This window comes from Phyllobates terribilis, unplaced genomic scaffold, assembly GCF_046119375.1.
Source record: "Phyllobates terribilis strain yellow unplaced genomic scaffold, ASM4611937v1 Scaffold_1__5_contigs__length_1240528914, whole genome shotgun sequence".
Classification (NCBI taxonomy): domain Eukaryota; kingdom Metazoa; phylum Chordata; class Amphibia; order Anura; family Dendrobatidae; genus Phyllobates; species Phyllobates terribilis.
Window position 1 is genome coordinate 309,761,471 of NW_027362761.1, and position 52,736 is coordinate 309,814,206.

The 52,736-nt window shown below is 46.9% G+C and overlaps 1 protein-coding gene across 1 annotated transcript; it reads right to left on the reverse strand.

The window, feature by feature from the left end:
• Positions 1 to 16,689: 16,689 nt before the first annotated feature.
• LOC141167028 (glutathione S-transferase theta-3-like) lies at positions 16,690 to 44,669 on the reverse strand. Its single transcript, XM_073654334.1, is given in 6 exon segments — positions 16,690 to 17,100; positions 17,102 to 17,167; positions 18,121 to 18,297; positions 20,142 to 20,286; positions 26,182 to 26,269; positions 44,460 to 44,669. Coding segments are annotated over 6 exon segments (726 nt in total). The 5' UTR covers positions 44,575 to 44,669; the 3' UTR covers positions 16,690 to 16,965.
• Between the last annotated feature and the right edge of the window lie 8,067 nt (positions 44,670 to 52,736).

Genomic DNA, 52,736 nt, shown 5'->3' on the forward strand with positions numbered 1-52,736 from the left:
TGTGGCCTCCCCAATCCCCGCCCCAATCCTGGTATGTGTGGCCTCCCCAACCCCCCCAATCCTGGTATGTGTGGCCTTCTCATCCCTCAATCCTGGTATGTGTGGCCTCCTCATCCCTCAGTCCTGGTATGTGTGGCCTCCTCATCCCTCTATCCTGGTATGTGTGGCCTCCTCATTCCCCATTCCTACTATGTATGGCCCCAATCACAGCACACATAAAATAATAATTACTAATACTCACCTTCCTTCCTCACCTCTGCTCCAGCGCTGAGTCCTGTCTGCTGCAGTTCATGTCGGCATCTGAGCAGCGCGCGCTCTCAGAAGCCGAGGTGAGCTGCTGCTGCTGCCAGCACGTTCACGCTTCTCCTTGCCGGGACTATGGGTGTGGAGAAGCGTGAATATGCATTCTCTTTAGCAGCGGGCACTGACAGCAGGAGCCGCAGCTCAGCGCTCCTCCTTGGCCTCTACTTAAGAAAATTAATATTCCCTCTTCTCCACGCCCATGGGAGTAGAGAAGAGGGAATATTCATGTCCCTTTAGCAGCAGGCACACGGGGTAGCTGCAGCAGCGGCTACCGCGTGTGCTCGCTCCTCCACCGCCGCCGCAACCCGCTCCTCCGTCGCCGCAACCTCCCTCCCCCCCAATACTCACCTATCCTCCTGGTTCCCACGCTGTTTGGGGCCCTCCCCGCTCAAGGGCCCCCTTCCGGTCACGGGCCCCATTGCAGTGGCATGGCCTGCCGTCATTGGCGGTACGCCACTGGTTAAAGGCAAAGCCACAATCAGGGCATTACTACCCTTACTGGTGTTTTCTTGGAGCTCTTCTACCAGAAGTGGTACTGCAGGGGATCGTATGAAAGGCAAGTATGATCAAAAAAATAATAATAATAATAATAAAATGAATGAATTGGGTGTGGGGAGAGCAAATGATGATGTTTTGAGGGTGGGGCACGGGGGACAGTAAGTGATGTATTGAGGTGGGCGAGTGCAAATAATGATGAATTAAAGGTGATGAAGAAAAAATGATGAATTGAGGGTTCGGGAACAAGGGACAACAAATGATGTATTGAAGGTGGGGGATGAGGAGAGCAAATGATGATGAATTGAAGGTGGGGGGTAAATGATGATGTATTGAGACTTGGGGATGGGGGACAGTAAATGATGAATTGGGGGAAAGTAAAGTATTATGTATTGAAGGTGGGGGAAAGCAAGTGATGAATTGGGGGTGGGGGCAGCAAATAATGATAAATTGAGGGTGAGGGAGAGCAAATTATGCATTGAGTGTGGGGGAGACCAAATGATGATGAATTGAGGATAGGGGAGAGCAGTTCATAATGAATAGAGAGTGGGAGAGAGGACATGACAATGAATTGGGGCGAAGGGGAGTGTTATGCACACGCCCGGACTGACTGGCGTGTGCGTGTTTAGTGATCCCACTGGACCTTGAACCGGAGAGTGCCTGGAGGGGCGTAACTAAGTATCTACCCGATCCGACCAAGGTCGCACGACGGCATACGATGCCTGTGCACCAGGGAGGAACCAAGCAGAGGGACCAGGTGCGACTCCAGGTCAGACCCCGGACACGGCTGTTGACCCACACTGGGGAATACAGGAACAGGCAGGTTAGAGCACAGGCTGGGTAGGGTCCAGTACAGACTAGGAGACAGGTTCAGAGCCGCAGATGCGGTAATCAAGCAGAGTAAAGCGAAACCGCAGGTGCGGTGGACAAGGCTGAGCAGAGCAAAACCGCAAGTGCGGTGGACAAGGCTGAGCAGAGCAAAACCGCAAGTGCGGTGGACAGGGCTGAGCAGAGCGAAACCGCAAGTGCGGTGGACAGGGCTGAGCAGAGCTAAACCGCAAGTGCGGTGGACAGGGCTGAGCAGAGCTAAACCGCAAGTGCGGTGGACAGGGCTGAGCAGAGCTAAACCGCAAGTGCGGTGGACAGGGCTGAGCAGAGCTAAACCGCAAGTGCGGTGGACAGGGCTGAGCAGAGCTAAACCGCAAGTGCGGTGGACAGGGCTGAGCAGAGCTAAACCGCAAGTGCGGTGGACAAGGCAGAGCAGAGCAAAACCGCAAATGCGGTGGACAAGGCAGAGCAGAGCGAATCCGCAGATGCGGTGGACAAGGCAGAGCAGAGCGAATCTGCAGATGCGGTGGACAAGGCAGAGCAGAGCGAAACCGCAGATGCGGTGGACAAGGCAGAGCAGAGCGAAACCGCAGATGCGGTGGACAGGGCTGAGCAGAGCGAAACCGCAAGTGCGGTGGACAGGGCTGAGCAGAGTGAAACCGCAGATGCGGTGGACAAGGCTGAGCAGAGCGAGCAGAAACTGCCAAGGTGGTGAGCAAAGACAGAGCAGAGGGGACAGGGCTCTGTTCACACGGAACAGACTGGAAGGGAAAGGCAGAACCAGATACACACAAGGTACTTGCAAAGAAGTAGTGAGTGGACTCTGCAGAAAAAGAGAGGAAACGGACACAGAGACAAAACAGGTAAGAGGCCAGGAGACAGTTCAGACATGAACTGTACTGCAACGTAATACAGGAATGAGCCTAGGTAAAGCCAAGTGCTGGTTCAGACACTGCAGCAAAAGGGAGGAAACGGACATAGGGACAAAACAGGTAACAGGTTAGGAGACAGTTCAGACAGGAACTGTTACTGCAGCGAAATACAGGAACGAGCCTGGGTATACGGCCCCCAGAGGCAGAAACGAACAGGCTAGGAGCGTGTTCAGACAGGCCTGGAAATACAGCCTCCAGGAAGGCAGACAAGCAGGGAAAAACAGGACAGGACCTGGCACATTCAGAGTCTAGAAGCACACTGAATGTTAAAGTTGCTCAGGCACCAGTTTGTATGTGGAGCTGGTTTAAATATCCAATGACTGACAGCAATAGGCTGAGGACACATTAGGGGTGTGCCCACAGCAGCTACAAGAAACAGGAAGTGACCGGGCCGCCGCCCTAAGCAGCCAGAACAAAGGCAGACAGCATGGAAAGAGGCCAGGCTAGCAGACTGGACTGATGATTAAGTTTGCGGTCTTGCATAGTGGGAGATGGTGCACCATGCAAGCCCGCCACCAGGTATGCTACAGGGAGCATGTAAATATAATGAATGAGTGGGAGGTACAGAGTGGAGGCATTGAAGATGCAGGAGTGACTGGTATTGAATTGAGGGAAAGAGTACAGGTGCTAATTAATTTATATATTTATTGGGTGGGGAGCGCGGCTATTTATAACTAGAGACGTTACAGTTGAGTCAGTGTGTTACCTGTACACTTACACTATACACTGTATACTATGTATAGAGCGCCTGTGTGTAATGTCACTGGTGATCACTGTATTAACTGTACACTATATACAGAGCTCCTGTGTATGTCACTGGTGAGTCACCAGTATTTGTCTCTTGTATGTGGCATTATTTGATCACTATGTGGTGGTAATATATGGTCTGGTCATGGTGTGGCGGTATTTATCCCCGTATGTGGTATTATTCGGTCACTATGTGGTGGTAATATGTGGTCTGGTCATGGTGGGCGGTATTTTTTCTCTGTATGTGGTATTATTGGTCATTTAAAAAAAAAGTATTTGAAACATTCCCAAATAAACAAAAATATACCTAAAAAGAGTATTGGGTATTTTAAGAAAAGTTTGATAAGTTAGTCAGGCCTGGCCAAAAGAAACTACCTTGTTGTGGTGGCAGGCTTAAAAAATCTTTTGGTCGAACCAAAAGCTGAAGGCTATGTACAGTAGTTTTCAAAATAATAGCAGTCCAACATGACTAACCAGATTAATCACTGTTTTTGGTATACATTATATTACCACATGTCAAACAATTTAACAGTTGGTGCAGTAGATTCTAAGAAAACCAACAGACTCTACATTCATGATCTGCATGTTTTTGAGTCTGTGTTTTTCAATGATTAGTTGAAAGGGGGCGTGTTCAAAATAATAGCAGTGTGGAGTTCAATTAGTGAGGTCAATCATTCTGTGAAGAAACAGGTGTGAATCGGGTGGCCCTTATTTAAGGGTGAAGCCAGCACATGTTGTACATGCATTTCTCCTTGAAAGCCTGAGAACTATGGGTAGTTTGAGACACTGTTCAGAAGAACAGCGTACTTTGATTAAAAAGTTGATTGGAGAGGGTAAAACTTATAAAGAAGTGCAGACAATGAGAGGCTGTTCAGTTAAAATGATTTCCAATGCTTTAAAATGGAAAGCAAAACCAGAGAGGCATGGAAGCAAACGGAAGACTGCCTTTCGAATGGATCGAAGAATAGCCAGAATGGCAAAGGCTCAGCCAATTAACAGCACCAGGATGATCAAAGACTGTCTCAAGTTACCTGTTAATCCTCTTGGATTAACAAATCCAATGTTCTGGCTAATTAAGATTTTACTCGGTATCGTCACACACCACCCTATTTGCAGAGTCTATAGTATAATGCACCCCCATAGGAAGTCTATATAATATGACCTGGAGACTTGAACTCATTTATGTTAGCTAAATATTCCCTCACAATCTCTCTGTTTACAGATAACTTGGATTATTCTATTCCTTTAATAGGACAGTGAAGATCAGTTGATGTTACATTTTCTTTCTGAGAGAAAACAGACGCAAAATAGGAATTAGAAAGTTCGGCCTTCTCAGCATCCTTTCTTACCATTTCACCATTTTCATCCTGTAAAAATCCTATAGCATCTTTGACTTTTCTTTTACTTTTGACATACCCCCAAAATCCTTTTTTATTGCTTTTGACATCTCTTGCAAGCCTTAATTCATTATCAGCTTTAGCTAACCTGATACGTGCCCTGCAGGATCTGCAGACTGCATTATAATCTTTGTTAGATATGCCTCCCTCTTTCCATTTGATAAACATTTCTTTCTTTCTTTTTAGCATGTGTTTAAGTTCTGTGTTCATCCATCCTGGTTTCCTTAAATGCTTCCCATTCTTCCTACTTTTCGGGATTGTTAATGATTGTGCTTTGAGAATCTCATTTTTAAAAATTTCCCATCCTTCTTGGACATTTTTGTCCTTAAGGACATCCAGCCATTGGATCCCTCCTATTCTCTTTCTGAGTTGCTTAAAATCTGCCTTTCTGAAATCTAACCTTGAAGTTTGAGTCTTCACATGTCTTCCTCCTCTAGTTATCCAAAATTCTATAATAGCATGATCGCTGCCTCCTAGGGTTCCAGCCACTTTTACCTCCTCAACCATTTCCTCCCTGTTTATAAGGATAAGATCCAAAGTAGCAGATCCCCTTGTTTTCTCCCCACCTTTTGGAAGATAAAGTTGTCAGCAAGAGAGGATAAGAATTTGCTTGACCTGATAGCTTTACTTGAGAGAGATTCCCAACAAATGTCTGGATTGTTGAAATCTCCTATGACCACTACGTCATATTTTTTGGAGAACTTGGTCATTTGATACATAAAGAGTTCATCCATATCTTCAGCTTGCCCAGGTGGCCTGTAGTAAATGCCTACAATGGTGTCCTTTCCGTTGTTCTCTCCTTATATTCTTACCCAAACAGTTTCCACAGAACTCCCAGTCTCTGCTTCAATCTCTGTGCAGATATACGCTTTTCTAACATACAATGCGACACCTCCTCCTCATTTATCAAGTCTGTTTCTTACAAATAAGTTGTATCCTTTTAGCCTTGTATTCCAATAATGTGTATCGTCCCACCAAGTTTCAGTGATTCCAATGACATCATATTCCTTTTCCTGCGTTAGTAGTTCCAATTCTCCTTGTTTGTTCCCCATGCTTTGTGCATTTGTATAAAAACATTTTAGTTTGTGATTGGTTTCTCTTCCTCCCATATTTTTATTATTTACATCTTTTTGTCTTTGTTCTTCCTTTCCACTTCCAGAAGCAGAGATCTCAATAGTATTTGTCAGCTGTATATCTTTTTCTGGCCTTTTGCTTCCCTTCCCGCATTATTCTAGTTTAAAGCTCTCCTGATGAGTGTAGCAAGGCGACTTCCAAATACATGTTTTCCAGTCTTTGTAAGGTGCACCCCATCTCTAGCAAGTAGTCCATCATATAGGTAATTCATTCCGTGATCCAGAAATCCAAATCCTTGTTGACGGCACCATCGACGTAGCCAATTGTTCACCTGTAGAATCTTATTCCACCTCATTGTTCCATGGCCATCCACTGCGAGGATGGATGAGAAGACCACCTGCGCTCCCAATTCTTTCACTTTCTTGCCTAAGTTTTCAAAGTCACTGCAGATGGTTTCCAGGTCCTTTCTTGCGGTGTCATTTGTCCCCACATGTATTAGCAGGAATGGGTAGTGATTTGTAGGTCTGAAGAGTCTTGATATCCTGTCAGACACATCTTTAATTTTTGCTCCTGGAAGACAGCACATTTCTCTTGAGGTTATGTCTGGTCTGCAGATAGCGGCCTCTGTTCCTTTCAACAAGGAAACCCCCATGACCACCACTCTCCGTTTTTTCTTCACAACATTTTTCTTTCTCCATCCAGGAGGATTCTGAGGGCTTACAAGGTTATTCATTGTGGGCAAAGTCTTATCTTGCTGTATTTCTTCATGGTTCTGCTGCATGAGAGCTTGGTACTGGTTCCTGAGCAGTATATGTGCTGACTGCCTTTCGATCCTCCTGCTTTTCTGGGGCACATGCTTCCATTCCTCTGTTTCGTCAGGTGCAGTTCGAATTTCTTCTCTTCCTGTACCATGAAGAGATAATTCAGCTCTGTCTAAGAACTCTTCACCTTCCTTAATGATTTTCAAGGTAGTTAACCTCTCTTCTAGATTTCGCAACTTTTCCTCCGACAGGGACACAGCTTGCATTTCTGGCATGTGAAGTTTGGCTTTTCCACTGGCAAGTCTGTGAACATGTAGCAGGATATGCAGCTCATCAAATGGCTCCTGGACTCTTCCATGTTCTTATTGGTGATATGTTATGAAAACAGTGAAAAACGCTCCAAAATTCACCGATGTCCTCCTTTCAGCTCCAACGGCCAAAATCCAGTGTTCTTTAAGCTCGCGGAGACTCTTCACTTATCCCAAAATGCAGTGAGAATATGCAAATTGTCTCCTCAGGACTGCTCCCCTGGTTCACCGATGTCCTCCTTTCAGCTCCAACGGCCAAAATCCAGTGTTCTTTGAGCTCGCGGAGCTCAATGCTCCGCGGATCCTATGCTCTAGTCTCTCGTATGGTGCGGTCATGGGTTTCAGGAAAATCTAATTACCGGTAAGTAATTATCATGATTTCCTTCACGTAGAGAAACACTTTCTCATGCCGATCTTGCACAGCATAAAATGAGGGTTTGTTCAAACTGCGTCTTTTTTCAGTAATCAAAAATGTCTGTTTTCCATGCAGAAGACGCCTCAGGATTCATTGCTTTCCTCTGACTTTTTGTAATCCTGCGTCTTTTGCTAGCATTTTTTTGGATAATTTCCTCTGTGTTTTTTTTCAGAGGGTTCCAGATTTTTAAAAAAATATTTCTAAAGAACTTTTTAAGGAAACACTAGCGCTTATTTAAAGTGAAAAAATGCACACAAATTTTTTTTAGATTTTTTAGCCCATTTTTTTAGCCTGTTTTTTCCTCCCTTCTTCCAAGAGTGCAATTACCTTTTCCATCTTCGTAGCCGTATGGGGCTTATTTTCTATGGTATGCGTTGTACTTTTGATTTACATCATTCATTTTATCATGTGATGTATAGGACATAGAGAAAAAAATATCCGAGTGCAGCAAAATTGCGAAAAACGCAATTCTGCAATTGTTTTTTTTAAATTTTGTTTTTAAATAATTAATTAACAGTAAAATTTACCTAGCAATATAATTCTCCAAGTCAGAATGATTACAGTTTTACCAAACTAGCATGATCTGTGCCCCTTATGCTGCTGCCTTCCTCACCATGAGCTCTTGGGTGCACAGATCATCTACCACATCACATGACAGGACAGTGCAGGGACCCCTGAGGAGCAGCACAGGACAGTCACCTCTGACCCAGCTACCTGACAGACTGCCTCACTGCCGGACTAAGAGGCACTGTACATCAGCCTATACACTTCTGATATGATCTAAATCCACCATTGCAGCAGCTGCAAGTCTCCGAAGTTTCATGCCAAGAACTGTCCACCGCACTCACAGATCATAAGACCATGAACTGACCTCTGAACAGTATCCCCTCATGGTGGTTAAAGGCAGGGGTGTACATAGGAATCATGGGGCCCCATAGCAGAATTTCTAATTGCCCCCCCCCCCCAAAAAAAATAAATAAATAAATATTTGTCTGTGTCATAGAAGAGTAGATATCACAACTTTGCAGCCTTTACACAGTAATTTTCCTCCTGCTGAAGTCCTAGATCCCTCTTTCATTGCCCCATAAAGTTTGATTCCAACAAAAGTGCACCCTAAACACAGTATGATACCCCCATGGTGCATTCCTCCACATTAGCCTCCACATGCGCAGTATAATGACCCTATTGTACCCAACTTCAACTCCCAAAGCAAAGTATGGTGACTCCAACACAGTATGATTCCCCAACTGTGAACCCCAAAGCTCTCCATACACTATAATGTGCCTACATACAGTATAATGGCCCGCACGAGCCCTCTAAACAGTATAATGGACCCCACACAACCCTTCACACTGTATAATTGCTTTCATACAGTATAATGGTCCCCCACATAGCCCTCAAAATATTATAATGGCTCCACAGCCTTCCATAGAGTATAATACACCACCGATAATCCTCCACATAGTATAATGCGCCCCCCATAATCCTCCATATAGTATAATGCGCCCCCTATAATCCTCCATATAGTATAATGAACTTCCCATGGTCCTCCATAGAATATAATGCACTCCCCATAGTCCTCCATACAGTATATTACACACCCCATAGGGTAAAATGCAGCCCCCATATAGTATAATGCACCCCACAGTCCTGCAATATTAGGAGCACCACGTACTCACTGATTTTAAAATACCATATATTTTAAATAAGCCTACCCGAGTATAAGCCGAGGCCCCTAATTTTACTACAAAAAACTGTGAAAATGTATTGACTTGAGTATAAGCCTAGGGTGAGAAATGCAGCAGCTATTGGTAAATTTCCCCATCCTGGTATGTGTGGCACCCCCTCATCCCCCAATCCTGGTATGTGTGGCCTCCCCAATCCTGGTATGTGTGGCCTCCCCAATCCCCCAATCCTGGTATGTGTGGCCTCCCCAATCCCCCAATCCTGGTATGTGTGGCCTTCCCAGTCCCCCAATCCTGGTATGTGTAGCCTCCCTAATCCCCCCCAATCCTGGTATGTGTAGCCTCCTCAATCCCCCCCAATCCTGGTATGTGTAGCCTCCCCAATCCCCCCCAATCCTGGTATGTGTGGCCTTCCTAATCCCCCCCAATCCTGGTATGTGTGGCCTCCCCAATCCCCCCCAATCCTGGTATGTGTGGCCTCCCCAATCCCCCCCAATCCTGGTATGTGTGGCCTCCCCAATCCTGGTATGTGTGACCTCCCCAACCCCCCCAATCCTGGTATGTGTGGCCTCCCCAACCCCCCCCAATCCTGGTATGTGTGGCCTCCCCAATCCCCGCCCCAATCCTGGTATGTGTGGCCTCCCCAATCCCCGCCCCAATCCTGGTATGTGTGGCCTCCCCAATCCCCCTAATCCTGGTAAGTGTGGCCTCCCCAATCCCCGCCCCAATCCTGGTATGTGTGGCCTCCCCAACCCCCCCCAATCCTGGTATGTGTGGCCTTCTCATCCCTCAATCCTGGTATGTGTGGCCTCCTCATCCCTCAGTCCTGGTATGTGTGGCCTCCTCATCCCTCTATCCTGGTATGTGTGGCCTCCTCATTCCCCATTCCTACTATGTATGGCCCCAATCACAGCACACATAAAATAATAATTACTAATACTCACCTTCCTTCCTCACCTCTGCTCCAGCGCTGAGTCCTGTCTGCTGCAGTTCATGTCGGCATCTGAGCAGCGCGCGCTCTCAGAAGCCGAGGTGAGCTGCTGCTGCTGCTGCCAGCACATTCACGCTTCTCCTTGCCGGGACTATGGGTGTGGAGAAGCGTGAATATGCATTCTCTTTAGCAGCGGGCACTGACAGCAGGAGCCGCAGCTCAGCGCTCCTCCTTGGCCTCTACTTAAGAAAATGAATATTCCCTCTTCTCCACGCCCATGGGAGTAGAGAAGAGGGAATATTCATGTCCCTTTAGCAGCAGGCACACGGGGTAGCTGCAGCAGCGGCTACCGCGTGTGCTCGCTCCTCCACCGCCGCCGCAACCCGCTCCTCCGCCGCCGCAACCTCCCTCCCCCCCAATACTCACCTATCCTCCTGGTTCCCACGCTGTTTGGGGCCCTCCCCGCTCAAGGGCCCCCTTCCGGTCACGGGCCCCATTGCAGTGGCATGGCCTGCCGTCATTGGCGGTACGCCACTGGTTAAAGGCAAAGCCACAATCAGGGCATTACTACCCTTACTGGTGTTTTCTTGGAGCTCTTCTACCAGAAGTGGTACTGCAGGGGATCGTATGAAAGGCAAGTATGATCAAAAAAATAATAATAATAATAATAAAATGAATGAATTGGGTGTGGGGAGAGCAAATGATGATGTTTTGAGGGTGGGGCACGGGGGACAGTAAGTGATGTATTGAGGTGGGCGAGCGCAAATAATGATGAATTAAAGGTGATGAAGAAAAAATGATGAATTGAGGGTTCGGGAACAAGGGACAACAAATGATGTATTGAAGGTGGGGGATGAGGAGAGCAAATGATGATGAATTGAAGGTGGGGGGTAAATGATGATGTATTGAGACTTGGGGATGGGGGACAGTAAATGATGAATTGGGGGAAAGTAAAGTATTATGTATTGAAGGTGGGGGAAAGCAAGTGATGAATTGGGGGTGGGGGCAGCAAATAATGATAAATTGAGGGTGAGGGAGAGCAAATTATGCATTGAGTGTGGGGGAGACCAAATGATGATGAATTGAGGATAGGGGAGAGCAGTTCATAATGAATAGAGAGTGGGAGAGAGGACATGACAATGAATTGGGGCGAAGGGGAGTGTTATGCACACACCCGGACTGACTGGCGTGTGCGTGTTTAGTGATCCCACTGGACCTTGAACCGGAGAGTGCCTGGAGGGGTGTAACTAAGTATCTACCCGATCCGACCAAGGTCGCACGACGGCATACGATGCCTGTGCACCAGGGAGGAACCAAGCAGAGGGACCAGGTGCGACTCCAGGTCAGACCCCGGACACGGCTGTTGACCCACACTGGGGAATACAGGAACAGGCAGGTTAGAGCACAGGCTGGGTAGGGTCCAGTACAGACTAGGAGACAGGTTCAGAGCCGCAGATGCGGTAATCAAGCAGAGTAAAGCGAAACCGCAGGTGCGGTGGACAAGGCTGAGCAGAGCAAAACCGCAAGTGCGGTGGACAAGGCTGAGCAGAGCAAAACCGCAAGTGCGGTGGACAGGGCTGAGCAGAGCAAAACCGCAAGTGCGGTGGACAGGGCTGAGCAGAGCGAAACCGCAAGTGCGGTGGACAGGGCTGAGCAGAGCGAAACCGCAAGTGCGGTGGACAGGGCTGAGCAGAGCGAAACCGCAAGTGCGGTGGACAGGGCTGAGCAGAGCTAAACCGCAAGTGCGGTGGACAGGGCTGAGCAGAGCTAAACCGCAAGTGCGGTGGACAGGGCTGAGCAGAGCTAAACCGCAAGTGCGGTGGACAGGGCTGAGCAGAGCTAAACCGCAAGTGCGGTGGACAAGGCAGAGCAGAGCAAAACCGCAAATGCGGTGGACAAGGCAGAGCAGAGCGAATCCGCAGATGCGGTGGACAAGGCAGAGCAGAGCGAATCCGCAGATGCGGTGGACAAGGCAGAGCAGAGCGAATCCGCAGATGCGGTGGACAAGGCAGAGCAGAGCGAAACCGCAGATGCGGTGGACAAGGCAGAGCAGAGCGAAACCGCAAGTGCGGTGGACAGGGCTGAGCAGAGTGAAACCGCAGATGCGGTGGACAAGGCTGAGCAGAGCGAGCAGAAACTGCCAAGGTGGTGAGCAAAGACAGAGCAGAGGGGACAGGGCTCTGTTCACACGGAACAGACTGGAAGGGAAAGGCAGAACCAGATACACACAAGGTACTTGCAAAGAAGTAGTGAGTGGACTCTGCAGAAAAAGAGAGGAAATGGACACAGAGACAAAACAGGTAAGAGGCCAGGAGACAGTTCAGACATGAACTGTACTGCAACGTAATACAGGAATGAGCCTAGGTAAAGCCAAGTTCTGGTTCAGACACTGCAGCAAAAGGGAGGAAACGGACATAGGGACAAAACAGGTAAGGAGACAGTTCAGACAGGAACTGTTACTGCAGCGAAATACAGGAACGAGCCTGGGTATACGGCCCCCAGAGGCAGAAACGAACAGGCTAGGAGCGTGTTCAGACAGGCCTGGAAATACAGCCTCCAGGAAGGCAGACAAGCAGGGAAAAACAGGACAGGACCTGGCACATTCAGAGTCTAGAAGCACACTGAATGTTAAAGTTGCTCAGGCACCAGTTTGTATGTGGAGCTGGTTTAAATATCCAATGACTGACAGCAATAGGCTGAGGACACATTAGGGGTGTGCCCACAGCAGCTACAAGAAACAGGAAGTGACCGGGCCGCCGCCCTAAGCAGCCAGAACAAAGGCAGACAGCATGGAAAGAGGCCAGGCTAGCAGACTGGACTGATGATTAAGTTTGCGGTCTTGCATAGTGGGAGATGGTGCACCATGCAAGCCCGCCACCAGGTATGCTACAGGGAGCATGTAAATATAATGAATGAGTGGGAGGTACAGAGTGGAGGCATTGAAGATGCAGGAGTGACTGGTATTGAATTGAGGGAAAGAGTACAGGTGCTAATTAATTTATATATTTATTGGGTGGGGAGCACGGCTATTTATAACTAGAGACGTTACAGTTGAGTCAGTGTGTTACCTGTACACTTACACTATACACTGTATACTATGTATAGAGCGCCTGTGTGTAATGTCACTGGTGATCACTGTATTAACTGTACACTATATACAGAGCTCCTGTGTATGTCACTGGTGAGTCACCAGTATTTGTCTCTTGTATGTGGCATTATTTGATCACTATGTGGTGGTAATATATGGTCTGGTCATGGTGTGGCGGTATTTATCCCCGTATGTGGTATTATTCGGTCACTATGTGGTGGTAATATGTGGTCTGGTCATGGTGGGCGGTATTTTTTCTCTGTATGTGGTATTATTGGTCATTTAAAAAAAAAGTATTTGAAACATTCCCAAATAAACAAAAATATACCTAAAAAGAGTATTGGGTATTTTAAGAAAAGTTTGATAAGTTAGTCAGGCCTGGCCAAAAGAAACTACCTTGTTGTGGTGGCAGGCTTAAAAAATCTTTTGGTCGAACCAAAAGCTGAAGGCTATGTACAGTAGTTTTCAAAATAATAGCAGTCCAACATGACTAACCAGATTAATCACTGTTTTTGGTATACATTATATTACCACATGTCAAACAATTTAACAGTTGGTGCAGTAGATTCTAAGAAAACCAACAGACTCTACATTCATGATCTGCATGTTTTTGAGTCTGTGTTTTTCAATGATTAGTTGAAAGGGGGCGTGTTCAAAATAATAGCAGTGTGGAGTTCAATTAGTGAGGTCAATCATTCTGTGAAGAAACAGGTGTGAATCGGGTGGCCCTTATTTAAGGGTGAAGCCAGCACATGTTGTACATGCATTTCTCCTTGAAAGCCTGAGAACTATGGGTAGTTTGAGACACTGTTCAGAAGAACAGCGTACTTTGATTAAAAAGTTGATTGGAGAGGGTAAAACTTATAAAGAAGTGCAGACAATGAGAGGCTGTTCAGTTAAAATGATTTCCAATGCTTTAAAATGGAAAGCAAAACCAGAGAGGCATGGAAGCAAACGGAAGACTGCCTTTCGAATGGATCGAAGAATAGCCAGAATGGCAAAGGCTCAGCCAATTAACAGCACCAGGATGATCAAAGACTGTCTCAAGTTACCTGTTAATCCTCGTGGATTAACAAATCCAATGTTCTGGCTAATTAAGATTTTACTCGGTATCGTCACACACCACCCTATTTGCAGAGTCTATAGTATAATGCACCCCCATAGGAAGTCTATATAATATGATGCACCCCCATAGGCAGTCTATATACAGTAGTATAATGCACCCCCATAGGCAGAGTATATAGTATAATGCACCCCATAGGCACTCTATATAGTATAATGCAGCCCCATAGGCAGAGTATATAGTATAATGGACCCCCATAGGCACTCTATATAGTATAATGCAGCCCCATAGGCAGAGTATATAGTATAATGCACCCCCATAGGCAGAGTATATGGTGTAATGCATCCCCATATGCAGTTTATATCATATAATGCACCCCCATATGCAGTTTATATAGTATAATGCACCCCCATAGGCAGAATATAGTGTAATGTACCCCCATAGGCAGTCTATATAGTATAATGCACCCCAATAGGCAGAATATATAGTATAATGCACCCCCATATGCAGAGTATATAGTATGATGCACCCCCATATGCAGAGTATATAGTATAATGCACCCCCATAGGCAGAGTTTATAGTATAATGCACCCCCATAGGCAGAGTCTATAGTATAATGCACCCCCCATAGACAGAGTCTATAGTGTAATGCACCCCCATAGGCAGAGTATATAGTGTAATGCATCCCTATATGCAGTCTATATAGTATAATGCATCCCCATAGGCAGATTATATAGTATAATGCACCCCCATAGGCAGAGTCTATAGTATAATGCACCCCCATAGGCAGAGTCTATAGTATAATGCATCCCCATATGCAGTCTATATAGTATAATGCACCCCCATAGGCAGAGTATATAGTGTAATGCATCCCCATATGCAGTCTATATAGTATAATGCACCCCCATAGGCAGAGGATATAGTATAATGTACCCCCATAGGCAGTCTATATAGTATGATGCACCCCCATATGCAGAATATATAGTATAATGCACCCCCATAGGCAGTCTATAAAGTATAATGCACCCCCATAGGCAGAGTATATAGTATAATGCACCCCCATAGGCAGAGTATGTAGTATAATGCACCCCCATAGGCAGAGTCTATAGTATAATGCACCCCAATAGGCAGAGTCTATAGTATAATGCACCTCCATAGGCAGAGTCTATAGTATAATGCACCTCCATAGGCAGAGTCTATAGTATAATAGTTAGAACCCTCCGGTTTGTTTTTTTCTATCTTGTGATTTGTGGTCACGTGACCATCTGCCTTTATATTCCAGCTCCGTCCTTCTGGCTGTGCTGGACTTCAGTGTTTGACTGTTTCTCTAGCTTGGTGCTTCGGTGCCTTTCTCTGTCAGTTCGCTTGGTCCTTCTGGGACCTCTAGTACCTTTTTGTCAGTTTGTCTTTTTGTGTTCTGCAACAACTTCTCTGTTTAGGAGGTGTCCCATTTTTGTCCCGGTCCTTAGTTCTTTTAGGGACCCCTCCCTTAATACTATAGGTCTTCGTTCAGACTAGCCGAGGACTAAGGCGGGTCTGTTTGCTAGGAATAGGCAGCCCGCTACATCGTAGGGATTCAGCTTAGTCTTACTGTAGGGACAGCTTTCCCCTATCTTTCCTTAGTACATTTTGAAGATCATAACAATAATGCACCCCCATAGACAGAGTATATAGTGTAATGCATCCCCATATGCAGTCTATATAGTATAGTGCATCCCTATAGGCAGAGGATATAGTATAATGCATCCCCATAGGCAGAGTCTATAGTATAATGCACCCCCATAGGCAGAGTCTATAGTATAATGCACCCCCATAGGCAGAGTCTATAGTATAATGCATCCCCATAGGCAGAGTCTATAGTATAATGCATCCCCATAGGCAGTCTATAGTATAATGCACCCCCATAGGCAGAGTCTATAGTATAATGCAACCCAATAGGCAGTCTATGTAGCATAATGCATCCCCAAAGGAAGAGTATATAGTATAATGCACCCCCATAGGCAGTCTATATAGTATAATGCACCCCTATAAGCAGTCTATAATGGGGCTGCATTATACTAGAAACTCTGCCTATGGGGAGTGGATTATACTATATAGAGGCCTATGAGTCAGAGTCTATATAGTAATGCACCCCCATAAAAAAAAGATAAATAAGTACAATACTCACTTCTCCTCCTTGTTTCCCTGCTGCTCCGAGCGCTCGGCAACATCTTCAGAACAGCGGGTGCCAAGTGATGACGTCATCGTGCCCGGTCAGTGACGTCAGGTGCAGAAGGGACTGATGGAAGAGGGAGCATCGCGCTCCCTCTCTCATCATTGAACTGTCTTTGGGTGACTGGCGAGGGGCCCCCCCCTCTGCTCAAGGGCCCGATAGTGGCCGCCTGACAGTGCAGGGACATGAAGTCTCCTTGCTCTGCCCCAGGGTGTAAATGTATCAGCGTGCACAGCACGTCGTAGCTCCGGGTGGGCCCCCTCAGAGAGTGGGGCCCGGGGCCCCCGCCCCCTCTGCTCCCCCGGTAGCTATACTACTGCCCCGGAGTATTGCATGACTCTTTCTTGTATTTTTGGTATATATTTAACTATGACATGCTACGGGCTGATCCCGTTTATATGATGGTGCCCTCCATTTTTGCACTTCAATATGTATCAGCATGTAGTCAGATCACTTTCCTGCTCATTTATTACACATGAGAGTCATAGAGTAGCTTGGAAAACTGCAACAAAATAATCTAGTGTAGCAGAAAATAACCGAATCCCAATTTATAGATGCATATAGCTGGAATCTTAGCACTTTTACTGCAAGAAAAAAAATCCTTTTAACATACCGTACTTTTTAAAATTGAATAATGCTGCTCACTTGAAATGTATCAACATGTAATCAGATAACTTCCCTGCTCATTTATTACACATGAGAGAGCCGTAGAGTAGCTTGGAACGGCTATTTGCGATTGAAATAATCTAATAATCTGGTTTTAAGTCGCTCCTTGAGCTCAGGAGGGATTGGTTGACGTTCCTTCAACTGCATCATTGACTCATGTGCTTCTCTGAACAGATCTGCTCCGATTGCTTCCTTCCACTCTTTGCTTCCAGGCTGACAACTTGGGTTTGTCCTCAAAAACATCAATCCCAGGGGAAATTGCCTGTAAATAAAGAGGACTGATAATATACTAGATATTAAAAGGGAACATCCAATTCCTGCTACACAAACCAAGCTGATCTCACACTTTCACACTTTCAATGTGAGAGAGGGGCCATGGGACCCACTCTGCATGCCGGGATGCCACAACCCGGATGTTCAAGCGCAACTTATGCTAGGAAGTTGAGCTTGGGGCATTAAGGTCTGTTCTGCAGACTGTTGATAATTTATATTTAGAAAAATCACCAGTCTGGGGCTGTCCATACTTTTATTAATTAAAAAGGGCAGCCCACCTTTATTAAATAAATAAGGTGGCCCTAGATTGGTGATTGGATCTCTTTAAACCATTCTGTAAACTGACAATTACTCAAATTGTGGGAGTCAAAGATCAAGAAGGCATTAAAAGGAACGTGTAAGTTGATTCATGCTCCTCAAACCACATGCAGCATGAATGAGAACATGGCTACATGACTGCAGCCAGTTATAATTTTCTCTGAAATGCTCTAATATTTGATAAAATAGTTTGAAGAACTGGCCAGGGAGCATAGGCCGAGATAAGACTAGTCCTGGGCTACCCCGGCTGTCTTTTCCCAGCACCACTCCAGGCAATTGACAAGTCTTTTAACATTAAAGAGACCTGTCAATCAGCTGGAGAGGTGCTGGGAAAAGACAGTCAGGGGCAGCCCAGGACTAGTCTCATATCTACCTATTGTTCTGAGACTGCTCTTCAAACTATATTTTCTAGAAACACTGGAGCGTTTCAGATAAAATTATACCTGGCTGCAATCGTGCAGCCAGGCTCCAATTCATACTGCCCGTGTTTGGGCAGCATGAATCCATTGACACGTTCCTTTTAAAAGGTGGTTGTCTACTACTAGACAACTCATACTAATATCACTTCAGGCTCTATAAGGAGAAAGAAACAAATTATGAATACTACAAATAGTATTTATTCACCTGCATAATCTGTACAATAGCAACCAAATCAGCAATGGAGATCTCATGCCCTGCAAAGAATTGTTTGTTCTGCAGGAATTTAGTTTCTATGGCTGTCAAAGTGCCATTAAACTCGGAAAGAGCAGGATTTAAATTTTCCCGTGCGGCTTCATGACCAAGGAGATATGGAGTCATGCCCTGGAACAATAAAGGAAAGAGAACTTGCAATTTATTACAACCCCATTCACTGCATTGTACTGTAACAAATATTAATTTACATTAAGAATTTAAAATGATCACAATTTGACAGTATGCATTTCAGATTTAAAAGGCAGGACACCCATAGAATTACTGAAACAGACTTGCACCACCATAACTTGCTGATTGCTTAGGGGGTCCCTCCAGTGGGAGTCCCATTATCCTGAGAGTGGGGCTTTCAAGTGCTCAGCTTACATGAAACGATGTCTGTGCACATTTGTAGCGCCCCGAGGGTTCGGCCGCTACAGGGGTATTGCACCTCAGACCAGAGGTGTGATATTCCACTCCCAGGTAAGGATGGAGTATGGACCAGGGCTCAGTTAGCTGCATACAGCACACACACCCCATTTCCGAGGGACAGCTCAACGGTGCTCCCACTAGACAGAAGTGCAGGCACGACCGACTATGTCCCTGTCTGGAGTGGGGAGGGGGGTGGAACACCCAGTGCTGTAGGGCCAGACAGGGGTTGGTTCCTGAGCGTAGGAAGGAGCCCATTGGTTGCTGGTCACCTGGGCTCATGGTCAGAGGGAGGTATAAAAGGTGGGCACCATCTTAGATCCAGGTTCAGTCTGTGCAGAGAGAGGAGAAGACAGGGGGTAGAGGCTCTGTAGGAGCTCTGCTCCAGGAGGGCCTAGTGAGAGGCCGAGGAGGAGGTGAAAGGGAGCTGTGATTACGTCTCATCCCAGCTCCAAGAGAAAGGAACAGAAAGGAACAGGAAGGAACAGAAAAGGAGAAGAAGAGACAGGGGAACAGAAGGGCTCAGGAACAAGAAGGTGGAAGGGACCCTAAGAACCCACGAGAATACAGGGTGAAGGGTCAGGCAGATTAAGGGTGCCGGATCCCAAGTTGGTGGAGGAGAAACTACCCTCAGCCAAAGACCGGACGTCGTGACCATTTATTGGTGCGACACCTCATCAAACCTGCTAGGAAGGCACCATATAGGACAGCGGATGACGGGGCCCACGTTTAACCGCACAAGTCCGCGGCAGCTGGACAAAAGTGGGTCACTGGTGAGGCAGGCCAGAGGAAGGATTGAAGGGGGTCCTGAGCCATACTCCTGAGCTGCCTGGGAGTTGACCGAGCCCCTCACCTGGTGGACGCAGCACGGCTCGGGCAGTCATTCCCTGCAGAAGTGACTTGGATATTAACCGTGAGTAAAGACCCTGGACTGCAGTACGTTGTCTGTGTGCTTTTTCGCTCCTCCGGCACTACCGGTACTGGGACTCTCACCACCATCACTCCCACCATCCACTACACTGCCCTGGGGCCGCACTCTTCCCGTGGGGAGTCACATCATCCCAGCTGCATACATCATCAGTCCCAGCGGTCTGCCCTGCAGCGGCGGCTCCTAATAACCGCAATCCACGGGTGGCGTAGTCGGACATTATCTAAAGTACAGTAGCAGACTACCATTGGTCTGACCACCCTGAGCCACGGGACCGGGCCGCCACTACTACTCCCAGCGTCTCCCTATTGCCCGGTTCTGCGTGCCCCACGGCCCAGGGGGCGAGTCACATTCACCACTGCTCCAGTCACACTCTTGGTACTGCGGGAGCAGAGTACAGCATTGGTAACTCTGGCAGTTCTAAAGAAATAGAAAAAATCTGCGGCAGCCATCACTCCGAATAGTGCACTTCAGAGCTAGTATGGGCTTCCATTTCTTCATATGCCACACAATGCAAACAATCCACCAGAGGAGACAGAACATTGGGCCATCCAAACGCCTACCCAATTCAAAAACCGCACCACCTGAATGTGACTCTTTATTTTAAAGACAAGCTTACCTTGACCCAAAATAGTCTGTGTGGACGTGTATTTGTATGCTGCCAAGACAGGTACTCATCTACACGAGCACGTTTCTGGAGGTCTGATGAGTACCAGTGATCAGGGGTCTTATACTTGTTAATTAGATATTGCAGGATTGCAATGCTGGAAAGAGAATGAAAGATGAGTAAGCACAAATATTTCTTTCTTTAAAGTGGTTGTCCACTACTAGGACAACCCCTTCTGGAACTAAATGTTTGGCCTCCGATAAAATGAAGTCTATACTCACCCCCTGTGCTAGCGCCATTCAAGCGTTGTCCGCACTCGTGGTCCCGGGGGCGGCCATGCTGTTGCGACACACAATGTCCAGAACCCAATCAGTTCTGGTGCCACTGTCAGCATCTGTCGAATTGAACATGAAGAGGAAGTCTGCGCTGTAGCTGATCTCACTTCCTCTTCATGTTCAATTCAACAGGAGGTGGGGACAGTGACGCCAGCACTGATTAGGCCCTGGGCATCATGTGTCACACAAACAGCACGGGAGGCCCGGGAATGCGAGTACTGACGCACAAGAGGTGAGGATAAGATTTTTTATTTTAATCGAGGCCAAACATTTAGTTCAAGAATGGGTTGTCCGCTATTTAAAGTTAAATATATCATGATGTACACAACATTAATGAAGCCTGACAGTTGCTGGATTATCACATGTTCTGGATTACTAGGCAGTCATTTAAAAAAATAAAATAAATAAATAAAATAAAATAGAAGAAGAAGAAGTACCAAAGCCATCAAGAATAAAAGGCCAATATTAAATATCAGGTTATAACCTTTTAGTTTGGAAAAAGTTTGTTTGTTACCATGTAGCTCTATGTAGACAATTTGCTTCAATCTCACAAGTTCTCTTTTTCAAACCAATTTGTATGAAGTGTGACCTGATATAATGTCCACACAAGTGCATAGCACTGTACGTACTGGAATATGGCTCGGCGCACATACTACAACGTACTGTACATGTACTAATGTTATTATGAAATATGAGCTTCTAGGCAGGGTCTGTGGGCTGTGGAGAGACACAGCATAATTTTGCCCCCCTACAGCACCACCACCTTATACTGTAGTTGAGGCCGAGAGACATCAAGCAAAAACGTGTGTGTTATAGGCCAGTCAGTGTGACTCTGCATAGCAGCAGCACCGCCCCCATGACTCTTACCTGTTAATTTGCATACATTGATGCTAACTGTTACAGTTGAGGACGGAACCTTAATCGCATGAGCGCATGTTCACACACTATTATTGTGACCTCTGAAAATCTATTCCATATACAGTACAGACCAAAAGTTTGGACACAGCTTCTCATTTAAAGATTTTTCTGTATTTTCAGGACTATGAAAATTGTACATTCACACTGAAGGCATCAAAACTATGAATTAACACATGTGGAATTATATACTTAACAAAAAAGTGTGAAACAACTGAAAATATGTCTTATATTCTAGGTTCTTCAAAGTAGCCACCTTTTGCTGTGATGACTGCTTTGCACACTCTTGGCATTCTCTTGATGAGCTTCAAGAGGTAGTCACTGGAAATGGTCTTCCAACAATCTTGAAGGAGTTCCCAGAGATGCTTAGCACTTGTTGGCCCTTTTGCCTTCACTCTGCGGTCCAGCTCACCCCAAACCATCTCGATTGGGTTCAGGTCTGGTGACTGTGGAGGCCAGGTCATCTGGCGTAGCACCCCATCACTCTCCTTCTTGGTCAAATAGCCCTTACACAGCCTGGAGGTGTGTTTGAGGTCATTGTCCTGTTGAAAAATAAATGATGGTCCAACTAAAAGCAAACCGGATGGAATAGCATGCCGCTGCAAGATGCTGTGGTAGCCATGCTGGTTCAGTATGCCTTCAATTTTGAATAAGTCCCCAACAGAGTCACCAGCAAAGCACCCCCACACCATCACACCTCCTCCTCCATGCTTCATGGTGGGAACCAGGCATGTAGAGTCCATCCGTTCACCTTTTCTGCGTCTCTCAAAGACACGGTGGTTGGAACCAAAGATCTCAAATTTGGACTCATCAGACAAAAGCACAGATTTCCACTGGTCTAATGTCCATTCCTTGTGTTCTTTAGCCCAAAAGAGTCTCTTCTGCTTGTTGCCTGTCCTTAGCAGTGGTTTCCTAGCAGCTATTTTACCATGAAGGCCTGCTGCACAAAGTCTCCTCTTAACAGTTGTTGTAGAGATGTGTCTGCTGCTAGAACTCTGTCTGGCATTGACCTGGTCTCTAATCTGAGCTGCTGTTAACCTGCGATTTCTAAGGCTGGTGACTCGGATAAACTTATCCTCAGAAGCAGAGGTGACTCTTGCTCTTCGTTTCCTGGGGCGGTCCTCATGTGAGCCAGTTTCTTTGTATCGCTTGATGTTTTTTGCAACTGTACTTGGGGACACTTTCAAAGTTTCCCAATTTTTCGGACTGACTGACCTTCATTTCTTAAAGTAATGATGGCCACTCGTTTTTCTTTACTTAGCTGCTTTTTACTTGCCATAATACAAATTCTAACAGTCTATTCAGTAGGACTATCAGCTGTGTATCCACCAGACTTCTGCACAACACAACTGATGGTCCCAACCCCATTTATAAGGCAAAAAATCCCACTTATTAAACCTGACAGGGCACACCTGTGAAGTGAAAACCATTTCCGGTGACTACCACTTGAAGCTCATCAAGAGAATGCCAAGAGCGTGCAAAGCAGTCATCAAAGCAAAAGGTGGCTACTTAGAAGAACCTAGAATATAAGACATATTTTCAGTTGTTTCACGCTTTTTTGTTAAGTATATAATTCCACATGTGTTAATTCATAGTTTTGATCCCTTCAGTGTGAATGTACAATTTTCATAGTCATGAAAATACAGAAAAATCTTTAAATGAGAAGGTGTATCCAAACTTTTGGTCTGTACTGTATGTGAATGGTGAGGTTTCTACAATAGGTGGATGAATTTCATCTGGCACCATTCAGAAATATGGGATGAGTCCAGATATTTCTGCAACAACCCTGTTGTGAGTAAACATGTCATTAGACTAAACCATACATGTCAAACTCTGGCCTGTGGGCCAAATCTTTCCCACAGAGTGGTTTTATTTGGCTTACGACAACAGAACCACCAACCCTATGTGATGCCCATTATTCTGTATGGAGGACTATGTGGGGCCCATTATTCTGTATACTGGTTGGCCCGCAACTTTGTCATTTTTCATTTTGGCCCTCTGTGTGTCTGAGTTTGACATCCCTGGACTAAACTGAAAAAAAAATATATATTTTTTTCTGGACTATTAAGTCCTGAGCTGTATTCCCTTTGCACAATACGCAGCAATTATAATGTTCAGTTAGTAAATCTAATTCATAAATGAAAATGAAACAGCAACTTAATCCAAGATAATAAGGTTTAGGAAGTCATCACAACAACCTCACTAAACAGCTTCGACAAGCGTCCAGGGTTGCGGTGTGATGTTGGAAGAAAACACATTCTCAAGATGACTTCACTGATTTCAAACAAGCAACACTCACATTCAAATCAGCCCTCACCTCTGCTAAAAAGGCCTACTTCACAACCCTCATTATCTTCCCTATCCTACAACCTCAAACAGCTATTCAACACTTTTAACTCTCTCCTCCGCCCTCCTCTGCCTCCTCCAATATCAGTCATCTCTGCTGAGAAGTTTGCCACACACTTCAAAAACAAGATTGACCAAACAAGGCAAGTCTTTACTGTCCAACCACCACAACCCCTTTGTTTTCCAGACCATTGCCCTTCCCCATAACCTCCCTTCCCAACATCATGGGAAGAGACCTTACTGGTCTTCTCTCCAAATCACACCTCACCACTTGTGCACTCGACCCCATCCCATCTCCTCCCCAACCTCACCCCCACACTCATCCCATCCCTAACCCATCTCTTCAACCTATCACTAATTTCTGGTACCTTCCCCGCTGACTTCAAACATGCCACAATCAAGCCCATCCTCAAAAAGCCATCCCTCGACCCGACCACCTTGTCCAGCTACCGACCCAAATCGCTGCTCCCATTTGACTCCAAACTCCTTGAGGAACATGTTCACGCTGAACTTTCCTCTCACTTCTCATCTAACTCCCTCTTCGACAACCGACAATCCAGCTTCCGCCCCCACCATTCCACCGAAACTGCCCTTACCAAAATCACCAATGTCTTACAGCCAAAGCTAACAGACAATTCTGTGTACTCCTGCTTCTTGACCTGTCCTTTGCTTTCGATACAGTTGACCACTGCCTCCTACTACAGATCCGCTCTTCCTTTGGCGTCAAAAACCTTACGCTATCTTGGATCTCCTCATACTGCACATTAAGTGCCTCCCACACTACCTCCTCACCCCGCCCCCTCTCTGTTGGAGTCCCTCAAGGCTCTGTCCTAGGATCCCTACTCTTCTCAATCTATACCCTTGGCCTGGGACATCTCATAAAATCCCATGGCTTCCAGTACCATCTGTACGCTGATGACACCCAGATCTACCTCTCTGCTGTCCAGAATCCCAGCATGTCTATCAGCCATATCCTCCTTCTCCTCTCGCTTCCTCAAGCTCAATGTGGACAAAAATGAACTCATCATCTTTCCCCCATCTCGCATATCTTCCCGACCTGATCTTTCTATCACAATAAATTACATCACACTTTCCCCTGTACCGGCAATCCGCTGCCTCGGAGTAACCCTTGACTCTGTCCTGTCCCTCAAACCCCACATCCAAACTCTCACCACCAGCTCAAAAATATTTCCAGAATCCATCCTTTCCTCAGCCCTCAATCTACTAAACTGTTTGTGCATGCCCTCATCATCTCCCGCCTCAACTACTGCAACATCCTCCTCTGTGGCCTACTTGCTAGCACTCTCGCACCCCTCCAGTCCATCCTTAACTCTGCTGGGCGACTGGTTCATCTCTCACCTCGCTACTCTTCTGTTACCCCCCTTTGCAAATCCCTTCACTGGCTCCCAATTGCCCAGCGTATCCAGTTCAAACTACCAACACTGACCTACAAAGCCATCCATAACCTCTCTCCTTCATACATCTCTGAACTAATCTCCCGATACATTCCCTTACGTAATCTCCGGTCCTCCCACAACCTCCTTCTCTCCACCACACTTATTCGTTCCTCACCCAATCGCCTCCAAGATTTCTCCCAAATATCCCCCATCCTATGGAATTCTGTGCCTCAACACGTCCGATTATCCGTAACATTTGGATCCTTCAGACGGAACCTGAAAACCCATCTCTTCAAACAAGCTTACAGCCTGCCATGACCTTGCTTGCTGCCACCTCAACAACACCGGAGCTACTGGAATCCCCCAACCTACTGTCTCCTTCCCCATTCCTGTACAATGTAAGCCCACAAGGGCAGGGTCCTCTTCCTTCTGTACCAGTCTATCATTGTTAGTTTGTTTACTGTGAGTGATATCTGTATTTGGTATGTAACCCCTCCTTATGTACAGCACCATGGAATCAATAGTGCTATATAAATAAATAATATATAATCTAAACATGGATTTGTAGCATCTGATATGTAATTCTAGTAATAATGAGTGAGGATTGCCATCTGAGAAAAAAAAATCCAGTACGAAGGAATAAATATTTTTAATGTAAAATACCTTTATTTTTTTGTAGCTGAGATATGTGGAAACTATTTACCATACATACTTAATGTATATATTAATGGTAGAATTAGGATTGATAACTGTAAGTAAACATATCTAGACTATATATGTTGCCAGGCAATATACTTTAAATGGAGTGTGTGTGGGGGGGGGGGGGTAAATTTAAATTTGTTTCTTTTTTTTCTTATGTCACCATCTTTATAAAAAAAAATGTAAAAAAATATCTATCATCACCTCTTCTCCCTTCATTCATAACTACTCCTGCACAGATCAAATCCTGTTGCATCAGTTTTACAAGTAAAAAAAGAAAATCTATAATTTTTTTTAAATGTCATTTAGAATTAAAATACAATAAGTTTGATAAATGTGTTTTAACATAGGATTCTTTACCTCTCAGCCATTGTGAAGTCTCCATCCTTGAGAGATGGCACCTTACGAAGTGGATTCACATTGCCAAAATCTTCTTTCATCTGATCTCCTGAAAAAAAGGATCCAAATATTATAATCTGTGACCAGATCAAGAAATTACCAGAAATACACTACCCTGATTTGTCACTATACCTGTTCATTTTCACAATTTGGGCACAGTATGTGCCGCTATCAGTATCGCATTATGAAGATATGATAACCTATATACAATAATTCTAATTTCACATTTTCTTCTTACAGATTCAAACGAAATCCAAAACATATTCTCCAATCCAAAGTGCAGCAGCATCTCTCCAAGCCCAATGTCACAATCTGGCAGCAAAATCACTTCAGTGCCCTTATGAATGGTAACTAGAATTCATGTTCCCTGCAACGCTAAGTATGTAAATATGAAGTATGAAATTTGAATAGCATTACTACTGTAGAAAATAGAAATAAGTGAGAAATCTTAGAGCATAAATTGGCCAATTCATGTGTACCTGGCAGCCGCGGTAAGACGTTTCTCAAAATGCCAGGGCCCTATCAATGTGAACTCCTCTCTAAGGGACATCCATCTGCATATGTGTGGGAAAGTAAGATCCTACAGCAATTAAAATCGCCTGTGGCATAGAGGTAGAGTGCTCAATCAAAGCTTATACATAGAAACAGAAAAAACTGACGGCACTTCCAATACAAGAAATAGGTGTGAGAAACTCCTTACCGCAGCTGCCAGGTACACATGAATTGGCCAATTTATGCGCTAAGATTTCTCATTTATTTCTATTTTCTACAGCAGTAATGCTATTCATATTTAAGATGATGCGCACCCTGGGCCGTGGGGTACTCTGTGCCGGGCCGGTCGTTGCTAGGGGAGATGTCACAGTGGCGGTCACAGGGCGGTCAATCTAAAGGGGATTATTATTTACAAGGGATTTATAGTTTTTATATAGAGTTTGTGACGCCACCTGTGGTATGCGGCTAAAGGGAGCAGCTGCTGCGGAGCAGGTCCTCTGGAGCTGGTGTGAATGCAGCAGAGTGGGTTTAGCTCTCCAAAGGTAGAGCTTAGCTCCAGAGCAGTGTAGGTGTTGCTGTTATGGTGTAGTGCAGAGGATTGCGCAGATAATGATCACAGAGACAGTAAGGTGCAGTCCTCAGGGTTTACTCACGGTTTCTTAGACTTCCAGTTACCAGTACTAGAGTAACTTCCCACGGCGTTCTGTGCTTACTCAGGGAGGGGTTCAGCAAACTCCCAGGTCTCTCCTGAGTACGTAACAGGACCCCCTTCTGTGTATTCCCTCTGGCCGTCTCCCTGCACCTCACACCTAGTGTCCACACCTAGTGTCCCAATCCAGTGACTGTGGGCCTTGCCGGGAGACGTCTTCTCTGTCCCCTGGGTCCTCTATGGCCACCTTATTGGTCAGACAGATGTGGCTTGTGGCTGCAGTACCTGAAATACTGCAGCCTCCGGTTTCCTAGTTGAGGCTTAAGAACTCTGCTTCGATCACGGCATTGCGGGGGTTAATGTGTCGGGAGCGGTGCGGGACCGCTCTCAACACATAGCACCGGGTGTCAGCTGTGACAATCAGCTGACATCCGGCGACGATCGAGCCCGCACAGCCTGTGTGTGGGCGAAATCAACAGGGTGTACTAGCACGTACCTGACTCTTAAAGCCCAGGGCGCAGGTACGTACTAGTACGCCCTGGGCTTTTAAGGGGTTAATACTGCTGTAAGCAGCACTTAGGGAGAGATTATGCAGAAGGGATAGTGTAGGACAGGATAGGGTTAATTGCAAGTCCTTTCTGCTGCAACCCATACCAAAAGCCCTTCTCAGGGATAATAATATTGCTTTTGCTCTTAATCCTGCAAATTTTTCTGAGCAGGGAAACATTATACACCAATTATACTGTAACAGCTGTGTGTCCAAACCATATAGTGTATAGCTACTGCAAGCTAATACGTCCATCTGAAGCAGACACATTTTCCTTATTTATTTATCCTGCAAATTGTTCTCCGCAGGGAAATATTATACGCCATTTATACTGTGCAGGTGTGTGTCAAAAGCATACATTCAGACTTGGTTGGTTAGCAATAACATTGCTATATTGCTACTACAGTGTAACAAGTCTATCTGAGGTAGGCAAAATTTCCAGCGATACTATTCCTGCAAAGTTTTCACAGCAGGGATATATCATATGCAATTTAAAATGGGCAAGGCGCGTGGTAAGGGACGAGGAAGTAGACGTGATGCTGATGGTGCACGCAGAGGCCGAGGCCGTGCACAAGGTGAAACTGTGCCTGCTGCAAGAGCATAACAAGCACACACAATGTCGACCTAGTTTCCTGTCCCACTTTGTAGGAGGGCGCAGAACACCACTCTTGAAGCCAGACCAGTGTGAAAAGGTTGTTGCTTGGATAGCAGATAATTCTTTCAGTCATTTTGCCAGCACTACCCTGTCTTCTGCATGATCCAGTCTCCGTAGTCCTGAGTCTGAACCACATAATCCTTACTCTGATCCTCCTTCCTCCCACCATGCTGAGTGCCCAGAGACAAATGATACCAGACTTGGCCACCGGGTTGATTTGTTTGATAACTTCTAGTGGGCCGATGAACCGGGGCCCTAACTTGTAGGAAGGAATCTTGAGCCGGACATATTTGGACGAGAGCCAGACTTTATCTTCAGGACGGAATTGGGGCGGATCCAGACATCTTTTGTCAGCCTGTTTCTTCATCCGCTCGGAGGACTGAAGAAGTGCGGATCTGGTACTCTTCCAATGGAGGAGAATTTGCTAACAAGAGACTCCACGGCCGGGTTGTCCACGGAGATGGAGAAGGGAAACGGGATCCGGGGATTTTGACCGTAAACTGTAAAAAACGGGGATTTGGAAGAGGATTCACTCTCGTGATTATTATAGGAGAATTCGGCCCACGGTAAAAGATCCACCCAGTCGGAATGGTGGGCATTAACAAAGTGCCGGAGGTAACTGGTTAAAATTTGGTTGATCCGCTCTACTTGACCATTGGACTGTGGGTGGTAAGCAGAAGAGAAGTCCAAGGTGACCCCCAGCAGTTTACACGTGGCTCTCCAGAAGCGAGAGGTGAACTGGACCCCTCGATCGGACACGATGTGGAGAGGAAGACCATGGAGACGGAAAATATGATGAATAAAGTCCTTAGCCAACTCAGATGCAAACGGAAGACCCGGCAGGGGAATGAAGTGAGTCATCTTAGAGAAGCGGTCAGCGACCACCCAAATGACCGTAAAACCAGCAGAGACAGGGAGATCCGTTATAAAGTCCATGGCTATATGCTGCCACGGGGCAGCAGGTATGGGAAGAGGCAGAAGGCGGCCGGCTGGCAGATGTCTAGGAACCTTGTTGCGAGCGCAGGACGCACAGGCCGAGACAAAGTCTATTACCTCCTTGCGCAGGGTAGGCCACCAGTAATGCCGGGTAATAAGCTGGAGGGTCTTCTTTTGGCCAGCATGGCCGGCTAGTTTAGACGAATGTCCCCAGTGCAGAACCTTCTCACGATCAGGTACTGTCACGAACGTCTTACCGGGTGGAAGACGATTCAGATCCACGGGAGCCACCTGCATTACCTAGGCGGGATCGATGATGTGCTTTGGCTCCTCCTCAAGATCGGAGTACAGAAAGGATCGGGACAAGGCATCGGCTTTGATATTTTTGTCAGCCGGGCGGAAATGAAGAATGAAATCAAAGCGGGCGAAGAACAAGGACCACCGGGCCTGGCGCGGGTTAAGTCTTTGGGCACTCTGGAGGTAAGCCAAGTTTTTGTGATCCGTATAAATTATTACCGGATGAAGAGCCCCCTCGAGCAAGTAACGCCACTCCTCCAGTGCCAACTTAACGGCTAACAATTCTCGGTCTCCTATAGAATAATTGCGCTCAGACGAGGAGAAGAGTTTGGAGAAGAAGCAGCAGGTTACCATTCTCCCGGATGGCGACTTTTGGGTGAGTACCGCTCCGGCGGAGGAAGCATCTACTTCTAAGAAGAATTGTTTGTTGCAGTCCGGACGGTGCAGCACAGAAGCGGAGGCGAAAGCTTGTTTCAAAGAAAGGAAGGCCTCCTCTGCCTCAGGCGGCCATTCTTTGGGACTAGCGCCCTTACGGGTGAGCGCGGAGATAGGGGCAGTCTGGGAAGAGAAGTGCGGAATGAAGAGGCGGTAGTAGTTGGCGAAGCCCAGGAACCGCTGAATAGCCTTCAACCCCTCCGGTCGGGGCCACTTCAGGATGGCAGAAAGTTTTCTCAGGATCCATTCGTAGGCCGGTCTGGGAGATGACGTAGCCCAGAAATGGAAGCGAGGTCTGCTCAAAGAGGCACTTCTCAAATTTTGCGTAGAGGTGGTTTTGCCTGAGCCTGAGCAGGACTTGACGAACGTCCCTCCGGTGTGCGGGAAGATCCGGAGAGAAGATCAAGATGTCGTCCAGGTACACCACCACGCAGGAGTAGAGAAGATCACGGAAGATGTCATTGACCAACTCTTGAAAGACGGCGGGAGCATTACAGAGGCCGAAGGGCATTACGAGGTATTCATAGTGGCCGTCCCGGGTGTTGAATGCCGTCTTCCATTCATCCCCCCGACGGATACGGACCAGGTTATACGCCCCACGGAGATCCAGCTTGGTGAAGATTCTGGCACCCCTCAGACAGTCAAATAATTCAGGAATGAGCGGAAGGAGGTATTTATTCTTCACCGTGATCCGGTTAAGACCTCTATAGTCAGTACAGGGACGGAGTGAACCATCCTTTTTTTTAACGAAGAAGAAGCCTGCTCCCGCCGGGGAGGTAGATTTCCGGATAAATCCCCGGGCCAGATTTTCCTCGATATATTCAGACATGGCCCGGGTCTTGGCAGCGGACAACGGGTAAATACGCCCACGGGGTGGAGTAGCGCCGGGTACCAGGTCGATTGGTCAATCGTATGGTCTATGAGGGGGTAATGTCTCTGCTTCTTTCTTGTTGAAAACATCAGCATAAGACCAATAAGGGACCGGTAGGTCGGGTAGATTGGCTGGAGAAGGAGAGAGATGAGCAGGACGAACAGGAACTAAACAAGTCTTATGGCAGTCCTGCCCCCAGCGTAGGACTTCTCCGGTCTGCCAATTCAGCACGGGTGCATGTTTTTGGAGCCAAGGTAGGCCTAACAAAAGGGCGTGAGAGAGTCCCGGTAGAAAATGGAAGAAGATGCTCTCAGAGTGCAGCATTCCCACCTGCAGAGTTATGGGTTCGGTGATGAGTTGGATGGGTTGCGGTAAGAGGCCCCCATCCACGGAGGCGACAGATAAGGGTTCAGCCAGAGGTTTAGTGGGAATGCGGTATTTCTCTTCCAGGGACTGAGAAATGAGATTTCCGGCAGCTCCAGAATCAAGTTGAGCTAGTTCAAAGTAACGGTTCTCCCCGCAGATGATAGAGACCGACAGCATCAGAGATGGAGAGGGTTTACTCTTGTCTAGGACGACCTCTCTGAGCGATCCTAGACACAGGCGTTTCCCGGCCTCTCTGGGCAGGCACGGATCTGGTGCTCCTTACTGCCACAGTAGAAACAGCTCCCCTCGGCACGGCGTGACTCTTGACGGGTTTTGACCATCTTGGTCTGGTCGACCTGCATGGGCTCTGGAGAGTGCGCCCTGGGAGTTACAGATGAAGAGACGGGTCTCTGGAAAGTAGGAGCAAGGCGGGGAAACTTCCTCTCACGGGTGACCTCTTTGGTACGCTCCTGGAACCGGATGTCAATCCGGGTGGCAAGTGTCACCAAGTCATCCAGGGTGGTTGGAATGTCCCGACCGGCAAGTTCATCTTTAATCCGGCCGGATAGGCCCTCCCAGAAGACGGACACCAGGGCCTCGTTATCCCAGGCAAGCTCGGAAGCAAGGGTACGGAACCGTATGGCATATTGGCCCACGGTGAGACTCCCTTGGCGGAGGCGTAGCAGGGAGCAGGCAGAAGAGGTCTTTCTTCCTGGTTCGTCGAAGACTTTCCGGAAAGCCGTGAGAAAGGCTGGCAAGTTGGACACCAGGGGGGTCTCCTCTCTCCCATAGAGGATTTAGCCAGGCCAGTGCCTCCCCAGTGAGATGGGACATGATGAAGGCCACCTTGGCCCGGTCGGTGGTGAACTGGTGTGCCAAAAGTTCGAAGTGCAGGGTGCACTGGTTAATGAAGCCCCGTGCCAGGCCGGGGTCTCCACCAAAATGAGGCGGGGCGGAAAGGCGGGGACCGGGAAGGGATGCCATGGTATTGATGGGCAGCGACGCTGCCGGGGTAGTAGTTGTGCTAGTGGAAGCAGCTCCCGATGAGGCAGTCAGTGTGTCCAGGCGGGAGTTAACACTACGCAGGTGACTCAGGATGGACTCCTGTTGGGACCTCTGACGGGATAGTTCATGGCATAGGTCTGAGAGTGAGGGAGCTTGGGTGCCACCGGGTTCCATGGCCCGAGCAAACTGTAACGGGGCCGGGAGGTGGAACCTCTGAGCTGCAATACAAAGGGGAAGTCTTTGTAAGGAAGCGGGTGACTCCCAGGGAAGGCAAGCAGGTAGCCACAGCAAGTGACGGGGACAGTCTCTGGGTAGACAGGCAGGTGGTCAGGGCAAGTGACGGGGACAGTCTCTGGGTAGACAGGCAGGTGGTCACGGCAAGTGACGGGGACAGTCTCTGGGTAGACAGGCAGGTGGTCACGGCAAGTGACGGGGACAGTCTCTGGGTAGACAGACGAGGCGGATACCTGACAGGTAACTGGCGGGCGCTCCCAGGTGAGCGGGCTGACGGAGACAGCAGGTAACAGGCAGGTAACTGGTGGATGCTCCCAGGTGAGCGGTCTGACAGACGAGGCAGGAGACAGGCAGGTAACTGATGGACGCTCCCAGGTGAGCGGTCTGGCAGACAAGGCAGGTAACAGGCAGGTAACTGATGGATGCTCCCAGGTGAGCGGTCTGACAGACGAGGCAGGTAACAGGCAGGTAACTGATGGATAACAGGCTGGCAGGCAGGACAAGAAGTCAGGCTAGCAGCAGGACCTGAGGGCTGAAGCACAGGAAGTCACAGTGCAAACAACTTTGCTCGGGCACCTCCATTTTAGCGGAGGTGCCTTATATATGGGAGATCCTCCGGCAATTGGCCGGGGACTCCTTAGGACGGCGCGCGCGGCCCCTTTAAGAGAGAGGGAGCGCGCGCGCCCTAAGCACAGTGCCTGGGAAGCAGCGCGCGCTGCCAGCAGCACGGGAGGAGGACGCCGAGCATGGAGCAGAGAGGTGAGGGGAACGGCGTCTCTGCCTAGCAGGGGGCAGAGACGCCGATGCTACATTAAGCGAGCACTAAAATGCTCGGGTGCTCGAAGCTCGGGCCGAGTTCACCGTGATACTCGGGTGCTCGACCCGAGCAATGAGCCCAATGTTAGTCTATGGGAGACCCGAGCATTTTTGCGGCGGCACCCCCAGCAGTCTGTAGAAAGCCTAAAAAGTGCCCAAAACGATAGTGACAGTGCTCAAATGACATGGGGACAGCATGGGGATCGCCCCAGGAAGCATTTCTGACCCCCAGGTCACTGGTGTCAACAAAGTGGTCAAAGGTATTAAACCACTTTTACGGGCTCACAATAAAACGTTCAAAAACGAAACTGAAACTTCGTTCCTGTGAAATATGTTAAGGAACATCCCTTCAAGGGTAAAGACTTGTGTATAAGGAAAAATAAATAACCAAAAACAAAAATACTCCTCCACACCTTGGGCTATGTTCACAAGTAGCATTTTTTATGCGTTTTTGCACTTTTGTATTGCTTTCAACCGTGACAAATGCATTCACCGGGAAATGTCATTTTAACATTTTACAACCTTATCTCGCCATGTGCTGTGTGACACATGCATACAGTACAGAAAAGACATGGGAACAGCATGGGGAAGACCCCTGGAAGCATCTCTGACACCCTGGTCACTGCCTAAAAGTGTGCCCATCAGAAGTGATCCTTGCCGCATCAGAAGATGCAGACTTGCAACTATCCCCGTGCAAGTCCTTGTCCCAGGGCAGTGTTCAATTGTACCTCCCCCATTCCTTGCAATGCAAGCGCAAGTATGCAGCCTGTCACCCACCCACCCCCAGGCTGCAATACTATACTGCTTGCTTGCACTTGAAATTGGGCCTTTTAGGCATGTGGAGGCGGAATCTGGCCACGTCATGGCTGCGTCGGCGGCCTGGTATCCATACTCAGTCCCCAGCCGCCCTTCGGCCGGGTGTCCACGCTTAGTCCCCAGTCACCAGGGGGCGACCAGGTGTCCATACTCGGTCCCCAGCCGCCCCTATTTGTCCCGGTGCGCCTTATACACAAGCACGCATACCAAAACATTACCTGTGCCTTCCCCATTACATTTAGCGGGAAGGACAGCCTAACCACAAACACGTGGACAAGTGAATGTGGCCAGGGATGGTCCAGCTCACTGATGCCTTCACCCCGGGTTAATATTGTGGAAGCCGGGACACAGTTGGACACTGGGATGCAACACATTTTCCAGACATAGAGGATTACGGGTCCTAGGTCAATCAGGCTTCAACGCAAAGTTCAGAAGGTAGACAGCAGCAGTGGTCGGCCTCCTACACAACGAGTAAATTATTCATGATCATGAGGCTATCCATCTCCTTAGCTTTCTGTTCCTTGGAATGCAAGCGCATGTATGTAGTAGAGGCTAGGCCTGAGGTGGTCAGCATTTTGGCACATATCCTACCTCCTCCGAGGATTGCTGGATGTTTTCCTGCTACTATCCAGGCTCTATGATTCCCGTTAAAACAAAGCTTCAGGTGATGAATGATGGATGAGGTGGTGGCAAAGGAGAAAGAGCAGGAGGAACAGGGACCATTCACATCAATATAAGGCCAGTCAACCACACATGTCTTGTAGGATATGTTTCTGTACCAAAAGGAGCGGTTCGGCTACACAGTTATAGGGCATACAGTGAGTGCAATGCCTACCAAAAATTTCGAGCCACTCCAATGCCCCTTGGAAGTGACATGGAGGTCAGAGGGCCTTAACTAAACCGTTTTTTCCATTTATAGCAACTGGGTCTCCTGTACACTGTTGGCCTAAGCAGTGAATGGAAGGATTTCCAAAAATTATGAGGAACTGCAATGCCTCTTGAAACAGACGTGGATTACAGCGTACTAAAAACCTTCTACCCATTATTGGGGAGTGGGTCTCCCTTAGTGTTCGCCCATGCATTGAAAAGCAAAAGCTGACTAAAATTAGGAGGAAATGCAATGCCCGTTGGAAGAGTCGTGGAGGTTAGAGTTAATTAAAAACAACATTTCAATGCCCCTTGGAAGAGCTGTGGAGTTCAGAGTGGTTTAACAAGACTGTTTTAATGCCCCTTGGAAGAGATGTGGAGGTCACAGTAGCTTAACAAGACGATTTTAATGCCCCTTACAAGAGCCATGCAGTACAGAATATTAAAAACATTATTCCCATTATTGGGGAGTGGGTCTCCCATAGTCTTTGCCTATGCCTTCCAAGCAAAATCTGCCAAAAATTAGGACGGAGGAACTTGCAATGCTGGCAACCCGCACCACGGTCACCCTGGTGGTATAGTGGTGGTGGAGGCTGAGGATAAGGAGAAGAGCAAAAAACAGCCGAAATGAGGAAGCATATACCCATGTGTGGGTGTGAAGCGGTGCATGGGAATACACCTTCCGAAATAACACCGTGGATTTGACTTTATGTTACTCTGCTGTCATTTGGTGGTGATGAGATGTCTGGCCCAATCCAGCCCTTGTTCATTTTGATAAGGGTCAGCTTGTCAGCATTGTGTAAAGAGAGGAGAGAACAAGGCGCAATGGGTGACTCAGTATTGCAATTGTTAGAGGGGTGTGAGGATGGCTACTAACCTTATGAAGTTGTGCACCTCTGCACAACCCCAGTGTAAAGCTCCACAAGCTCCGCTCTGTTGGTGGCTGTCATCTATTTCCAGCGGCGTTCACAGATCCTGATCTCTCGGTGGTGGATCACGTGGTCAGGTTAGTTGCATGTAACGCCGAGATGGACGCCCAGCTTCACCAACACCCCCGGCAGCGTTCCGGAGGGGTTAGGGCAGCGCAGCTTGGAAAACCAGGGTAGTGATTCTAATTAAATTCCTCCCACAGGTGAAAGAACAATAAGTTAAAGGCAGCTCTACCGCACCCCAACAGGGGGAAAGGGACAATAAATGGATATGAATAGCGGTACCAGAGCGCCAATAACAGGGCAAAAATATTAAAAGGACTGATTTATTAATATACACACAACGCGTTTCGGTGGACACAGCCACCTTCATCAGGTGTGACAAGCAGCAAACAATTGATCCTTATATACATTTGACTAGGTATACAATTACTTAAAAGGGGCGGGGCCAGATACAGAGTAATACCTCTATATTAACCCCTTGAGTTCATATATGCTCAATAGAGTAAAAAGGATTGTTATAAAATAATGCCTAATGAAGCATATAGGGTTCTTATAAAAAGGATTCGCTGTAAAAAAACAACAACTTGTGAATCCTATAATCTTAATACTTCATAGGATATATTGTCATCTACCACCCTATATTTTAGATTATATAAAAAAATAATAATAATTTTTACATACAACATAAAACAATGCATAAATATAAAGTATAAAATTACAATCAGTTTCTATCATTATAATTAGGAAAAGTAGACGAAGAAAGGAAAGAGAAAAAAAAAAAAAAAATTCCAAAAAAAAAAATCCCCCCCAAAAAAAAAAAAAAAAAAAAAACCCAAAACAAAAAACAAAACAAAAAATTTTTCTTTAAATTTAGGGACATTACATTTATAACATCCATTATTGCTAATAGGAACTGAATGGTTCGGTCTTCTACCAATTGTTGTATTGCTAGGGGCTATATAGTTTCCTAGATTTTTTGTAATGTCCCTAAATGCTTATGCTGTCAATCCATTGATAACGGAGCCAAAACATTCGTCTCTGCGGTCACTGGAGAGATATATCCCATTCGCTTTAGACTTACATGTCAGTCCTCATATGTGATCTATCTGCTCCAGTGCACCTGCGGCCTGCAATACATTGGCCGCACTATCCAGGAAATGCACTCCAGATTAAATAAACATCGCCAAAATATTAGAAACGGCTTTCCCCTACATAGTGTTTCTAATCATTTCTTAAAAGAACATCAAAAAAATCCTAATAACCTAAAACTAACTATCATTGATCATATAGTTGATACACACCCTGATAGACTAAATCGTCTCATTACACGTGAAAATTATTGGATTTTCAAAATGGGAACCTTGTCTCCTGAAGGTTTGAACCTTAATATAGAGAAGACAACTTTTTAAATAATTGTTTTCATATTTTAGCAAATTTATTATATATATCTTTTATATGGAGGAGGAGGGGGGAGGAGAGAGAGAAGGAGGGAAGAGGGGAAAGGAGAGAGGGAGGGGAGGAGGGAGGAGAGAGAGAGAAGGGAGAAAAAAAAAAAATTTAAAGAAAAATTTTTTGTTTTTTTTTGTTTTTGTTTTTTTTTTTTGTTTTTTTTTTTTTTGGGGGGGGATTTTTTTTTTTTGGAATTTTTTTTTTTTTTTTTCTCTTTCCTTTCTTCGTCTACTTTTCCTAATTATAATGATAGAAACTGATTGTAATTTTATACTTTATATTTATGCATTGTTTTATGTTGTATGTAAAAATTATTATTATTTTTTTATATAATCTAAAATATAGGGTGGTAGATGACAATATATCCTATGAAGTATTAAGATTATAGGATTCACAAGTTGTTGTTTTTTTACAGCGAATCCTTTTTATAAGAACCCTATATGCTTCATTAGGCATTATTTTATAACAATCCTTTTTACTCTATTGAGCATATATGAACTCAAGGGGTTAATATAGAGGTATTACTCTGTATCTGGCCCCGCCCCTTTTAAGTAATTGTATACCTAGTCAAATGTATATAAGGATCAATTGTTTGCTGCTTGTCACACCTGATGAAGGTGGCTGTGTCCACCGAAACGCGTTGTGTGTATATTAATAAATCAGTCCTTTTAATATTTTTGCCCTGTTATTGGCGCTCTGGTACCGCTATTCATATCCATAGCTTGTCAGCATTGTCAGTTGACAGGCGAGTGCGTACAGAGCGAGTTCATTTCAAGTGTCCAGCTTGGATACCCAATAATTAAAAGGCAGAGAGGAATCACGGAGGACACTGGTACGGTCAGCAAGGTACTCCCTCACCATCTTTTGAAACTTTCCACTCCTTGTGAGAGTACCCCGCGCCTCTGGGCCTGTAAGCTGGGCGTGTCTCAGAAAACTGTCTCAGAAAGTTGACAGTGTTCCCCTGCCTCTGCTGGATTGGAGTTGCGTCTCTTTCGCCAGTACGCCTTGGTTAAGGAACGAACCGTGATCTCTGCCGCTAGCGTGTTCAGATGGGAATTTTTTTAACAGCTCTGCAGCAAGGGCCTTCTGGTACTGCCCCATTTTTGTAGACCTCTCCACCTCAGGAATAAGAGAGTGAAAGTTCTCCTTGTAGCAGGGGTCTAAAAGGGTCACTAACCAGTAATAACTGTCACCCAACATTTTGACAACTCGAGGGTCACGGTTAAGGCAGCGTAACATAAAGTCAGCCATGCGTGCCAGACTGGTAACGGGCAAGACTTCCGTGTCCTCACCAAGATGACGACTGACCATGCTCTCCTTCTCCTCCCTGTCCTCAGGCCACCCACACTGAACCGACGGTATGACAGTTGTACAGGTACTACCGTCTACAGCGCATGATGCCAGCTCCTGTTCTTCCTCCTCCTCCTCCTCCTCTCCCTCATTGTCCCCCAATGCACGTTGGGATGAGATGAGGCTGGGCTGTGTGTAATCACCCGCTACAGCTTCTTGATCCATCTCATCATACTCTGGCTGCAATGCCTCCTTTTTAATTCTCTGCAGAGAGCGTTGCAAAAGACAGACAAGTGGAATGCTGACGCTAATGATGGCGTCATTGTCACTCACCATCTTGGAGGACTCCTCAAAGTTTGTCAGGATGGTACATGTGTCAGACATCCAGGTCCACTCCTGAGGTCTTATGTGTGGAGTCTGACCTGAATATTGACGACATTGTTGTAGATGGTACTCCACAACTGCTCTCTTCTGCTCACAAATCCTTTGCAACATGTGGAGGGTAGAGTTCCAACGTGTGGGGACATCACACACCAGTTGGTGTGCCGGAAGCTGCAAACGCTGCTGCAACACAGCAAGGGCGGCGGAAACTGTAGCCGACTTCCGAAAATAAGCTGACAGGCGGCGTACTTTGACGAGCAGATCTGGCAACTCGGGGTACGATTTAAGAAACCGCTGAACCACGAGGTTAAGCACATGAGCCAGGCATGGTACGCGTGTGATCTCGCCTCAGAGCCGCCACCAGGTTAAGGCCATTGTCACACACGACCATGCCTGGATGTAGGTTCAGTGGTCTCAGCCACAGATATGTCTGCTCTTTCACAGCTGTCCACAACTCACAAGCAGTGTGAGGTTTATCACCTAAGCTTATGAGTTTCAGCACAGCCTGTTGCCGCTTGGCTGAGGCAGTACTGCAGTGCTTCCAGATTGTAACTGACGTGGTGATATCTGAGATGGAGGCTGAACATGACGAGGAGAAGGAGGATGATGCACAGGAGCTGTACACTGTGGGGGCAACTCTGACTGACATAGGGCCCGCAATCCTCGGTGTGGGGAGGATGTGTTCCGTCCCAAGGTCCGACTGGGTCCCGGCTTCCACTATGTTTACCCAGTGTGTCGTCAGGGAGATGTACCGTCCCTGGCCACAAGCACTTGTCCACATGTCCGTTGTCAGGTGGACTCTCCCAGTAACCACGTTGTTGAGGGCACGGCCGATGTTTTGGGACACGTGCTTGTGTAGTGAGGGGATGGCACACCTGGTAAAATAGTGTCGGCTGGGGACAGAGTACCGGGGGACGGCCACCGCCATAAGGTTGCGGAAGGATTCCGTCTCCACCAGCCTAAAAGGCAGCATTACCAACGCAAGCAGTCGTGAAATGTGCGAATTTAGGACTGTGGGGCGTTGGCTGCAAATTTGCACTTTCATTCAAAGGTCTGGGATATGGACAATTGAACGCTGCGGTGGCACGTGGACATTGATGCTGTTTCTTGAGAAACAGCCATAACAACTGAAGACTTAGAGGAGGGTGCATCTTTGCATGCAGTATGGACAGGGGATTGCCTTGCACGCACAACAGCGGAAGAAGCAGTGGTAACACCCGCTGACACTGGTCTTGGACCCTGTGGTTCGCCCCACAAAGTCGGGTGCTTTGCTGACATGTGCCTGATCATGCTGTTGGTGGTCAGGCTGGTAGTTTTGTCACCCCTGCTCATGCTGGCCTGGCAGGTGGTACAAATGGCCTTTTTGGGGTTATCAGCAGAGTCTTTAAAAAAATTCCAGACTCTGGAAGACCTACCCGTTGTACTGGCAACGTCCCTCGTGTTGGTGTTACGGGTAACGGTTGCCCGCCTTCTGTCTGCGGCCACCACACTGCTTCTTCCTGCCTGTTGGGGTACTCTGCCTCCCTCCCCCTGGGTGCTGCTGGCCTCGCTCTGCGTGTCCTCCTGCCACGTTGGGTCAGTTACTAGATCATCCACCACCTCCTCCTCTTCCACACCACGGTCCTCCTCCTCACTTTATGGCAATTGTGTCTCGTCATCGTCCACCTCTTGTAACAAATTGCCAGCGTCGCCTTCCTGTGGCCGTGGCTGTTCAAATATTTGGCCATTGCTACATGGGATCTCCTCTTCCACCACTTCAAGTGGAGCAGGCGAGGGGCCCAAATATGGAAATGGACCAGTGAACAGCTCTTCAGAGTGTCCACCTGTGGGATCAATTGCTGTCTGACGACACTCGGCATGGTGGGAGGAAGGAGCATCAGGGTGAGGAGGAGTATGCAGTCAAGACTCATGGCTACTAACACTTGACCGTGTGGAAGACAGACCGGAGGTGGTGGTGCCCAGGTGAGTGGAAGTATTATCTGCTATCTAATTAATAACCTGTTCACACTAATCAGTTTGCAATAGTGGTGCTGTTGTGTGCTTCCCTCGTAATTCGGTCAAGAACTGGGAGCGAGAAGATGTGGCTGTTGGTTGTGGCACATTTTCACCTTGGCCACGGCAACGGCCCCGTCCTCTGCACACACCATCACCAGAATGTCCAGTTCAACGCGCCTTGCCCAAAGTAAATGATGTAAAATAGCTTACACTATCAATGGCAAAAGGGACACTCAAAATGTTTTTTTTTATAGAAAAAATGCAAACAAGTATATAACACAGAGATTTGAACCGTGGAACTGCAAAACCCCAGTTCTAGTTATCTGGCCTACATCAGAATCTTTTAAACAGATATACAGTTCAGACCAAAAGTTTGGACACACCTTCTCATTTAAAGATTTTTCTGTATTTTCAGGACTATGAAAATTGTACATTCACACTGAAGGCATCAAAACTATGAATTAACACATGTGGCATTATATACTTAACAAAAAAGTGTGAAACAACTGAAAATATGTCATATTCTAGGTTCTTCAAAGTAGCCACCTTTTGCTTTGATGACTGCTTTGTACACTCTTGGCATTCTCTTGATGAGCTTCAAGAGGTAGGCACCGGAAATGGTCTTCCAACAATCTTGAAGGAGTTCCCAGAGATGCTTAGCACTTGTTTGCCCTTTTGCCTTCACTCTGCGGTCCAGCTCACCCCAAACCATCTCGATTGGGTTCAGGTCTGGTGACTATGGAGGCCAGGTCATCTGGCGTAGCACCCCATCACTCTCCTTCTTGGTCAAACAGCCTGGAGGTGTGTTTGGGGTCATTGTCCTGTTGAAAAATAAATGATGGTCCAACTAAACGCAAACTGGATGGAATAGCATGCCGCTGCAAGATGCTGTGGTAGCCATGCTGGTTCAGTATGCCTTCAATTTTGAATAAATCCCCAACAGTGTCACCAGCAAAGCACCCCCACACCATCACACCTCCTCCTCCATGCTTCACGGTGGCAACCAGGCATGTGGAGCCCATCCATTCACCTTTTCTGCGTCGCACAAAGACACGGTGGTTGGAAACAAAGATCTCAAATTTGGAATCATCAGACCAAAGAACAGATTTTCACTCGTCTAATGTCCAATCCTTGTGTTCTTTATCCCAAACAAGTCTCTTCTGCTTGTTGCCTGTCCTTAGCAGTGGTTTCCTAGCAGCTATTTTACCATGAAGGCCTGCTGCACAAAGTCTCCTCTTAACAATTGTTGTAGAGATGTGTCTGCTGCTAGAACTCTGTGTGGCATTGACCTAGTCTCTAATCTGAGCTGCTGTTAACCTGCGATTTCTGTGGCTAGTGACTCGGACAAACTTATCCTCAGAAGCAGAGGTGACTCTTGGTCTTCCTTTCCTGGGGCGGTCCTCATGAGAACCAGTTTCTTTGTAGCGCTTGATGGTTTTTGCAACTGCACTTGGACACTTTCAAAGTTTTCCCAATTTTTCGGACTGACTGACCTTCATTTTTTAAATTAATGATGGCCACTCGTTTTTCTTTACTTAGAATTTGTATTATGGCAAGAAAAAAGCAGCTAACAGTCTATTCAGTAGGACTATCAGCTGTGTATCCACCAGACTTCTGCACAACACAACTGATGGTCCCAACCCCATTTATAAGGCAAGAAATCCCACTTATTAAACCTGACAGGGCACACCTGTGAAGTGAAAACCATTTCCGGTGACTACCTCTTGAAGCTCATCAAGAGAATGCCAAGAGTGTGCAAAGCAGTCATCAAAGCAAAAGGTGGCTACTTTGAAGAACCTAGAATATAAGACATATTTTCAGTTGTTTCACACTTTTTGTTAAGTATATAATTCCACATGTGTTAATTCATAGTTTTGATGCCTTCAGTGTGAATGTACAATTTTCATAGTCTTGAAAATACTGAAAAATCTTTAAATGAGAAGGTGTGTCCAAACTTTTGGTCTGTACTGTATTTGTGTCTGAACACTCACAGACACACTCAATTTTTTTTTTTTTTTGGAGGGGGGGGGGGGGGTGGGATACCAAAAGGTTAATAAGACAGGTATTTGTACAGTCAGACTGAAGGAGAAAAAAAAAAAAAAAAAAGGATTTAGATGAAAAAAAAAAAAAATTTTCCTGGCCCCCGAGACCTGGGGCTAAGTCTAGCAATTTGAAAAGCAGTACACAGGACTGTAATGCAGTGTTTGTTGGTATAACCACTGCATCTCCTATACAGCCTGCCTGATACCTGGGATGGATATTAGTCCTGAGAAGGACTGTTTGCTTGATTTTGCAGGCTTTAGAGACCCTACAATACCTATTTCGCAGTATAAATCTCTCCCTAGCTCAGCAGCACTCTCCCTACACCGTCTGATCCGGAGTAACTGTGTCCAAGATGGCGGCACCCGGTTTTAAATACTCGAGGTGACGCTGAGCGGCCAGCCAATCACTGTAATGCCCACAACCAACATGGCTGCTGCATTACAGTGACTGGCTGGCAATCCCTGCATGTTCATTGGCTCTGTAAAGAGCGCCAAACATGCAGGGCGGAGACCCGAACTCCCGCCCGAGTAACCCGGAAATGCTCGGTGCTCGCCGAACATCCTGAGTAGTGTGATGCTCGGGCGAGTACCGAGCAGTGTCGAGCATGCTCGCTCAACACTAGTCAACATCAGTCACAAGCTGGAAGCACTGCAGCACTATCTCGGCCAAGTGGCAACAGGCTGTGCTGAAGATAATATGCTTAGGTGGCAACTCATACAGCTCATAGTTGTCCATGTAGTATAATGCACAGCCCATCCTGGTATATGGCCCCTCCATCCTGGTAGTGGCAGGCTTCGGAGGGCTCCTCACCTTCCGGGCCAGGTTGCAGTGATGACCGCGGTTGTTGCACCCCTGTGCCCCTTATGCTGCTGCCTTTCTCACTATGAGCTCCTGGGTGGACAGATCATGATCTACCACATCACTGACTGACAGGACAGTGCAGGGGCCCCAGGGGGCCACACAGGACAGTCACTTCTGACCCAGCTACCTGCCAGCCTGCTTCAGTGTGAGACTAGGAGGCAGAGCATCCTTTACATCAGCCTGCACACTTCTGAGACGATCTATTCAAAGAACATGGCTAATCCACCATTGCAGCAGCAGCAAGTCTCCAAAGTTTCATGCCAAGAACGTCCCGCACTCACATCACAAGCCCACGCACTGACCTCTGAACAGCAGCACCTCCTGGTGGTTAAAGGGGATGTTGTTAGCTTTGGCGAAGATATACACAGTGCGGCAGGGCTGGGAGAGCAGGTCCAGGTACAGAGTCAGGTCCGACATGATGGCACAGCCGCCCTGTACTCTGCACAGCCCGGGAGTGAGAGGCTCTCTGCTTACTCTGCAGTGCACGCCCACACCACAGAGCCATGCCCACACCACAGAGCCACACCACAGCCACGCCCACACGACAGAACCACGCCCACCCGAGCTGTCACCTTTGTGCTGTCTGTGGCTCCATTAGGGCTAATTGCACTGTGTCACATTGTGGCTAAGGCTATGTGCCCACGATGCAGAAATGAAGCAGAAAATTTCTGCAGCATTTCTGCAGCTCCCTGGCAGAAAAAACGCATGCAGATTGACAAGCGCTTTCCAGGCGATAGCATCACTTGGAAAGTGCTTGACAACTAGGTCACACTGTATAAATCCATGCAAACAGCATGGATTTATACAGTGTGAACCGTAAAAATAAAATAAAGCTATACTCACCCCCGATGCCCCGGCGTGGCTGCAGTGCTCTTTCCTGTCTGGTTCCCGGCTGCCGGCATATCGCGAGACACAGCGGTGAAGGGCCTGCGGTCACATGACTGACGTCACCGAAGGTCCTTCAGCGCTGCTGGCATGCAGAGAGAAGCCGCCGGACAGGTGAATATAAACTTTTATTATTTTATTCTTTTTTTCACAGGTACAATGGTACCCAGGTCTGGATGAGAGTCTTCTCTCCTCCAGAACTGGGTACCATCCGCACATAGAGACGCATAGAAGCCGCTTGTACAAATGTACAGACACGGATATTATGCATCTCAATGCAAGTCAATGGCGGCGCTTCCGCAAAATTAATGAACATGCTGCGGATTTATGAGCGCTGCAGAAAAATCCGCAGCATGTGAATTGACATTGCGGAATGCCATTGGGGACCATGGGGTACGGATTACCATGCATTTTTTATGCGTTTCTGCTGCGGAAATTCTGCAGCATAAACGCATGAAAAACTCATCATGTGCACGCAGCCTTAATGCCTGAAAGTCATGATAGCAGCAATTGTACCTGACAGCCCCTCACTACTGAGATTCCTCATGCTCCCTGGTCACCGCCATCTTCTTCTAAACCTCCTGTCTGGATTGTACTAGAATTTCCTCCACATAAAGAAACATTTTCTTGTGGAATTCAGTATTTTATCTCTGTGAGAAAGCACATGTAGGGCTCATTAGCTGTGGATTTTCCACTTGATTCTGCAGCATAAAATTAGGGTATGTTCACACTGCGTCTTTTTTCCAGTAATCCAAAATGTCCGTTTTCCAAGCTAAAGACGCCTCAGAATTTGTTCCTTTTCTCTGAAGTTTTGTAATCCTGAAGCATCTTTTGTTAGCTTTTTTTGGGGTCATTTTCTCAGGTTTTTTTCCGAGGTCTCCAGACTTTTTAAAAAAAATTAAATATAAATAAATTGAAAGGGGTTGTCTGGTCCAAACCAATAAGTCAGCAGTCACTCTGAATCCCCCCAGTGCACACACTGTACGCTGCGAGGATTTGACGGTATCTGAGCAGGGACTGGAGGGCATGTATGAGTAATACATCCTCCCGGCCAGTGGGTGCAGCCTCACTCCCATACTCTTGTATTGAGCGAGTCTGCGCCCCGTCTAGTGGCACGGCAATCTTGTGGGTGTGGCAGACTAGAGGGCGCAGCCTCACTCCATACAGGTGTGCGGAGAGCGAGACCGCTCCCACTAGCCCGGGGATATACAAGTTCCCGAGTCTGAAACCGGCAAATCTCCGCAGTGCACAGTGTGTGTGCTAGAGGTATTCATAAGTCTGCAGTTACACAACTGCAGACATATCGGTTTAGACCGGACAACCACTTTGAGAAAACGTGTTTATGTGCAGTAAAAAAAAAAAACACGCTGAAAAAAAAAAACCTGAGTTTTTTTTAGTCCTCCCAGTTATTCACAGCAGGGGTGGGGAACCTCAGGCCTGGGACTGTTTACAGTCTGTGATGACCTTTTCTCTGATTCCAGGGATTCTGCCTGGCGGCCACAGTTTTCTGGCCGGCAGCTGCATTTTGACGGTTCCCTTCTAATTTCTCCTTGCTCTGCGTTCACTATTGTCCTGAGACTTGCCAGGATGTACTCTGTGGGCGGAGTTAGGGTGCCATGCACTCCCATCCCACAAAGAAAGACAGCAGCCGCAGGCCCCCGTCTCCCGCGACGTCTATGCCGCAGGCCCCCTGTCTCCCGAAATTGTGATGTATACACAGCAGTCTCGGTGTTCCTATAAGTTGTATATTCAGAGAAAAACCAAAAACAAGCAAAATACCCAAATAACTGAAAGTAAATGGATAGATCGCACAGTGCAAAAATAATAAATAATAAAGGGTATTTAGTTAACATAATTTTGATCAAAATAATGTAAAAGCCACCCCGCCACGTCAAGGCAACCCCTATGGGACAGTCCTAACTCTAATATTAAAAACCTTACCATTTGTCAAGTGACGTACCTATGGATAAGGGCAGAGAGACTGAATCCCTAGTATAAGCATAGAGCTGAGGCAGAATGAACCTTTCAGCTCAGACAGAGGGCGGCCACACCCTTTTATATGCACTGAAGCACACTGAACTACAAAGAAAAAACCTGAAAGTCTGAACTGAAACGTAAATTGATGTGCATGCAAAATGTAAATGCATGTTCATACAAGCCCACTAAACAGAGAAAAACAAAAAACAAGCAAAATACCCAAATAACTGTATTCAGCAGATCGCCCACTGCTTGAGTTCAATAAAAGTAACATGAGCATTGATGAATTTCCCACTGTGAGACCTGCAGTGTAATATACCAGTATTGTAATGCAGTGTAATGTACGTATTCAGTACAACTTACTGCTGCGAGTTCTTTACAAAACTTATCATCGAAAAGAGGCGCCTGCACTCCAGAACGCCGCAAACCTGTTAAAGCAGTTACTAGTAGAAACATCATCTGTATCACCTAACATCACACCTCACCACAGAGAAGCAGCTCCAGCCGTCACGAGGGATGAATTAATTAAACGTTTGACAAAATATAGCAGAGTAATTTTCAAGTTATTAATTCTGTATGGCCCCCAAAGGATGGTATAAATATACAAATGGCCCTTGGCAGGAAAAAAGGTTCCCCAACCCTGACTTACAGCTTAAAACACCTGTAGAATGATCAAGTAACTTCCGTTAACCGCTTCCTGAAAGGATCATTTTCCAAGTGCAGCAAAATTGCACAAACACGCAATGCTATTTTTTTTTATTTGTTTTTATAGTATTAACAGTAAAATTGTCTTGCATTCTCCAGGTTAAAATTTTCACCGCTCTAAAAAGAAAAAAAAACAACAAAAAAAACCACTATGCTAGTTTGGTATACAGTTATACCAAAGTTTTGGTTTTTATTTTTAGAGGGGTGACTTTCTGGAATTTTTTTTTTTTTTGTTAAAAAAATTTGTGTTGCCCTAACGTTTTGTGAGGGCTTGATTTTTTGCGTCCTGATGTGACAATTTTATTGATACTATTTTGGGATAGGGAGGATGTTATTGCCTTTTACTTTTTTGTTGTGTTGCCGTGGCCATTAAAACACAAATCTGGCATTTAGATTTTCTCACTAAAGCATTTACCAATCAGGGTTTAATATTATGTTTTGATAGATCACACTTTTACAGAGATATCACATGTGTAATATTTATTTCATTTTTAAATGGAGGAGTAGTGGGGTGATTCAGAGATAAAAAATGATGTTTCATATTTAAAAAACACCAAGGTTACGTACCGGTAGCCAGTTTTTTCAGAACCTATGACAGCACACCTTGAGAGAGGGATCCACCCCATCAAAGACAGGAAACCATCTGAAATAAAAGGGCGGTACCTCTCCCTCGCTTCAGTTGATTACAGAGCATTGAGAGGACCTCCAGACAAAATGTTAGGCAAATAACCAACACCTACATTACACACAAAGCACCCAACTAGTGCACACCCAAGGCGTGAGAAAACGGGGGGGGGGGGGGGGATACGGGTGCGGTCGTGGGTTCTAGAAAAACCAGCTATCGGTAAGTAACCTTGGTGTTTTCCCTTCACCCATGACAGTACACTTTTGAGAGAATTTTGGAGAATGAAAGCACTCCAAGGAGGGACCACCGCCTGAAGTACCCTTCTCCCAAAGGTGAGGTCAGCAGAGGAGGACAGATCCAATCTATAGTGCCTATAAAAAGTGGAAGGTGCAGACCAAGTAGCAGCTTTACATATCTGGCCGATGGAGACCTCCACTCTCTCTGCCAAGGAGGTGGCCACAGCCCTGGTGGAGTGGGCTTTGATACAGACTGGGGCTGGAACTCCCTCAGAAATGTAGGCTAAACTGATGACCTCCCTAAGCCACCTGGCAATAGAACCCTTTGACACCCGTGACCTTTCCTATTCCCCTGGAAGGCTATAACCAGGGAATGATCCTTTCTCCATAGCTTAGTCACATCTATGTACTGTAATAAGGATCTCCTAACATCTAAATTATGAAACTTAGACTCTCCTGGGTTTCTAGGATTACTACAAAACGAAGGCAACACAATCTATTGATTACAGTGAAATCTGGACACCACTTTAGGGAGGTACGCTGGGTCCAGGCGTAGGACAATCATGTCATCATAAATCTTGGTGTAAGGAGGATTAACCAAAAGAGCCTGCAGGTCGCTCACCCTACGGGCTGATGTCAAGGCCACCAAAAGAATAGTTTTAAGGGTGAGTAATTTTGGAGAGATAGCCTGCAGGGGTTCAAACTGGTCACCAGAGAGGGCGTTCAGGACTAAATTCAGGTCCCAGGGAGGACCAGCGCCATCTATACACAGCGGGAGGCCGCACGTAGCCATCTATACACAGCGGGAGGCCGCACGTAGCCATCTATACACAGCGGGAGGCCGCACGTAGCCATCTATACACAGCGGGAGGCCGCACGTAGCCATCTATACACAGCGGGAGGCCGCACGTAGCCATCTATACACAGCGGGAGGCCGCACATAGCCATCTATACACAGCGGGGGGGCCGCACGTAGCCATCTATACACAGCGGGGGGGCACACGGCGCCATCTATACACAGCGGGGGGGGGCACACAGTGCCATCTATACACAGTGGGAGACCACACGGCGCCCCCCCAGACAGCGGGAGGCCGCACGGCGCCCCCCAGAGACAGCGGGAGGCCGCACGCAGTCACGCACACACAAACATATACAGACATACATGCATAAACATATTTGAAACACAAAAATACATATAAACAGACATCACACAATGATATCTGCACATATATATCTGCACACATATATGCCACTGTTGTCCGGTTGTCTGACCTGACTTGTACGTGGTAACCCTGAACATGGGGGAGAAGGCCTAACAGGGATCTCTGTACTGCCCAAAGCTCCTTTAGGTTGGATGATGCTCCCTTCTCGTGATCTGCCCAGAGTCCCTGAACCGAGTGATCCGCCAGGTGATTTCCCCCCCCACAGCCAAAACCGCTTGCACCGGTTGTAATAACAAAAGTCGACCGGTCTGGACCACTGCATGCACGAGGATAAGTTTTCTCTACAGTCACTCAGGAAAGAGCTAGTTTTCCTTCTATATGTCCGTTGAAGGATCTCTGTGCTGACAGAACCCCCCCCCCCCCCACAAACACACACACACTGCAGATGTCTCATATGACCTTGGGCCCATGACTGCTGGGAGACAGGATGTCATGGATCCCAGGAGTGACATCGCTTCCCTCAAGGACAACACAGGAATTCTCCGTGAGAAAACAGGCCTGGAGTTGAGAATCCAGTGTTAGACTAAGAAAGACCTGAGCCCTTGAGGGGGATAACCTTGACTTCTGAAAATTTATCAGCCAACCTAGTTGCTGTAAAAGCATCGTGATCTCTAACACCTGAGCGGAACAGTGGCAAGAAAATCGCCTGATCCGCAGAAAGGCTGTCACTTCTGCAATGAGCTTCATGAATATCCTCAGAGCTATGGAGAGACCGAATGGAAGGGCCGTGAATTGGAAAGGTCTCAGTACCCCTCGTAAACAAGGCCATCCTCAAGTACTTCTGGTAAACTGGATGGATAGGGACATGGTAATAGTCCTTCAAATTGACTACCGCCATAAAGCAATTGAGGTGGAGGAGCTTTACTGCAGAATTCACTGATTCCATCTTGAACGTCTGGTTTTCCACTAGCTGGTTTAGGCTCCCGAGGTTAATAATGGTCCTTAAAAGGACCCATTTGGTTTTTTTTAATCAGAAAAAGGGGGGAATAAGATCCCCTTCCCTTTTGCGCCTCCGGAACCTCGAGCAGAACTTGTTTTTCTATTAAGTCTAAAATTTCTGCCTCCAAGGCCAATTTGCTCCTGGGGGTGATTGTGAAGGTAGGATGAGGGATCTGATGGAAGTGTAGCTTTAGGCCCTCCTTTACTATGTTTATCACCCACGGACTCGAGGTGATTGCCTCCCAAGCTGAAACAAAATGGGACAGCAGTCGCCCTACACTCAGTCTGGCGCCATTGGGAGGACTTTCTAGCAGTGACGGAGGGAGGCCCCCTAAACATGTATCCTGTCTCCTTTTGAGGCTTGGAGTCCCATCTCTTCTTATCACCTGGTGGTCGACCCGGGTTAAAATTTTCTTCTCCGAAAATAAGATTTTCTTGTATCTCCTGAGAAACCTGGAAAGCCTCTTTTCCTCTCGCCTGCTTTTTCAAGCACATCGTCCAATTTTTGGCCAAAAAGGAATTTGCCATCGCATGGGAGAGAGCATAATTTATGCTTCGATTGTAAGTCCCCCGGGCTGCCCTCGAGTCACAAGGCTCGCCTAGCTGCATTCGACAGGTTTGCCGATCTGGCCGATAGTCTGACCGAGCCTGCCGAAGTATCCGCCAGGAAGGCCGAAGCTGCCGGCATTAGGGGAAAATTGGTCAGGATTTTATCTCTAGGAATTTTTCTGTCTCTAATCTGATCTTCCAACTGTTGTAACTAGACCATTAATGACCTGGCTACACAGGTGCCTGCTACAGCTGGCTTAAGGCCCCCCCCCCGCTGATGCTTCCCACTTATGACTCAGGAAGGAGTCTGCTTTCTTATCTAGAGCATCTCTAAGGACGCCCGAGTCCTGCAATGGCAAGGAAGATTTCCTAGAGTATCACGCCACCGCGCCGTCCACTTTGGGAATTTTATCCTAGGACTCCGATCCTCATCTTCAAAAGGGGCATTTCCTTTTAGAGGATGAAGGTAATGCCTCTGATCTTTCAGGCTTCTTCCATTCCCGCTCGATAAGGGCCTGGATCTTAGGGTTAACCGGGAATGTGCGTCTCTTTCTCCTCCAACCCGGCAAATATGATATCCGTTAAGGATTTAGTTGCCCTTTCCTTCTTCAACCCCATGGTGGACCTGATAGCTTTAACCAGCTTGTGGGTGTCCTCAATAGGAAAGCAGGCCCTACCACAGTCACTATCCGAAGAGGAAGAGTCAAATCACTAAGCGCCTGAGGCTCTTACTGAGAAGAATCATAACTAGATGAGATTTCCTTACAGGATCTTCTCTTCTTCCTAAGCAACCCCTTCAGGGAACCCTGAATCTCAGAGCCGACCATAGACTTGAGTTTACTGGCAAAATCTGGCACACTTTCAGCAATAGGTCTTTCAATACAGGCTGAACACAGATCCTTTTGCCACTCTACAGGTAGGGGGGATCGGGCACAAGGCACACATTCTGTGCTTCTTTTTGGAGCTACTTTTCATGGGCTCCTAGGGGTTAAGGACATAAGAAAAAAACCCTCTATTAAAATCAGGTGACATTCACAAAGATCACTCACCTCTGAAGTTACTGAAGGGTACCGGATTTGGAGGTTGTGGCAGGACATGAGAAGAATCCCTTCGGGATGGCACCGAAACGTCCAAGACCCTGCTTCTGCGGCTACTGCTGCAGTTGCTCAAGCGACTGTCGGTCCGTGGGGCGTCAGCTTGCTTTTTCTGCTGCCGCTGCTGAGATGAAGGGGGGGCAGCTGCTGATGCTCCTGGCTGTCCTGGTCTGCCATGGCTTTCCAAGACTATGGGGCTGGAGCATGAGCAGCGCCGATCCTCCTTTAAATAGGGTCTGGTGCCATCTGGTTCCTCCACCGGGTGGGTTTTGGGCCCACCCCCCTCCTTGCACCTGCCGGCCAAGGTTTCATTAACCGGCCGGCGAACGTTCACAGTCATCTTGTT